The following is a 72,089-nucleotide window of genomic DNA, read 5'->3' on the forward strand; positions in this document are numbered from 1 at the left end:
ATGTACAGGAGAAGAGCACAGAAGAATGGATAACAGTAAAGCATGCAAAATTATGTACAGGAGAAGAGCACAGAAGAGTGGATAAAACATACAGAAGTGACTCCTGTCAGTGGTTTTCTCAGGCTGACCAGATACATAATGATGGGCAGTACAGTGGCTCAGCGTGCAGCACTGCTGCCTCATGCCTCCAGGCCTGCTGTGCGTGTGGTGTGTGCATGTTCTTCCAGTGTCACCCCAGTCTTCTCATGGTACTTTAGTGTCCTCCTGCAGTCCAAGGATGTGTAGTTACTAAACTGCCTTTGGTGACTGACTGTGTGTTAGTATGCATGTGTAGATGGGAAATTAATACCTGTGTGGGAATGGAATGGGGACAGGTGGGACAGATGGGGTCCCCCTCTGTTGATTTTGATGATGGGAGGGGGGTTTCCCATTCATGGAATTCACCGACATGGGGGAAGGGGATTTTAACTTGTCAATTTCCATGACTGGTTGTATGTCTGATCGGTAGTAAAAAAAATTGGGGGGAGGGAGTTCAAACCCATAATTTTACGATGTGGCTGTGTGCATGGTGCCATGTCATTGTCACTGTCTTGCATAAGAGGTATGTAAGGGCGCATTAAATATGTGTTCTAACGATGGCATGATTGAGCATTTGCACGGGGCTGTGTACCTCTGCGTAGACAAAGTGTTTCTGTAGTGTTATAAACACACAGGTGTATTATACCCTGGAATTAGTCACTGACCAGATAATAGTTTCTATATAGTACATATTTCTTTTCTTCTGCCTTACTCAATCAATCAATCAATCAAATTTTATTTATAGAGCACATTTAAAGACAACAATGTTGACCAAAGTGCTTTACATTTCAATTAAGTCATCAATTATAAAAAAATAGATAAATAATAATAATAAACTACAATAAATATGGACCACCAGAACATACAGCCTCACTGCTAGTTAAAAGCCAGGGAATAAAGGTGAGTTTTAAGATGAGATTTAAAAACAGAGAGGCTAGAAGCCAGCCTGATGTGACGAGGCAGTTCATTCCACAACCTGGGTGGAAGTACTGAGAACATTCTGTCACCCCTATTCTTAAGCAGTGCCCTTGGAGACAAACGGTAGCATTTTGGACAAGTTGTAATCGTGACAATGAAGCCTAACTGATTCCCGCATAAAGAGCATTACAATAGTCAAGGCGAATTGTAATAAAGGCATGAACAACCCTATCAAAAACATTAAAAGATATAAGTGGCTTAATTTTTGAGAGGAGTCTTAATTGAAAGAAACCCACCTTTACAACTGCATTAACCTGGGCATCAAGTTTAAGGTAATTATCTAATTTGAAGTCAAGATTCGTCTCAGTTGCCTTAAATGGTTCCAAACTGCCTAGGTCCAAATCACAAGCGTCAGGAACACCACTGGGACCAAATATAACAACCTCGGTTTTCTTTTCATTTAAGTTTAGGAAATTTGAGGCCATCCAGGCTTTGATCTCCTTAAAGCACAACAGAAATTTATTAAATGAATTTGGGTTATTCCTTTTAAGAGGCAAAAAAATCTGCAAATCATCTGCATAAAAATGACACCTAACACAGTATTTTTTTAAAATAGAACCAAGGGGAAGCAGGTAAAGAAAAAAAAGAATAGGTCCCAGAATTGAGTCCTGGGGAATGCCACATGTCATATACTCCTCTATATCTGACTCCCTTTCTCTGGTATGTCCATGTACTGTGCCAGTGGGCAGAGTGGTACTGCAGAAAGAGATCTCCACTGTAGAATAATAAAGGTCCCCCGTTCAGTTGGCCTTATCACCAACAGTCCTCCATGTTGCACATCCTGTGCATTCAAGGCTGCAGTGACCGCCAAATGAAATTGCCAAGGAAAAACAGCATTGTTATTTATTTGGAACTTTTTGCAGTTTGGCAGATTCTCTAGTGCAGGGGTCTCCAACTCTGGTCCTGGAGAGCTACCGTCCAGTAGGTTTTCTATCATACTTGGCTTCTGATGAGCCACACCTGTTCTCAGGTAAATACCAGGTGTGGCTCATCAGAAGCCAGGTAGGACAGAAAATCTACTGGATAGTAGCTCTCCAGGACCGGAGTTGAAGACCCCCTGCTCTAGTGCAATACAGGTCCTATGTATTATTAATGAAAGGATATGAAATGCATAAACTAAATAGACAGTAATTACTATAAATAGAAGAGGTAACCATAGGTATGTATTATATTCATTATATAAATATAATCAAGTCTGACAAGTTTGTTATCACACTTGGACCAATGAGAAACAAGCTATCCGTACACTGAAGGAACACTGCCCCTGCTACTAGAAACCACATAGATTTGTATGAGCCTGACATCTGCTGGCAGGAAAGGGTCATTGCTCTTAAGCTCAGAAGTAATGAGTCTTGTGAGAATCATAGTGTATTGGAAAATAAGTCTCTTTGAAGTGGCAAAGAACATTATGAACTAATGGTGTAGGAGGTGGGGGCAGAGGGGCCAATCACAACATGCGCCCACTACAACATTTACCAAGGGGACCCCAGACAATCACACAAAATTCTCATTCTTCCAGTGGGGGGTTACGGTAACCCTGAAGATTGGATGGATGAGGAAGCAATTTGCCTTATTGAGCCACCCTATCGCCGATTTAGGAATGGTTAGCAGCAAAGCTACACAAGTCTGGGCAACATGGTGACTCCTCACATGCAGAGCCTGGGCTAAAAATCGCACCAGCAGCCTGGAGGTGTGACAGCCACTAAACTACCCTAAAGAGATATTAGTCCTATTTTTTTCTGAACCTCAATTTTGAGAACTTTGTGTCAATTCCTTTGTACAACATGTTGCTTATTCTGTGATAGTGATCAGCTGGTCATATTGTTATCTCATTAATATTCATCATATCGTTATCTTACCATGCTTTTTATTGTATTATTCAAAGTAACATTCAGTTTCTAGCACCAGCTGTGGTATAGTTGGATTCCATCAATTTTGGTAGGTTGATGTCAACTTCTCCAAATGAGCAATACATGTGGTTTTGATACTGATCCATTGCACCACAGACACTTTCTTGTTAACTGAAAAAGTAGCCTACTTGACAGATCATTTTCAGACATTGCAGCCACATGGCCTGGATGACAAACTAGATCAAAGTTTGAGACAGTTCATGCCAAAAATGAGGCAGCACCACATAGTGATAGCACAGAATAAAACAGTTTTGACACTTGATGCTGTTAGAGTGATAATTTTAAAACTATATATGAAGGACCTTTTTAAACTTTGCCAACACAATGCACACATAAAGAATTGGAACTGATCAAATTTTGAGATGGATCACTCTAAAATTAATGCAAAGATGCTTTGTGGCATCAAAGTGAAGTGTGACTGCAGACCACATTTGACCTTATGAATAGTTAAAAAGTTTGGTAGGAAACTTTATATGGATGAAGATCTACACCTGATTTAAAATAAATTGCCCCAAAATTTAAGTTGCACTGCTAGGTGGCAGCAGAGGATAGAAAGGACTGCAGAGGCCATCTTGTGAATCTGAAATTTTTTTTCCAACTTCCCAGGAACATTGTGCTGGTCAATGATTCTCTGTGGGGCAAGAGATGGTTTTCTGAATATTGTAAAATTTCTTTTTCCTTTGTGCCCCCTTCACCCCTGCTCAGAAATTTTTACTGGTAGCATTACAGTGGAGTCGGTGAAATTTATCATGGGCAATACAAGTCTTTCAATTTACAATGATTATTTTTTCAATTTATGACCATTCACTGTAGTCTGGTTAAAGTTTAGTTAAGGCACAATAATTGCATTACCAATAAATATTGGATTCATAGAAGGTAGGCCTACAATTTTACAGGGACTTCTGGTATAAACCACACACACTTATGGTCTACTAACTGAATACACATACAGAGACAGATCATTTTGCTGGTTGAACAGATACACACACAGATACAGACACTGGTACAGATAATGACAGTGCTTCTGCAGCTCTATTGCACAAGCCTGCTGTAGGGGGCGGTGTCCAATAGGAGCACATCAGTGCATTCATGCATTTATGTCTTGGGCAATGCGAGGATTAGAGTTGCCATCCATCCTACATATTACTATGTGATCTGAGGAATAAAATACCATGTGCTATTTTGAACAAATACAATTCTCAGACTGCACAATCAATACCTGGGGTAAGTTTTGTCATCATGGACCCAAAGGAGGGATGGCCTCCCTTATTTCTTCGGACAGAGAGTGACAACCTGTGTGAGGATTGATAGGTCGAATTGAACTGAATTGAAACTATGTTTCCCATTTGTAGGGGGACAGAAGTACAGGTACACTGGAATTCTTGCATGGTTCGATTTAGTCAAATAAATAAAAAATACAAATAAGAAAAACGACAAGCACAAGACTGTGACATATAATAAGACAGGTTGTGATCCATTCATTTCCAAAGCAACATACAAGCAACATACAAATAGCACATTATAAATATATGGCTGTCAAGGAATCAACTAGACATAAGTGCAGCTAGGCTAAGCTTCCAATAAATGCAATTATGGAAAGAATGTAAGTATTCGAGCAAAAGTGAGACAATACCTTTTAAGCCTAACAAGAGAACTATTCAAATCAGCAAAGTGCAACAATGAGAGCATTAAGGGAACATAGAGTGGTATCTGGCCAGTCGAGGTACACAAGGATCTTGAGGTGTTACTTGAAGGTTAAAAGAGACTAAATGACTGAATGCATTTCAGCAACTCATTCACACAGAGAAACATCTAGAGTAAGACTTCTCACATGGTGGAAGGATCTCCAAGTGGCATTGATTTGTTGACTCAAACAGTCAAGATGAGATGTAGGTCTTAAGAATCATCTTGATGGAGATGGGTGCCTGTCCATTAATGGCTCTGATAAATGGATCCAAGGACTTAAACTTGATGTGAGCATACATAGGGAGGTTCCAGTATAAATCAGTCTGGTTACAGCAGTTGAATTCACCTGCATTCCATCTGTAATTCCTCGTATACTGACTGACCTATGAGATAATCTGATTAAAACTGTAACCGAAATGGCTTCTTGGTTTTAAAAGCACACAGAAAATAATAATAATAATAATAATAATGACACTTTATAAAGGAACAGATAGTATTTAAAAAATTGTTACAGCTGTGATCAAAATGTTAACACTGCATATAGCACCTATTATTACCTAACCCTGGTTTTACAATCACATTGGGTATAATTAGAGCTGTGCGATATATCGATAAAAAATATTGTATGGTAATTATGAATATTTATAGCACCATCAATTTGAATTTTTTATCATGATATAACCTAACTGTCACGATTGCGGAGAAGGCGAGCCGGGAAGCAGGCAAGTAGAGCTGGTAATACGGAAAGTCGGGGTTTATTATGGGATACGGGCAGACATCGAAACAGCAGACATGACAATACATGACACTACAATGACTAATCTGGGGAAGACTGACTGAGACTCGGACTAAATACACAAGACAAGGCAAAAGGAATAGGCAACAGGTGATGACAATCAGGCAAAAACAGGAGGTAACGAGGTGGGTGTGGCACACATTAGGATCAGACGGAGCTGGGCGTGACACTAAGCACTTGTTTTCTTGCATAATGAACAGTTATAAGGTGCTATTTTTACACAAATTCCATCAAGATACGAGTCTGTCGTTGGTGCAATTTATCATTATACTTGTCACATGCTTTATAGCTATTATTAAAAGAATGTGGTCATCATAATCAAAAAAATTCAAAACCACCTGTCATATTTGACTTTTTTCTATATATGAATTTTAGAATATTGTGAGAAATATCAATACTGTGAAAATCTCTGAAAATACTGTCATATTATTTTTAGGGCATATCACCCAACCCTAATCAAATCCATTGCCTGGAACAAATAGCGAGGCAGACAGTGAACAAAACCTAGCAACAAAACGTACTGTTGTTTAGCCCTATGACAAGGAAATAAATTTTTGTCTGATTTATTTGTTAGACCTCAGTTTGCAGTCCATTCAATTTGTCATCTTTTCGCATGTTCTGACTTAAGGGCAAGAGAATTTAAAATCTAAATTGAGCACTGAAGTAAATAATGACTTGAACTATATGGTGATAATAATCAAAATCTTTTTATATATTAAAAAATGTCACTGTAAAATATTTTGCCATATTGCCCAGCCCTACGTATAATGACAAATAATGACATATTCTTGATCTGTAAATGATTCATTTCAAGTGTTTTGAAGTCTTTTGCTCTACACTCCAAGGGCATAACTTTGGTTTGAACGTTGGTCATTACCCATATAGGTGGGGGGGTTAATTAGTTGGTTTTGATTTATTCAGGGGGTTGCCACCCCCCATAATTTATGTCCATGCTACACTGTATGTTTGCTACACTACATACGATGGTAGTTCTGCAGGCTTTAGAACATGCATTTAGTATGCCACAATCTCTGCTGTTTATGCAGATTACATAGAGGAACAGCCCAACAACAGTAACCTGTGCTGATTATACTAATCAAGATTATATTTATCCAAAGTTCCCTGTCTCAAAATTACATTTTGTTTCTGTCTTGTAAATTTTGCTGTATATCCAGGTAACCTTATATTCCTGGGTTGCATGATTTCCATTACCGTTTCTGGGTCAGAAATGTACATGTTCTCAGTGGGTTGCCTCCCACAGTCCAAAAATGTACTTTATGGTGAATTTTGTTCAAATTGCCCACAATGCCCTGTGAATGACTGATATTTCATACAGGGTGTTCCTGCTTCATACCCAAAGCTTCCTGTGATAAACTCCAGGTAATACTGTAATAGTGCACTGGAAGTGCAGTTATGGATGGATGGATTATCAAATACAAAAAGTAAATCTTAATATTACCTATTGGAAGTCTTCATTTATCATATTACATGGTTTCATGCCATCATGTATCATATTACATGGTTTCATGCTTTAAGGAAATCCATTGGTCTAGTAAAGAGCTGCCTTTCCTTAAACGTTTCAAATTTTACTATTAAACAAGTAATCAGTTCTTTTGGAATGAAATACTATTACTTTATGTGTTACTGTAATGCCAATAGATCTACAGTTGATATAGCCTCAAATTAATTATAGTGGCCATGAAATAGATATAGAAGTTGTATATGCTGTAATTCATTTTCAGCAACCACTTACATGCGCTTGGGATTGTTGATGCAGTCAGAATTTTACCTGAACGATGTTAGGGAGGGAACACACACAGAGCTGAGTCTGAGACCGAGTAGCTGTGTCAACCTGTTATATGCAATTTTAAATTAAATATGAATCATTATACATTCTGCTTTTACAACACAATGTCGTGCTGATACTAACTTACAGACTCATTTACAGACTGCATTTACCCCGGGTTATATAGGCATTTCATATAGTGTGTGCCATTGTATCCTGGGAACCGGAGAAGATAGAGAGGGCGGCACATTCAGTGACGAGGCGGCCATATATCCCAATCCCAATCCCGATCCCGGATCTTGGTAGGAAACACGTTCTGGCCCTTTTTCCGAGTTCGCCAAGTGATGTGTACTCTGATACTGAGGTTGGACCGATCGAAGGGAAGCATTTTAGAAAAACATTTCTATTTGCAGCTGCAAGCCAAAGCGATGAAACGTAGTAAGCGATTGGTGGATGTTCTTGCCTTGTGATTTTTTTCCCCTTGCCGTGTCTCTGTGAGTAAATGGCTCCTCCTGCAAGAGATAAACGGAGCTGAGGGAGGCTAAGAAAGGGGCAGCAGCGAGAAAAACGTAAATAACACCCGAAAAACGCAACTCGCCTTTGCCAGCGCCGTAGTGCTTTACACCAGGAAGCCTGCTGAGTTTACATTTGCATGTTAAGATTATCGGTCACACCAGGAGGGCTGGGTTTGCGTTTAATTTTAAATAACCAAATCCGCAAATGAACTCCGTCAGAGCGACCAGCAGAAGACCCAGGCGAGTGTCGAGGCCGCGTCCGGTGCAGCCGGAGAGGCACAACGGAGAAAGAGGTAAGAAATGTTTCCATAGAAAGGGTTTTGGACAGAGGCTGATTTTTCGGTAAATCGTTCGTGGTAATCCTATAGTAATCACCATTCCTCACTTACAGTTCAGGGCGCAGTATGGGGGTAGGAAACGCCGCGGCTCCTCGCCTCTGGGTTGAAAAGGCCTCGCTTTGTTCGGTTCGTCTTGCTTCCCGAATCCCTGATAAATTTGCCACACGTAAAACTGCAGTGCACCGTACGGTACGAGCCCGGGCCGTCGGGCACGAACCGAAAGCGGAGACGGTGTCTCCCGAGCGCTGTCTTCTTTCTACCGAGGCTCTCCCATCTCCAGGGTTAGCATATTACAATTACATGTATGTTTGCTTAATCCGGCCTACTTGCGGCAGACACTTCATTTTATTCATGTTAAATATTACATTTAGAATTCGGCTGTACTCTTTGCGATTTGGCGTATCGAGGATAGTGCGGATTTGCTGCGACTTTCGTGGGGTGCTGATAATTGTGAACTCCTATTTAGATGTATTTGTCAGTGGCCAAAGCGCTGAAAATATAAACATGCAAAGGCAGAATTCTGTATTTTTTATAGCAGTGACCACGTCTCAATGGTGCTTTGCTGATGACATTGTGTTAAAATAGTGAGCGGTTTACTAGGCCTTGCTCTGGCTGCAGATGATCAGACACCTTTGTCTTGAGGAAACACCCCTTTTCCTAAACCATCTAATAAATCATTAACACATCTGTGTGGAAACGTTTTGCTTTCAGACGGCCCTCGAAAGAGGCTTCGATTCAGGGAAGCCTCTAAATGTAAATGACTGGAAATATTAACAGCCCTGTAATGTCATTTTGTTGCGAAGTAGCCTGTCAGCTGATCGCAGCCTTTCTCTCCTGAACAAAAACGGCGTCTTGCTTCTGCTCGTTAACTAAACGAGCCATCCCGATAACTGCATATTATTCCCAGCCACCGAAAGGCTCATTAATAAGCGCTTATTAACGCAGAGCTATCCAGATAACTGGCTTTTATAAAGCGGCTATTATCCTAGCGAAAGGCTAAGGGCTGTTAGCGCAGAGCTACCCCAATAACCCTTTCTCTCCGGGAAAGCAACGACAGGCAGCCACTGCTGGTTAACTAATAGGACAGAGCCGCCCCAATATAGCTGCATTTTATAAATCTCCCCGTATACTAGTGAAAGGCTAACTAGCTCTCGCTATTTTTAGACGAGTTTAAGCAATGTGGGTCATGTGGAGATGTAAATTGAGACTTTAGTCGTAATTCGCGTGGTACACTGTCAAGTTACTACAGCATAAGAGCGTATAAGGCTATTAAAACTCTTAAAGGTTTTACTGTAACTATGTAGTAAGCCGTTATTTAAATGTTTTCGGTTGCCATTATATTATGACAAGAAATATAAGGAACTCCACGTTTTAAGTAACGTATGACTTGCCTGGCGAATGTGCTTGATTAGTAAACAGTGGTTCGTTAATTACATGATATGTCTAGCTTATAATGAAGCAAATTTATATAGGCCTAGCAGGGTGTTTACTGAAGCACTTTTAATAAAATTGCTTGTGACTGTTAAGTTTTATCTGTAGTTTAATGTACAGAATCTATTGTGTTTAACACGTTTCACCACTTTGTGTTGCAAAATAAGTTGCCGACCTGTCCATTGTGAATAGTGAAAATACTTTACACGATTGCCGTCAAACTTAACCTGAAGGCTCGAATCCCTGATTAGCATACATATGTGCTTCCTTTCTGTTATCAGCAAGCAATATGGTCTTTTACACTAATTCATAATTTTTTTTGTGAGTTAACTTTCTGTACCCATGACCATGAGGTCCAGCTGAAATCCTTTTTTGTTTAGAAATGTGCATAAAACCCCATGACAAATGTTCTTTGTGCTGCCTTTTTATTAGTTTTCATTGATATTTAAGAAATAAGTATGAAATGCCTATATCAGTGTTTCCTCTGGTAACTTTATGCCATGGCAGGCCTCCATGGCAAAAAAAAAAAAAAACATGTATTCAACCAACCAATCAATCATTAATCCAATGCCTTGGTGACTTGTTCAGGAAGCCTGATTCCCGCCCCACCCTCCATATACATATTATGGAGTTCAGCTGGTTAATGGCACTAACAGGCTATATTGCAATGTCATTTAGCAAGACGATAAAGCTATAATAGAATGAGCTTACTTGGGTATTTCCCAAGGAAAAGAAAAACAGGCAAGACAGGTAAACAAAACTGTCATGTCATTATGTGGGGGCAAAAATCTCTCTTCTCACTCTTATACCCCATTTACACACACTGGTACCTGCTTATACTGCATATTGCTATTTTACTATTATGGGGTGATGTGGAAATGGGAGTAAAAAAAAAAAGTAAAGTAAAATCAACCGTTAATCTATCCCCTGGTGACCTAGTAACATAGCGGTAACTTTCTGACATGACTCCAGTGTGAATGCAAAACCGTAACAGATTACCAGTTCGAGAAGGGGCGAGGGGGCTATTCTCCCCCTTAATTCACTGCATTGTTATTAGTTGGGAGTACGCAACATCCGTCCCACAACAAACCGACTAAGTTCGATTTAGTGACATACAGTTAGGCTGTATGAAATGCTGTTAGGCTGTTGTTATGTTGTTGAGTGAAGCACAGGAGATGGGTGAACTATTGAGGAATTTAGAAACTGCAAAAAAAAAATTAGTCATGACATCACAGAAAATGACATCACAAAACAATAATATTTTTGCTTTTTTTTTCCCAATAGTACCCCCCAACCCCCTGGTCACATTGCCCCTCGGCCAAAACACTTCATCCACAGGAAACACTACTTATGTGTTTTCATTGGGGGCCGTTACCATTCAGGTCTCAGGAAAATCTGACCAATTTCAACAGAATTCTGGAGCTGACCCAAAAACTGGAGTAATATTTTCTTATTTCATTATGCCAGACATATTTAATGGCACCTTGTGATGTATTGTGGAAATGGCTTAGGCAAAAATACCAGTTTTCACCCTTGTTCTTTTTAAGCTGTTTAGGGTGTGGTCCTCTGAACCATCTGTCTTGATTTGAACTTGCTTGATTATACAGTATATGCTGTGTACAATGTTTCAAAGTTTTATGAATATCAACATTGTACAGTAGGGCTGGGTGTTACAGCAGTATCAGTAATTGATCATGTCAGACAAGTACTGTAATCTGATGTTTGTGTCTGACAGTGACTAACTGGTGATTATCGCCTTTAGTGGTGAAGTAGGCTTAGGGTCCCCTTGCAGGAAGACCAGAGAGGGTGGTCTGCTACAGTGACCAGAGAGGGTGGTCTACAGTCCCTTACCAAGAACATCTGTGGTTAAAGTCCTGTGTTTTACTGGTATTTTAAAATAATAGAATTTTTATGTTTTAAAAATAGTATTAAGAACAATTTTTTTTTCTGTGTATGCTTTTTAAAAATTCTTTTCTTTTAAATGTCTGTAAAGCACATTGTAAAGCATGTGGTTAAAACAGTGCTATATAAATAAAGATCTGATGACTGATTGATTTCTGGTCTAATACCAGTACCAAAAGTTCCAGTACCCAAAGTACCAAATTAGCTGGATTTTTTTTTTAGTACTTTTGGGGTAGGACTGGCAAGCGTGTTCATAGTCGATTTGGTTATGCAAATAGCTTTTCTCTGAAATGCAATGCAATCAGTGTCTTGAAACAAGTGGAAAAACTCAGAAAACAACGATAAACGAAGTGTGTTATGCAAAAATAACAATGTACGCTTGGACAAATGAAGAGACCCAAGCTTTAATTGTGATCTGATTGGAAGATGTTACCTATAATACACTAGGGCTGCACTATATTGGAAAAAATGTAAATATCATCATGTGATTTTGTTGTAATAAATATTGGGATATTTAAAAAGCAAAAAAGTAGTTCAAAATTCCTCTGAAACCCATCTAGTAGTGGTTTAAACGCTGATTGCTTCAGTGAAGGCATGCCACGCTCATGCAGAAGCAGCAGACGTAAACTTTAGATGGATTTTTTTAAACATATACTAGATCATTTTGAAGAGAGACAATCATTAAAATTGCAATACTTGCTAAGTTTTCTTTCCTGTGTCAAAGTAAAAATGTTTTAGTGAAACAATCACCCCATGCTGTAATATCTGGACTGTATGAGAGGTATGACAAAGCCTGATCTCAGCTCTGCTATAGCAGCTCTTGTGATGTGAGAAATGCATAACATGCAGTATTGCTATTAATATAACCCATCACCCAGCCTTATGATGTACTATAGCCATTTTTTGAATTCAGTACAAAATACCCTGCTTTGTGTAGTGATGTCATTCAGAGGTGGAACAAGTTTTTATGCCAGTGGAAATCCAGCACCTTGAAATACCATAATTTTGGTTCTCTTGAAGTGCCAAAATCATGGAATCTGGAGTAGTGGAAAAACAGCCTCAGACTACACACAAAGCCAGATAAGAATATGCAACAACAAATGTATGATTTGGCTATCAGCTCAGCCTTCTAGCCTACATTTCAGAAAGAGTTAAAAAAAAAATAAAAAATTGTTTTTAACTCAACTTTTGTTTTAAACCATAAATAATTCTGACACGCAGACGTATTGTTTCCGCAGAGACTAAAGAACGATGATCAGCACTACAGATCAGGGACTCAATATTGTCATTTAGACTGATCATTTAAAAATATCAGAGAGCTCTATAGCCAAGTAGCTTGTCACCTGATTTTTGGCATTTACCAACAAGAACAATTCTTCAGATAATTAATCATTGTTTTCCCATTGTTTGCAATACTGTAAACAGGATTATGGTCAGCATTTTTTTCTTTGGATAAACTTTTCTGGTATGGCAAAATGATTTACTCTTTTTCCAACATTTATTTCATTAGTGATGTGGATTTAGATGTACATAAGATTTTTTGTCAGAGTGACAGAGCACTTTATGTTGAGACTTGTTTAAGTGCAATAAGATCCTGTAACTTGGTGCAGTTAGGGGAAGTTGTAAAGTTTAACTTTTTTTTTTTTTTTTATGAAAATAAAATTTTGCATTGGAAAAAAAGCTGATTTTTGTTTATATATGTTGTCAATTATAGTTCTTAGGAAGAAAATTAGAATCAGCCAGTCGTACTTGCAAAAAATCACATGATACCGACAGTAGGGCTGGGCAATATTATATCCCGCATGCGCAATGATCACCAGGGCTTCTGATGACAGAAAGTTGACCGGACCCCAACTTTTCGGTGCTATACGGACATTTATTTACGCCCTTAATTTGGTAAGAGGATTAGTAGTATGGCTTAAATATTAATTAGATGTGTTTTGGTAATCTGCATAAACTTTGTTTCTTAAATTCGATTAGCGGAGCACACCACATAATACAATTTTGGTATACGACGGTTTGGTGAAGAAGAGCAGCCACGACATCTTTTAAAAGAGGAGATCTTCTGGATAAACAAGGTAAAAAGACCTTGGCGGTGTGGTGGTACTTCTTGCAGTTCAAAGTCTGACACATTTATTAAACATAAGGATATGCCGTATTTATACTAATAATGACTTTTTTGGGCGTCATACAAAGCCTCATTAATATTTTAGCCATACTACTAAACTGCTTAACAAATTGTGGGCGTAAATAAATGTCTGTATAGCACCGAAAAGCTGGCGCTTGGGCAAATGTTGTGCCTGTCATCTGAAGCCCTGGTGTTTATTGCACATGCACGATGCAATATCGATATGATATCGCCCAGCCCTAACCGACAGCGCTTAGGTGTTCTGCAGGCTGAATTTCACATTGGTCTGTTTTTGTTGTAGTTCTGTTCCAGCCTCCGAACACACAGGCATTACGTGATAGGTGCTTCCCGGATGGTTCTGACCATATAATAGTACTGTTAAGTAGTGCACTTGTACATGGACATTCATTGGAAGCTCATCTTGGCTACACTTATGCCTAGTCAATGCCTTGACAGCATGTATGTTTGTAATGTGCCATTTGCCTTATTAGTACATCACTATGGACAAAAGTCTCAGCTAAAAAGAAAATGTAAATTTTGTGTTGTCGCAAGCCTTATGAAATGCTTGCCTCTGAAATGTGCACTGTGAATACAGTTGCAACCAGCTATGATAAAATATTACCATATCAGCCACCACTAACTTGGGACAAAAAGTAACACATTCAACTACTTGATAAAATCTGCCATATTTAGGTGAGTGCCAGTCAATGCCAATCACAGCAAAAATCAGCCATTTCTGGTCATCTGCCAGTCGATCAGTGCATCCTTATTCTACTCTTGTTTTGCATAGTCATATTGATTAATAGACTTGTTAGTCATTATCAAATGTAAAAAATTGCTGTGGCAATAGGCCAGAAGACTGTTCCTTCAACAGTCTAAAATGTGGAGAATTGACTATTCTTTGTTTAAAATTAATGCTGTGTATGATTTTGACTGAAATTACTAAGAGACTGAGTTTGCAATAAAATAGTGACAGGAAGAATATGTGTATATATCCCTTGTAATTCAGGCAAATCTGATAACTAAGGGGACTGAATTAATTTTTCTAGCCACTGTATGTGACATACAGGTCATAGGCTGTTTATAAATGCTACATGCAACCTAATATTTTTCTTTGTGTGTGTGTTTATTGAAAGCTCTTAGATTGTTTTTCATGTTTCTCGTCCATCCTTTTTCAGTATTCACATAAAATTACGTTGAAATTTACATGAAATAACGTTAAATTCTGCAAATGAATCTATACACCTTTAATCTTGTACAATTAAGTGCAGCAGTCAATGATATACTACATTGCAAAAACATTTTCAGCAAACTATGCACTGTTTCTCCAGCAAGCAAACTTATGCAATATTGAATTAATATAATGATGCTTTAGAGATTTACCACAGAAGATCGGTAACACCAGGGCTCACCTTCTTGGCTTTTGTCACAGTGTTTCTCAGCCTCAAAAGAGAAAAGCCAGATTGAACTGGCTTTTTAAATAACTGTGTGATTTTAATGTTGTAATTATCATCCTTTGACTTTTTCTTTTTAAACGAGACAGATTTTTATGATGTATTATTATCTGTTTATTATTTTGTGATGTTTGTGGATGTTGCTGACTGAACAACAAATTCCCCCTCCGGGACAATAAAGATATCCTAGATCTTAATATTTAATGAATATTGGCCAATACCACTATGTTGACCAATATTTTGTGCATCTCTAAGGCTAACATTACTTTTTACTTAGCTAGCTAGTTGGCTTCCTTAGAGTCTTGACCATATTTACAGTACTTGGCTACAAAAGAGGAGCATTTCACAAAAGCTTGGTATTGTTCTGCACCACAAAACAGGGGTGAGTTTCTCAAAGCTCACCTTTATTACTGAGCCCTATCCTGCCATTTTACATTTAGTAAACTGCTTTGAGTGTCTACCTGCAGCGTGACCCAGAAATAAACAGAATTATCAGGCAAGTACTTTTCCTGGTGATAATTTTTAGCAACACTTAGACAGACTTATAAAAGTGAATTCAGAAGTTTTCTTTAGCTCCAAGTAAACTCAGGAAAAGTACTTTATTTTCTCAAACAAAAATAAAATAAATTATTAGGCAAACTAAATGGATTGTTCTGTCTTCACCAATGACAGAAATAATAATGGAAAAACAGGTTTATGAAGTTCATATAGGAAAGAAACTATTGGCTGTTATATACAATCCCATTAATCAAGTGTAGTGTGCTGTATATCTGCCTTTCTTCTCACTGACCATCATGAGCTTGTTGTCCATTGAACCAGTCAGATGTTTGATTCATTCATGTCCTATATTAGCTGAGGCATTTAGGACCACCTAACTACTGTCAGAAGTGCACTACTTGCCACTTGACACCTTGGTAAATCTCACACTTTAGTCAACCTCCACTAGGAACTACTGGACCCAAGTCATGCGAAAAAAGAGCCAGGTCATAATTCAGTCACCTTCCAAGCCATTCTTGGTCAATCTATGAAAAGCTTTAATCCCTAGGAAGGGGCATTGTCCTGCATGAATGTGATAACCTTTTTGGGGGCAGTTCACTGTCATGCAAAATCATCTCCTGTCCAAATTCCACCCCATGTGACATGTCACTCATCTTTTTGATGCAGTTGTGATGATGCAGTTTCAAGTTACCTCGTAAGTTTCAAGTTCACCCTCCTGCGGCACTAGGAATGGGAATTTGAGATTTTATCAATACCAAATTAATTATTGATTCTGCTTGTCGATCTGATCTGTTAACAATTCCCTTATTGATTCCTGATCAGTTTTCTGCATGGGGGAAAAATAGACCTACACAGGTTGTCCGTGTCAACGCAGCTGTTTTATTATATGTCTGAACACAGTGTAGAATGTTTGGGGAATTTCTAAAGCAAAAAAGGAGTTCATAGTGTAGAACATTTGACATCTTAAAATTTATTACAAAGCTACTTTTCTTAAAAGAGCAGTTTAATGTACAAACTATTTTCTTCTACTGACCTCCACACATCAGTCGTATCACTGCACAGAAGATATTATCTGGGTGCTTTTGTTTGTATCTTCTGCTCAGTGATACAATCGGTGTGTGAAGTTCAGTAGAAGAAAATAGTTCCTAGATTAAGCTGCTTTACTTCAAAGTCTTTGAATTATCTTCAATAACCGGGCCATGATTTCTGGTAAGAGACATTGCTGTTGAAATTTTCAGATGTATTTTTCAGGCCCTTTAATCACCACAGAATGAAGGCCATTCACTCCCATTATATTTGAGAGAAGTCCTACATGTCTACAGCTGATACCGCCAAAACTAGACAACTCCCACCAGAACAAAGCTAGATGGATAGATATCACTAAACCCCTCTAAAACACGTCTATCTTTGATAATTGATTCATCGTGATGCATGATGTTTCTTGACACCCTTAATGGCCATCTAGCTTAGTTCACTAAAGGGCAAATAGTGCTGTGTTCATGAGGGATCTTAGGAACATCAAGCCAAAGATGAGTGTTAATGACTCACCATGATTACTGGATGATATTCATCAGCAACCTGTCAGATAATCAGTTATGCCTCACGTTTTGCTCAATGGGAAGATATCTAGTAAAGTTGTACAATTTTTATTGTGGGCATTTATAAAGAATGCTGTGGCTTAGGGCTGCACAATATGTTGTATTCACATCATCCTTACAATGTGCGAATGTGCAATAATCACATAGATGTACAATGTCAAGTAAGGGAAATTAAATCAAATGCATCATGCTGCAACTTTTTTGCTTTAGATACATGGAGTTTGTTGCTAGTGAGTGTCATGCACACTCGGCATGCTCAACGAACCATCAATCTGAATTAAGGTTGGGCAGTGTGTGATATTAAAATTGACATTGCATGTTATGCACATGCAATACTCACATTGCAGAACCATGATAATCACCTGGGTTGATCAGGCTTTTTGTACATCCATACTGTCCTGACATTATACCACACTATACGTTATCTTCGAAAACATTATTTTGCCATGTATTTCAGAATTATGATTTACCAAGCGGGTGATGGAGGGCGGTGGGTTTGTTTCCCTAGAACATTTTTACTCTTTCATAGGGAACACAATTTGCAAATATAATGATTGTTCCTTTTCAAGATTACCTAGTACATGTTAAATCAGTTGAAAATTTGCATTGCATGGGTACTCTGAGCCAGTCATTATAATTTACATCCTTGCTGTTTGTCACTTAAATTTCTCACAAACCCAACCATATCTTGAATGAATAAAGTATGCTTTGTCTTTGAAGCTTATTTTTTTAATTGAGCAGTGTAATCCCATGAGGCAGGAATAATTAAAAAGTATGTTGAATTTTTTTTTTAAAGCTTTAGTATTAGGCAGAGCCCACTTGGTCATGCATTTCAAGTGGAATGCAGATGTCTGCTAGTGACTAGTTCTTGTTCACCTTTCTCCTCAGTCATTTTTGTTAGTGTGGTGCATTTGTGAGAAATCTATCTGCGAGCAAGTCTGACAGCAGGGGTGAAAATAATTATGATCAATTCAGAGAGTACATGTAGAGTTCATGCAAAAGGATCAGTGCTAAATGTTATACTTTTTGACAGCAAATTGCAAAGCTTGCTAAGTTTGATTCCTATGACTAGGGCTGTCGCAACCATGTTGCATTATAATCGCGATTATATGGCGCTTGTGCAATAATCACTAAGGCTTTAGATCACAGGTGAAACATTTGTCCGGATGCCGGCTTTTCGGTACTTTACGGACATTTACTTACGCCCTCAATGTGGTAAGCAGATTACCAGTGTGCATAAGATATTAATGAGAAGCATATTGTGGCATCCAAAAGTCAGTAGTCTGTATAAATTCAGAGTATCCTTATGCTTATTAAATTCAGTTAGCGGAGCTCGCCACATGCTATTGTTTTAGTAAATCATGGAAGCGATAAGCACTGAAGTGGCACTGAACATCTTTTGTAAGAGATATTGTGGACAAACAAGGTAAAAAGATGTTGGTGTGGTGGTACTTCTTGCAGTTTAAAGTCCGACATGTTTATTAAACCTAAGGATCCGTCAAATTTATACAGATCACTAACTTTTGGCCGTCACTATGCATCTCATTAATATTTTAGGCACACCACTAATCTGCTTACCAAACTGTGAGTGTAAGTAAACTTCCATATACTACCGGAAAGGTGGCATCTGGACTAACGTTTCACCCGTCATCTAAAACCCTGGTGATTATTGTACATGCATCATATAATCACAATTACATCGTGACGTGATCGTGACAGCCCTACCTATGACAGTGAAAATGTTTTGCCAAACATATTGATGAACTGTGTTCTGCCCCCCCCCCCCCCCCCCCCCACGCATTGGGCAGATTTTGTCCCCAATATTTCAAAATACTGGAACTGCAAAGAAATGTTACTTTAGAAGACCTCAGATAATGTTGTATAATGTCTAGATAATATGGCGGTAATGCCTAATCTTGGCCTAATTGACTGTTCTGGTGTGTATGATGTGACACATTCATGTGCACAACATGCAGTATCAATATTAATATTGCACAGTGGTACAGTCCTAGTGCAGATGGCCGATGGCAGTCTGGAAAGCTCACCATTCATTATAACTACACAGAACTGTGAAACTGCCACACTGACAGCCTGTATGGTGTGTTCTGGCCATAGATGATGAAGTTCCTGCAGACATGGTTGCTGAAGAATCTGGTCCTGGAGCTCAGAATAGTCCCTATCAACTACGAAGGAAGTCTCTGCTGTCCAAGAGGACTGCTTGCCCAGGAAAGAGCCCTATGGAGGTTGGCTGTTATCTGTCCTTGCTTCTGTTGACCTGCCGTTTTATTGTATTTGTATAGATCAGCAGTGTACGGTTACTGTCTTCACTGATTACCAGTTCTTCCTCAGTTATGGTAGGATGTGATCATCTCCCCTCACCACTACTTCTCTCTGCAGGGAGCCTCTACTTCAGCCACAGAAACCTTTGGGCCTCGAGCCAAGAGGCCCCGGATCTCAGGGAAATCTCTGGATCTGCCAGGTTAGTGCCGGCTAATGAGTAGTCCTTGGTTTCTGGGCTGGTGGTAAAAATGATTTAATAAAAATGTCTGGTCTGTTCCCCCTCAGCTGCTCCAGCTGAGCAGTACCTCCAGGAGAAGCTGCCCGATGAGGTGGTCCTGAAGATCTTTTCCTACCTGTTGGAGCAGGACCTCTGTCAGGCAGCACGTGTGTGCAAGCGCTTCAGTGAGCTGGCCAATGACCCCATCCTCTGGTGAGCCAACCAGCCTCATGCTGCCCTCCACCCCAGTCGTGTGGATAATTTGCTACACTGAATCGTCTTTGTTTCTTCAGCTGTTGAGTTAATGTATACATGTAGTGAATTATTATATATACAGAGCTTTTTAAGTGACCTACAGTGGAGTTCACCTGTTCCATATGTTCTGTCTCCATTTGATAGGAAGAGGCTTTACATGGAAGTATTTGAGTACACACGCCCTATGATGCACCCTGAGCCTGGAAAGTTCTACCAGATTAATCCTGAGGAGTATGAGCAGTCAAACCCCTGGAAGGAGAGCTTTCAGCAGCTGGTGTGTCTCTCCTGTGTGTGTGCGCCTGTACCTTTTCCTGTGGAAGTTTTACCTGATAAGTTTGTCTGAGTACCATGGGTGTCGTCACATATAATTTGTCCGCCCAGGTGCTGCATTACCTTACACTATGAGAGTGTTGTTTCTTAACTTGTTTGTAGTGCAAGGGAGCTCATGTCAAGCCTGGCTTTGCTGAGCATTTCTACAGCAACCCTGCCAGGTACAAAGGACGGGAGAACATGTTGGTAAGACCACATCCCCATCCCAGTACTTTGCTTTCTGCTTTAGTATTATTTATTGAGCAATTCTCATGATTTTATTGAATTTTCCCATTTTATTGTAATGGTCTCTTCGACAAATCTTTTCTCAAAAGGCCTTATTTTGGTAGATCCTAAATTGGTCTTTCTGGCAACACATAACTGTTCATGCAAATTATAGTTAAACTGGTTATGGAAAGTAGTGCTACTCGTTGGTATATGAGAAAATAAGAACTTTCTAGATTTTTAAAGGCTCTTTTCCTCCCCGCACTCCATTATGCTGATGCTAATGTCCCTTCAGTACTACGACACCATCGAAGATGCTCTTGGTGGCGTACAGGAAGCTCATTTTGAAGGACTTATATTTGTCCACTCTGGGATTTACAATGACGAGTGGATCTACATCGAGTCACCCATTACCATGATTGGCGCTGGTATGTTAACTTGTGGAGTTTCTGCTGAATGGTTAAGGTTATGTGTTTGCTGGTATAGCTTGTTTTTCATGTGTGATTGAAATATGAATCTGTGTAAAGAACCATTTCAAAACTGGTCTTTGAGGGCTAGTGTGTGTTATAGTCACGTAAAATATCTTTCCCCTCACTCTTTGTGTGACCCAAAGAATTGCTGCCCTTTTTATTACAAACCCTTTAGCACCTGGGAAGGTAGCAGATAAGGTGATTATCGAGAACACCCGGGACTCCACATTCGTGTTCATGGAAGGATCTGAGGATGCCTATGTGGGCTACATGACCATCAGGGTGGGTGCTTGTTGTCCTGTTCAGACTCATTTCATCTTCCGTCTTCTCTTTAGTACCGATTTTATGTCCCTGTTTAGCACTTAGAACTTTAATTGTAGAAATAACTTAAATTGAAAATAAATAACAAAGGAAGCTTGTCAGTCAGTATTTGTGTTTTTCCTATAGTTCAACCCTGATGACAAGTCTGCCCAACACCACAATGCCCACCACTGCTTAGAGATCACTGTAAACTGCAGCCCGATTATAGATTACTGTGTCATACGGAGCACATGTACAGGTATGGCAGTCTGTCCACCCATCTAACAAATTTTTCTTTTTTAAAAACTTAATTACTGATTTCCCATAAGTGTAATAGTTCAGATGTTTCAGTTAATGTTCTCTGTTCTGTTTCAACAGTGGGTTCCGCAGTATGTGTAAGTGGTCAGGGTGCCTGTCCCACTATCAAGCACTGCAACATCAGCGACTGTGAGAACGTGGGACTTTACATCACAGACTATGCACAGGCATGACATACTTCGCCTTAAAGAGACACGGCGTGCACGTTGTGCTTGGTTTTCATATAGCACACGCTTCTACTCAAAGCCACTGCAGTTAAGGACCTTGCTTAAGGGCCCAATGCTGAAATCACTTTGACAACCTTTGGTTTTCAACCGGTGACCTTCCAATAAAGTCCAATTGACTGAGCCACACACTGCCCCAGGGAAGGGAACATGCACAGAAATTTGATTGTGCCAAATTACAACCTGTATAGTGAATCATAAGAACATAAGAACATAAGAACTATACAAACGAGAGGAGGCCATTCGGCCCATCGAGCTCGCTTGGGGAGAACTTAACTAATAGCTCAGAGTTGTTAAAATCTTATCTAGCCCTGATTTAAAGGAACCCAAGGATTCAGCTTGCACTACGTTATCAGGAAGACTATTCCATACTCTGACTACACGCTGTGTAAAGAAGTGCTTCCTTAAATCCAGTTTGAAATGTTCTCCCGCTAATTTCCACCTATGGCCACGAGTTCTTGTATTTGAACTAATGCTGAAGTAACTATTCGGTTGAACAGCATCCAAACCTGTTAGAATCTTATAGACCTGGATCATGTCCCCCCTCAGTCTCCTTTGCTTGAGGCTGAACAGATTTAGCTCAAATAACCTTTCCTCGTATGACATTCCTCTAAGACCAGGAATCATTCTTGTGGCCCTACGCTGCACCTTTTCTAAGGCCGCTATGTCCTTTTTAAGATATGGTGACCAAACCTGTACACAATATTCTAGGTGAGGTCTCACCAAGGAATTGTATAATCTTAGCATTACCTCCCTTGACTTAAACTCCACACACCTGGAGATGTACCCCAACATCCTATTGGCCTTTTTTATTGCTTCCCCACACTGGCGAGAATGAGACATGGAAGCATCAACATACACACCAAGGTCTTTCTCATAATCAGCTACCTTTATTTCAGTAGGTCCCATAAAATACCTGTACTTTATATTTCTGCTCCCTACATGGAGTACCTTACATTTGTCTATGTTAAATTTCATCTGCCAGGTGTCAGCCCAGTCACTAATTAAATTAAGATCCCGCTGTAGCTGCTGAGCCGCTAGTTCAGTATCTGCTACACCACCCACCTTGGTGTCATCTGCAAATTTCACCAGTTTACTGTATATATTGGTGTCTATATCATTTATGTAAATTAGGAACAAAAGTGGTCCTAAAATTGAACCCTGCGGTACCCCACTATGAACGCAGGCCCACTGTGACATCGAGCCTCTTATAACTACTCGCTGCTTCCTATCCGTTAACCAGTTATCAATCCAAGTCGCTACAGTTCCTAAAATACCTGTCGCTTTGAGTTTAAGTGAGAGCCTCTTGTGGGGAACAACATCAAAAGCCTTTTGGAAATCTAAATAGATGACATCATAGGCCTTCTTATCATCAACTTCCTGAGTAGCTTCCTCAAAAAACTCCAACAGATTTGTTAAACAGGATCTACCTCTCCTAAATCCATGCTGGCTATCCCTCAAAATGTTATTTGAGTCCAGGTAATCTACCATTTTCTCTTTGATTATAGCCTCCATAACTTTACCAGTTATACAAGTTAGACTGATTGGCCTATAGTTTGACAAATTACTTCTATCCCCTTTTTTGAAAATGGGCGTTATGTTGGCATGCTTCCAATCAGAAGGTACCACACCTTCAGATAAGGATTTTTGAAACAGTAATGTTAAGGGTCGGCAAATAATATCCCTCATCTCTTTTAACACTATAGGTAAGATGCCATCAGGGCCCTGTGATTTATTTATTTTGAGCTTAGCTAGGCTTTGCAAAACATCAGCTTCAGTTATATATATATTAGTTATAGACGATGTTGAATTAGTAATAAGAACTGGTAAGTTACTAGTGTCCTCGACAGTGAATACCCGTGCAAAACTATCATTGAACTCATTTACTATGTCAATGTCGTTTTCAATTATAAGACCCTTACTATCCTGCAGATTAGTAATTTCAGCTTTTAGAGCTCTTTTAGAGTTAAAATACTGGAAGAAACTTTTAACGTCATCCTTAGCCTCCAATGCGATCTTCCTTTCGACATTCCTTTTAGCTCGTCTAATGTCATTTTTTAATTCAGCCTGTAGATTTAGATACTCTTGCTTTATTATGTCATCATCAGTTATTTTCCATCTCTGGAACAAAGCCCTTTTCCTCCTTACTTTATACTTTATGTCCCTATTAAACCACCTAGGTTGCAATTTCCTAGATTTATTTTTGCTAGAAACAGGTATGAAGTCCTCTTGTACTTGCAATAACGTGCTTTTAAAAAATTCCCATGCCTCTTCAACAGTTTTGTTATTTAACTCCATCCAGTTCACGGTTTCTAGTTTTAATCTCATACAATTGAAGTTAGCCTTCCTAACATTATATATTTTTGATTTGGACTTTGCTCTTCGGGCACTAAACTTAACCTCAAATTTAACCATGTTATGATCGCTACTGTCAAGTGGTTCTAAAACATCTAATTTACCAATCCTGTCCTGGTTATTAGACAAAACAAGATCAAGAATGGCATCTCCCCTGGTAGGGGTGTTAACAAACTGAGTAAAAAAACAATCCTGTACTAATTCCACCATCTCAAGTTCATTTTCAGAAGAGCCAGCAACAATGTCCCACTGTATCCCCGGTAGATTAAAATCACCCATAACTACCACATCATTTTTATTGCTCATAATCCTAATATCACTGTATAACAATCTGCTTTCCTCAGCAGCTACATTGGGTGCTCTGTAACAAACACCGACAATTAGGCTATTTGAGTTTGTAGCATCTAATTTTACCCATATAGCTTCCGTACTTTTACTTATATCAGTAAGCTCCCTTGCCTGCAAGATTTCCTTTACATATACTGCAACACCACCTCCCTTCTTACCTATACGGTCTTTACGGAACAATGTGTAACCATCCATATTATATTCTTGTCCATCCTTATCACTCAACCACGTTTCAGTTATTGCTATAATATCATAAGAGTCCGATGAGATAAGAGCCTCTAAATCATGAATTTTATTCCTAATACTCCTGGCGTTTAAATACAGACAACAAAGGGTAGGCTTATTACAGTGCCTACTTATAATATGATTTTTTTGGGCTTTCCGTTTCCCCCCAGTTACATACTTAACTAACCTCCCTGCCCCCCCAGTCCCTAGTTTAAACATTCCTCAACTACTCTACAAATACGCCTTCCCAGTACACTGGTTCCCCTCCGGTTCAGATGCAACCCATCCGGCTTGAACAGGTCCCACCTGTTCCAGAAGGTCCTCCAGTGCCCCATAAACCTAAACCCCTCTTTCCTACACCATCCTTTTAGCCACGCATTTAATCTCCTTATCTCAGCTAACTTAGCCTCACTTGCGCGTGGCACGGGGAGTATTTCGGAAAATACCACCATGGACGTTCTGCTTCTAAGCTTATTGGCGACTTCTATAAATTTATCCTGCAGAACAGCCCTTCTACCCTTGCCTATGTCGTTGGTGCCAACATGCACCACGACAACTGGATCCACCCCAGCTGGGGCCAAAAGCTTGTCCACACGATCTGGAAGGTCTCCTACCTGGGCACCAGGCAGGCAAGACACCGTACGGGACCCTCTATCACGCGTGCACACATAACTGTCTACTCCCCTAATAATTGAATCCCCCACTACCACAACCTCCCTCTTTCTGGGGGGAGGGGGCTCCTCAGTGCCCAAGGGCCCACCTGCTTCCCCAGTCCCTTCCGGCTCTAAAGCTGGAAGCACCTGAAACTGCTCATAATCATTTCTAAACTCTCAAAACATGTGTCTGTGTACTTCATTTGGTTTCTAATGCATTGGGAGTAAGATTGATGTAGTCTTTGATTCTGTCATTTCTTGTCAGTGCTGAGAATGGCAGTGGACATAAGTGGCTTATTATACAAGAATCAATAATAAAGTAATAAAAGCTGTATAACATTTAGTTAATGAAGATGTTTTTATATTCTGGGTCTGAGTGGCTACTTGGGGTAGGTAATGATGTTCTGGTGATCGGACTGTTGGAGGAGGGAAAAGATGGGACAGATACTGGCAATTGTCAGACATTGGGTCTAAGTGATGGACCAATCAGAGTGGACGTGCCCAAGGACAAGGCAGAAAGTATAGGAGAACATGAGTATTGTGTTGTGGAAGTATAGCCAACCAAGTGTAATGCAGGAGTAACTTAACAATGGCAGCATAGTAAAGAGAAGGGAGGAAGAAGGTGTACCACAAAAATGTAACCAGAAATGAAACACCTGTGCTTCAGCTGTGCTGTGAGGTTGCATGTTTCTGTTCCTATTCAGTGCCCCCCCTCTGTTTCCAGGGTGTATATGAGGACAATGAGATCTCCAACAATGCTCTGGCAGGCATCTGGGTGAAAAACCACGGCAACCCCATCATCCGACGAAACCACATTCATCACGGAAGGGATGTCGGAGTGTTTACCTTCGACCACGGCATGGTAAATGCATGGCCCACTTCATTGGATTGTTTTCTGTCACATTGTGGTTACAAGATTTTTATGATTAGAGAGAGCTCTAATTCTTGAATTCTTGAGTCCACCAGGATTTTAATTGTGTATGCTAGCTGTAGGGTATGCTGGTATCTTCTACAGTTAACTTCTTAATAGCTTTTGAATAAGTACATTTTCTTGAGAGAGTTTGGTGACCCTCTCCTTGGATTGCCACCTTACCTCACTTGTGGTCATGAGCTATGGGTAATGACCGAAAGAATGAGATCGCGAATACAGGCGGCCGAAATGAGGTTTCTCTGCAGGGTGTCTGGGCTCTCCCTTAGGGATAGGGTGACAAGTTCGGATATCCGGGAGAGTCTCAGAGCAGAACCGCTGCTTCTCCATGTCGAAAGAAGCCAGTTGGGGTGGTTTGGACATCTGGTGCGGATGCCTCCTGGGCGGCTACCCGGAGAGGTTTTCCGTGCATGTCCTACAGGGAGGAGGCCCCAGGGCAGACCCAGGACACGCTGGAGGGATTCTATCTCTCGGCTGGTCTGGGAACGCCTCGGCACATCCCCCCCCCCCGAAGAGCTGGTAGAGGTAGCTGGAGAGAGGGAGGTCTGGGTATCTCTCCTGAAGCCTCTACCCCCATGACCCGAACCCCAGACAAACGGAAGTTAATGGATGGATGGAGTTTGGTGGCTAAGCAGGTGTCTCTGTTGCCCCAGCTTCAGAGTTGGGGGTTTGAATCTTACCCCCATTCTCGTTAGAGTTTGCATGTTATACACATTTTTTTTGTGGTGCTCCTGTTTCGTCCCCAATTCTTAGGGTACTTTTGTGGTTGCTAAACATCATGTTTTCAAAACCAGGGCTCTATCTAGTATATACTGTTAAGCTGCTCGATGTGGAAAAGAACATGAGCTATGCCTGTTTAGATAAATCTCTCTAAACCTAAAAGTCAGGTGTTATGGTTTTACCTGGTTCATCGGATTTTTACTTGACACTGGTGTACATTTTGGTGTGTGCTGTGTGCTCTGCAGGGCTACTTTGAGAGCTGCAACATCCACCGGAATCGTATTGCTGGGTTTGAGGTGAAGGCTTACGCAAACCCCACGGTGGTGCGCTGTGAGATCCACCACGGACAGACAGGGGGCATCTATGTGCATGAAAAGGGTCGTGGCCAGTTCATCGACAATAAGATCTATGCGAATAACTTTGCTGGGGTCTGGATCACATCTAACAGTGACCCTACCATCAGGTTAGCATCTTTACTTATTTGTCCGTTTTTTGGGATTCCTCTATCCAATCTTTTCTTCTTAATTTTATCACGTTTATGGTTCTGCTATCTTAACTGTTTTGAACTGATTTGGTTGTTTTGTCTGGACAACTCCAATGGAAGCCTGGTACCATAAACATAGGAAGGCATTCCGATAATTGATGAGTTTGGAGCAGATTCATATGTGTAATCATTTAGGCCTGCCCCCCATCGCAAGGAGCTTTTAAATATGATTTTTTTTTTTCCCGGCTAAGTTTGTGCAAGTTAGCTTTCTGACATACACTTTGGTATTTATGTGTGTTTATCATGCAGTTGTTCTCTGTCATGTGTATCCAGGGGAAATGCCATCTACAATGGTAACCAAGGTGGTGTTTACATATTTGGCGATGGGCGGGGCCTCATCGAAGGGAACGACATCCATGGCAACGCCTTGGCAGGGATCCAGATCCGGACCAACAGCTGCCCTATTGTCCGACAGAACAAAATCCACGATGGGCAGCATGGGGGCATCTATGTAGTACGGAAAGTTTCTCATTCCCTTGTGTATGCTTAGTCATACATGTGACTCTTAGAGCTGGTTTGTACCCCATGCTCGCAGCTGGGACTGTCACCATCATGAAATTTTAGTTGATGATTGTCATAAAAATAATTGCAATTAATGATTTGTTTTTTTCCCTGTTCATTTTATAACACTATCAGCCTAGAGTTAGCCTAATCATAGTTGAATATTACATATGCACCTTTATAAAGAACTAAATATTGAATATTTGGAACATATAAATAAAAAATGCATTTGCCTTTTAAGCTTTAAACAAAAATTGTAGAGGCATGATATGCTGCAACAAGACATTTCCACATTTATTGCTTTACAGGGAATGTGTACTTGCATACCAGTTATGTGCACCTGCTTATATAACTCCAAAGCAGTGGGATCAGAAATGAATAGAAAAATAAGACATTTCTCTTGTTCTTTGTCCTATTGCCATAATATACTGACTCTGCTGCAGCATAATAGTGGCAGCCGTCAAGGACATAAACAGTCATCCCACCATAATGAGACGCATAAACATGTACTCACAAGTACAGGTGCTATGCAGAACTTTTATTAAACAGACAGAGAAAATCTGAATATCTGCCTGATATTCTGGGCTGCTGGAGATCGCTCACAAGCAACTAGCTCGTAAAATGAACCTGAAGTGGTGAAAAGAAATACTAACAGGATCAGGCTGGGTCATGAAAATGTTTTGAAACTAAGGGGTACAAAGCGGCACCGCCGTAAAATTTGCTGAGAAGCCTTATGTTGCACATGCATACCTGCGATGTACAAATAGGGCAGGTGGTATGGATCGGTTCAGAATCGCAATGAGATGATGTCATTAAACAAAAGCTAGCCAAGCATTTCATGGTAGAAAATTATGTGAAAACAGTGATATGGGAATAGTGATGTTCCGTTTCATCCAGCTATTTTTATATGAGTGGAGACGGTTCTACTGATTATGCAAAATATAATCGTGGTCAGCTCAAATAATCTTGATTAGGTGTTATGTAATATGTAATAATTGTGACACTACTCCCAACTCTTATGCCTATGTGTGTTGTCACTACATCAGTGGTGCAGCTGCTCATACTTGAATGCATAGTTTATGGTTGTGGCATGAAATGTTTTACACTCACTGCTTCCACAGCAAGTTGCTGAATCCGTAATACTGCTGCAGCATTCTCTGTAGAAAGCAGAAGAAACTTAAACTGCCAGTACATTTTGAAGCTGCTGTACACAGACACACACAGTAGTGCTTGGAATATTTTTTTCTTTTGCCTCTGAAAATATTCCGTTTTTAATGTCTTCCGGCCCAAAAGAAAAGAGATCAATTGCTACTTTATTACTAACTGTACCATATATAAACACTTGATTCGGTTACATAAGTTGATCATACTGCCTCCAAGATTTTTGGTGGTACTGCATTTCATGTACGCATTTTAATTCCACACATAGCTGCACAAACGACATGGGGAATTAACACGTGGTGCCATGATGTGCAAGTGAACGCTTTAGTAGCTCTGAGTGAGAACACGCTCTGAATGAGTATGCAAATACAGAGATGTCAGGGAAGGACCTCTGTTTCTGTTTAACACAGTTAAACAGATTGTTAGAGTGAGATCCCTTCCAGTCAGTAGCTGAGATTCTGACTGTACCATGTGGTGTGGCTTCTACCTTGCAGCATGAAAAGGGGCAGGGTGTGATCGAGGAGAATGAAGTGTACAGTAACACTCTGGCGGGTGTGTGGGTGACCACCGGAAGCACACCGGTGCTGCGCCGGAACCGGATACACAGCGGAAAGCAGGTAATGGCTGAAAGCACTCATTCTGGCAGTTCAGCAGTTCAGTTGGATGTAACTGGCTGGCAGCTACTACTTTTATTAACCTCATGTTTATTATAATGTATTTATTTTATTTATTTGAAATAAATTATTATAACATTAATTCTGTCCTAGCTCTCCATTGGCAGGAGAGCATCTTATTGTATATTTTATCTTTTGCAGGTTGGAGTATATTTTTATGACAATGGACACGGTGTTCTAGAAGACAATGACATCTACAATCACATGTACTCTGGTGTTCAGATCAGGTCAGCTTCCTATGGCACTGGAGGTTTTTATATAATTTGTGTGTGTTTCATAAAAATCTTTTTAGACAGTTTACATCTTATGCATCACTGTGTCAGTAGGAAAGAGTATATTTTAGATTAAAAAAATACGAAGGTCTTTGTAGACAGGCCAGTCCACAATCAAACAAATAAAACAAGCTAATGATTAATGACATAATGTGCAGTTTGAACTAAACTAGTTGGGTTGCCCCATGGCAGAAGTTTTCTAACCTTCAGATTTTACGCCATGGCAAGAGTAAAAGTAGGTGAGGGAAGGCCATGCTATAAAGGAGAGGTAGCAGTTTACCCTTCGGGTCTTATACCTTGGCAAGAGTAAACAGCAACAACACACAAGGTGGACATCCTGAATCAACAGAAATCTCACACTAGACAAGTTGTTATGCATAAGCACAAACAGTCATGGCTGTTAGCAGAAAGGCAACGGCCAGCTGCAGAAGCCGAGTGCAGCAGACCAAACGTACATGAAGCTTACTGCCCTTTGACATTAGAAGGTGTGAAGCACTGCTCTCAGCTCAGATCTGGGCCTCGCTTATGAGTTGTGGCCGAAAGGCCATGTCTCCCAGGTGGGAAAAGCTGAGTGACTCTCCTATTCACAAAAGCACAAGGACTGGGGTGTAGAAAATGGCAACAGGCGCTCTGAATTGATTTCAGAATTTGAGTTTGGTTGTTACAGTGCCTGCCACAGGGCGGAGGAGGGCTGCATGGATGCGTCTGCCAGCAGCAGTGAAGCACGGTGATGGTGGTTTCATGTGTATTTGTTCCTGAATCTTTGCAAATGGATTTGGTGGTTTGGTCAAAATGAATGGTCCCTTCACTACTGAGAAGTACAGTGGTACCTCAGAACTCAAACTTAATTCGTTCAGGACTCCGGATCGAATCCTAAAAAGTTTGAGTTCTGATCGAATTTTCCCCATAAGAAAAAAAATGGAAAACCAATTAATTGGTTCCCGGCCCCAAAAAATTACACCTAAATATGTTTTTGTTTAGCATTTAAACACAAAATGAACCGGATAAAACAAGAAGTATATACTGTACTAAACACATCTAAGCACATTTATCAAAACAGTAATTTGTAAAGAAAATAAATGTATCCAAACAATGTGTAAAGTTAAAAATAGACCAATGTGTCCTGCCCCGATCGTCCGCTCCTTCGTACGCCCCCTCATTAACCCCGTGTGGAATCCCCTTGTGATCAGCTGTTTATGGCTGTTGTCATTAGTCCTCTGTATTTAGTCCGCGTTTCAGTTTGTTTCCCTAGTCCGGTCATTGTATTGTCCATCTGCATTTTGCCTGCCTTACCTGTAATTAAACTCCGTATTCCCCGACACCCTGACGTCTGCACCTTTGTCTCCGTTCCGTCCCCGCTTGGCATGACAATATTATAATTAAATGTATTAATGGTTTATTATTAATATTAAAATAATAATAAATCTTTATTTTAAAATGTGTTTTATTATATAATAATTATTACTGTGTCACGTCTGGGCAAGAAAGGAGACGGAGATCCAGAAGTGCAGGGACGGTAAGACTTTAACAAGGGAGATGGCAGACAAGCACCGATAGAGTAAAGCCTTGTCCAGAGACGGAGCACTGGCAACCCAACCCGGGCGCAGGCAGTGAGAGCAGCAGGCGTGGGTAAGCATCTCCGTATAACAAGCCGAGGCGGAGGTACCGAGGGGGCGTGAGGTCGTGATCCGAATGCAGAGGTTGTAGCCAGGGGAGTCCATCCAACACGGCGAGACAAGAACGAGAAACACGGGGAAGAGGGAACAGAAGACGCCGGGCTCAGCTGGACAGTCAGGTTAATCACGGGAGCGGGTCTGAGGAAGGAAGGGAAGAAGGTCAGGATCACACGGTGCAGACAGGTAAGGCAGGGGTGATCGGGCAGACTGAAGACAAGAAAAGTGCTTGGTAAGGCGTCGATACATCGGTTCAATACTTTGCGAGGATGTTTTGGGGTGGTTTGACTTATGTAAGCGGTTACTCGTCTGTCGCCAAGTTGCACCTGTCCGGTCCCGCCCCTGTGGGCGTGACATACTGTTACTGTCATTGTCTAAATGTATTTTTGCTGTCTAAATATATGTATTCAGCTAGTGTAAACATGCATGGCACTATCACAGTGATTGCGAGGCTGAGACTGAAGCGTCACCCTTTGTTTCCGCTGAGAGACGTGCCGCGTGACTCCTTTCCCCCGCGCGGTGTTCACGGTTGGACTTCTGAGATTCAGATAGAGTTCTAGGTAATTTTTTTCCGAACTGGTTGGTTCGACTTTTAAGAAGTTTGACTTCTAATGAGTTTGAGAACTGAGGTACCACTGTATAGGCATTTTCTCATCCATTATGCAGTACTGTCGGGAAGGAGTCTTTCTGATCCCAGATTCATTCTGAAACATGACACTGAGCCCTAATGCATGGCCAAAGTTACAATAAACTGTCAACAAAAATAAAAATGAATACTGCATCTATCCATCCATCCATCCATCCATTCATCCATCCATCTGCTGTTTAGGATTACATGCAGCGGCTGAAGCAAGTGTCCCTAAGAGAATTGATGCTGTTTTAGAGGCAAAGGGCGGTCACAACAAATATTGATTTTTTTTTTTTTATTTCCTAGGGCATTTATTTATTAAACTATTCTATTTTAAAAACATCTTTGTTTCACAGCCTGAGACTGCAGTATTTGTAGCACTGTCCAAAAATCACAAAGGAACCACTGCTGCCCATTTTTCTCCTGCAGAACTGGTAGCAACCCCAAGATTCGGCGGAATAAGATCTGGGGAGGCCAGAATGGTGGCATTCTGGTATACAACTCTGGTAAGGAGCTGGAATTCAGGCTCTTGACAGTACCATTACAAAGTCTTCTGGCTCAGTGTCCATTGGGTCACTGTGATACATTCTGGAAATGTTATAAACTGCTTACTATTAATTTGTAGTTGTTTACAAACTTTCAATGCAAAAGTTGCAGTTCGGAGACCTCAGCATAATTTCTCATTTGCTTCAGGAAAATGGCTAGCTATATGGTTGGCTTCAGTTTTCCCTCTGTCACTGCCTATTCTGTCCTCAGGGTTGGGTTTCATTGAGGACAATGAGATCTTTGACAATGCAATGGCTGGTGTGTGGATAAAGACAGACAGCAACCCTACGCTTCGCAGGAACAAGATCCATGATGGTAGAGACGGTGGAATATGCATATTCAATGGTGGTCGAGGTATACATAATGTTGTTTACGTCCATAATAAAAGGCCAGTTTTATGACATTATGGGAGATTGGCATTTCTCTGAGGCATTACTTTAGTATGTTTCTGGAAACATAAAGTCACAGTGTCCCTGCCTGTGATAGACATTGTAAAGGCATGAATGGTCTGGGGTTTTCCCCAACCTACAGCCTTTCAGATGACTGCCACACCTTACCTGTGTAGGTTTGCTCGAGGAGAACGACATCTTCCGCAATGCCCAAGCTGGTGTCCTCATCAGCACCAACAGTCATCCTGTGCTCAGGAAAAACAGGATATTTGATGGCTTTGCTGCAGGTGGGGGTCGACCTTGTGATGTCATTGTACGTGCCTGTTTAGTCTAGCTGTGCTCCTCTCCAACCTTTCATTAGTAGAGTTTTTTTTTGTTGTACAGTGGCTTGCAAAAGTATTCAGCCCTCTTGAAAGTCATCATAATTTTCTGCCTGACAAAAGATTTGTACACATATTATCCATTCAGTATTTTTAGTGTGAACTCATATGTTGTAACAATAAATGTCAAAATAAACCATTTTTGTATATATTTAACTGAAGAAGAAAAACTCACAATTTAATGTTTGCATAAATATTTAAGTCTCTACACATTAATATTTGTTGAGGACCCTTTCGTGGCAATAACGGCCTTAATTTTTTTTTGAAGTACATACTGGTTTTGCGCATCATCAGGAGCGATTCTCCTCCATTCTTCTTGGCAGAATGAATAGAGATGCTCTAGGTTGGGGGGACAGCACCTCTGGACAGCAGCTTTCAAACAGTGCCGCAGATTCTCAGTAGGGTTAAGATCAGGGCTTTGACTCCATTCCAGAATATCCACCTTCCTCTTTTTTGAGCCATGTCGCTTTGGCCTTATGCTTAGAGTCAATTTCATGTTGATAAATGAATCTTCTCCTGAGCCATAGGTTCATTGCAGACTGGAACAAGTTCTCCGGCAATATTGTGTGGTATCTGTGCCCATTCATTGTCCCTTCAACTATGACAAGACAAGATTCCCAGTCCCAGCACATAAGCATCATCCCCATAGCATGAGGCTGTCCCCACCATATTTCACCATAAGTATGGTGTTTCTTCAGGTGTGGTCAGTGATAGTTTTACACCACACATACCTCTTTGAAGTCTGTCAAAAAGTTCTGTTTTGGTCTCATTTGACCTTAAAACCTTCTCTCACGTCTTAACTGGGTATTTCTCATGCCTTGTAGCAAATGCCATATGTGTTATGTGGATCTTCATAAGGAATGGCTTCTTGCTACCCTCCTGTAGAATCCTGTTTTATGAAGAGCTCTTGAAATTGTGAACCCATGCACCTTCACTCCAGTTTCAGCCAAAGAGCATTACAGACTTCTGAGAGTGGTGGGTGTATTTAGTTTAGCAATTTCTCTCACCAGTTGACATCTTGCTCTTATGCTTAGTTTTGAGGGGCAGCCTGTTCTAGTAATGGTCTGGGTGCTGTGATGAACCTTCTACTTTATGATGATGAATCTAACAATGCTTAACGGGGCATTCAGTCTCTTCAGTATTTTTATGTAGCCATTTCCTGCCTTCTGCATTTCAGTGACTTCAGTCACATCAGGAGAATGTTCATTTGTCTTAATTTTTGCAGTGATTGACCAAGAAAGACAGTGGCCCTTCCAAAGCGTATTTTTTGTATTTGGTGGAAACATCAAGACTAAGTAGTACCTAATTATGTTTAATTTTGGTCTAATAACTGTCATCTTTGTGATTTAATTTGTCATTTGTGTAAACCTGCAACTTCCAAAGCATAGGGGTTGAATACTTAGGCAAACAGCATGTATAATGTTTTTCTTTTTATCTTTTTAATGTTAGTACACAATTGACCTATTTGGGCCTTTAAAAATACTGTATACTGGAGCAAAAGAGTTCTCAACATAAGTTGTTTGAGAAAATTGTGTATATAAATATATATTTTATACTCCAGACAATCCTCGTGACTTTCAAGGTGAACTGAACACTTAAGCAAGCCGCTGTATAAGATTTTAGACTTTGTTGTTTCTGTATTGTAGGGATTGAGATCACAAATCATGCCACTGCAACTCTGGAAGGCAATCAAATTTTCAACAACCGCTTTGGAGGCTTGTTCCTCGCCTCTGGTGTCAATGTGACAATGAAAGGTAACTGAATACTCTGCTCTGTTCCTCTTCGTTCTCCGTTCTGTGCCCATAAGTTTATGGTTCTTGAAAGACCAGACCTGATTGTAATTATAATAATACATTTTATATATAGGTGCCTTTCAAGACACTCAAGGACCCTTAATAAACACATTAATGAACAGTCGCAATATATAATAAATAAAAATATTAGTTGCAATAAAACCAATGTTAATACAACATTGAATGAATATACAGAACAGGGGTGTGTTTTTGGCATTATGAAGATATGAAGATGATCAGAGAGATACGAAGGTGCCAGATTATGGATTGTCTTGAAAGTGAGAAGCAAAATCTTAAAATCAATGTGATATTTAATAGGGAGCCAATGAAGATACTAAAGGACAGGAGTGATATGTTCTATAGAAGGGGTTCTGGTAATGATACGAGCAGTAGCAGCATTCTGAACCAGTTGGAGTTTGTGGATAAGTTAGTGAGGAAGACCAGAGAGGATAGAATTACAATAATCAATATGAGATGTAACTAGAGCAGGTACAAGAATAGCAGTGTTGTCAGCTTTAAGAGATGAGTGTAAATGGCTGATATTATGTAAATAGAATTATGCAGACTGAGTGATGTCAAGAACATGTGCTGGTATTATGTTAAACTGCATCTGGCCTTGTACTTGCAGGGAAAAAAATTTGGGGGGTTGGTGGCGGGATTGGCACTCCAGCCACCGCAAAACAACTCGCAACTGCTCGATATAAACAGGCACAATACCCATATGCTCTCTGCAGGAGTAGCTCTGGTGCAGCTGCCCACAGGAAGGCTGCATGAATCATGAAGGGGATTGGGGAAAGCTTTCGGGAGCCTCATACCCAGATGAGTTTAAACCATGAGAGAGCGACAAGTGTCAGGCCTCTTGGGGTTCAGGGCTGGTGTGGTTCTGAGGCGTTGCCTGCTGCATGGCGGTACTTGGGTCCCAGTTTGAGGCAACCCATCCAGGTAGGCACGTGGAATGTCTTGTGTCTCCCAAGATGACAATCTTCCTATGCTGTCAGGGGAGCTTCGTAAACTCCACATTTCGATGGGAGCACGCTCTGAGGTACACACACCAGGGAGTGGCCAGATCTCTGTAGGTGGGTATACCTACTTTTGGTCAGGTCGGTCTGATGGCTGCCATACTCAGGAAGTAGCTATTTCTGTAGCAGATCAGCTCCTCCCGATGATGTCTGATGACACTCCTTTCAACAAGCGTATTATGAGACTCCGGCTATGGCACTCCTTGGGTGCCTTGTCTGTTGTTTCACTATATGCTCTGATCGTGGTGAGTGATGTCTCGTTGAAGGAGACATTTTACTTGCAACTTCGCTTAGTGGTTGAAGGGTGCCTATGAGGTGACACTCCTCTGGTCATGGGACTTCTTCAGTGCAACCACTGGCACTGAAAGGGCTGGCTATGAGGATTGTGTCAGTCCCCATGGGTCTGGAGACCGCGCTGAGAGTGGCTCCATGTTCCTTGACTTTGCAAAAGGTTAGGGGCTGCAGGTCGCTGGATCCTGGTTTCAAAGCCTTGAGCCGCATCATTGGACTTGGTACTCCAATACTGGTGGTGCAGCGAAGGAGATCGATCACAACCTAGTTGGCAGGTGTTGGAGGCTCCTTCAGAACTGCAGGGTCTACAGAAATGCCCAGTTTGTGAATTCTGACCGCAGACTCTGTTGCTACTCTGAAGATTCAGCTTAAATCCACTAGACTACCACCTACAAGCAGAATGAGGCTGGACAGATGGAGCTGTTTCTGAGGCTGAACTTGGCCACGCTCAAAGATCAAGCTGTTTCTGATGAGTTTGCATACAGTTTGTGTGAATAACTTGCATATGGGTGCGATTGCTGACTCCAGTGTGATATAGGAGATTTTCTGTGATAAGAACCTGAAGGGTTACCAAGGGCTGTGTTGGTGATGCCAGTGTCCCCAGAAGGAGGTGTTTCATCTCGCAGGGCACCCTGGATATTATAGAGAGGAGTCACAGTGCACGGCTTGATGTCAACTCGACATTCATGTCTCTGGTGACTGTTCCTATGAAGTTGGATTGAGAGACCATGGAGGGTCATGAGGTCACTGGAAAGGGGTGTGTGGCACTCCCGATATCTTTGCAAGAAGACAAAGGTCCAAGTCCTGGTGCTCCCTGTCATGCTATATGGCTGTGAGACATGGACACTATCCAGTGAACTGAGAGGAAGATTGGACTCCTTCGGTACTATCCTCAGAGAATCCTCCGGTACCGCTGGTTTGACTTTTGTGTCAAACAAGCAGTTGCTAGAGGAGTCCAGAATGAGGCACATTACCTGCATTGTGAAGGAGCTTCAGGTACGGTACTATGGCTATGTGGAGGGTTTCCCTGAGGGTTATCCGGCTTATAGGATCCTCATTGCTGGGGACCCAAGCAGCTTTACTGGGCTAAGGGGATACCCACATAACACCTAGCTGCGGCAAATGGACGGCCATTTCCAGAGGGTGGGACTGGACCATGTGTCTGCCTGGGGTTCGCCGGCCGGGATACTGAGGAGTTTTGCCGTGTGGTGGGTGCGGCAACACCCTGCATCAGCGCATGCTCCAACCTGACCTGACCTGTCAAGAATGATACCTAAACTCAACCTGGGAGGAAGGAGAGATTAGAGAATTGTTAGTATTCAAAGAAATATTGTCCCATTTGGTTAACCCTCTGGAGTCAACGGCATCGTCGGCGATGCTGAGTATCTTTCTTGTGTATTTCAGTTCATAACTCACTGAAATCTTATTATATAAACATGAAAAAAACATTGAATAAATCTGTAATTGGTCTTCTTTTCAAAACGTCCATTGTGGGAAGTATTAAAGTTTTTAAAATTAGGTTGAATGAAATGTGTGACTATGCCCCAGTCAGTGAAAGTGTGTTCCCTACTCCTATACTCCAGAGGGTTAAAACAGTTTTAGTTTCTACCAGAAGAACCTCCGTTTTATCACAACTTGAGAAAGTTAGCAGACAATCATGATTTAACTTCCTGTAAGCAGTCAGAAAGAGAAGGTGGAAGAGTGGGATTAGTCTTGGTAGACAGATAGAGCTGGGTAGCATAACAGTGGAAATGAATATCAAATTTCCTAAAAATATAACTATGAGGCAGAAGGTAAACAAAAGAGAGAGGTCTAAGACTGAGCCCTGAGGAACACCACTATGAACTGGGCAGACTTTACAAACTGAGCATGGTCCGAGACATAAGATTTAAACCAGGCATATAGAGTACCAATGATACAAATAGATTCCAATCTCTCTAGGGGAATGGCATGAGAGATCAAAGGCTGAGCTTAGGTCAAGGGGCACAAGTATGGTTATCAGCCCAGAGTCAGCTGCCATCAGCAGGTCATTGGAGATTTTAACCAGGGCTGTCTCCGAACATTTTCTGCATGGTTTTAGTTCATTTCACAGTACAAACAGATGATTGTCAATGAGGTGCAGGTTCACTCCCAAGGCAAGATTTTTAGAGAGGAAAGGTAAATTTGAGATTGGATGATAATTAGGGCAGCGTGTGGCTCAGTGGGCTAAGCCTGTGTGCTTGTAATCACAAGGTCACCGGTTCAAACCCAGCCTCAGCATGTCTGCAGGTCCTTGAGCAAGGCCCTTAACCCCCAGCTCCCTGGGTGCCCCAACAGGTGGCTGCCCTTCGCAGACAGCTTATTCTACAAAGAGCAAGTTGATGGAGGCATAAAAAGAATTTCCCCATGAGGGACAATAAAGGTTAAATTATTATTATTAATTCATGTTGTAAGGGTCCAGGTTTCTTAAGAGTCAGAGACCAGAAATAAGGAAGGAACATGTATGATGTTAGTTACCAGAGATGAAAGAGAGGGCAAATGAGATTTAACCACCTAAGTAGGAAATGGGTCCATCTGACAGAGGGCATTGATTTTCTAAAAATACCAGATATTTCCTCCACAGTTAGGAGTTTAAATCTAGAAAGAAAAGAAGAGGGGGACTATAAGATGTTCCATGTACAGACTTTCATACAGAGATCAGCTGCTGGTGGATATTTCCAACCTTAGTATTAGTTTTGAGTTTCTAGATGTTTTGACTCTGTGCATTTTCCTCCACAGATAACAAGATAATGAACAACCAAGATGCCATTGAAAAAGCTGTCTCTAGGGGTCAGTGCCTGTATAAGATTTCCAGTTACACCAGCTACCCGATGCACGATTTTTATAGGTAAATGCCCCCTACCCCCAATAGCATACATTTTTATCTGATGAGCATATCAACCAATCAAAACCTGCATTGCATCTCCTGTAGGTGTCACACATGCAACACGACAGACCGCAATGCCATCTGCCTGAACTGCATCAAGAAGTGCCATCAGGGACATGATGTCGAGTTCATTCGGCATGACAGGTTAGTGCAGCTGCACTAAATATAATTATACAAACAGACTCATACCTTGATGGAATCTGTGTAAAAATAGTACATGACTGTTAATTACACAAGGAAACAAGTATTTAGGCAATATCACGATAGAATATTCAAATTGATGATATAAATGTTCATAATTGCGATATGACATTTTGTCAATTTGTATTGCCCATGCCTAGTTGTTCTTTGTAATAAACAGTCAATAGGTTACCTTTGAACTGTACAAGAATTTAACTGCATTCTGAGTTTTAATAGATCCATTAATGGATTTTAATTTATACTTTCTCTTCACTATAGGTTTTTCTGTGACTGTGGAGCAGGGACATTGTCAAACCCATGCACACTTGCTGGAGAGCCGACACATGACACGGACACTCTGTATGACTCTGCCCCTCCTATAGAGTCCAATACATTGCAGCACAACTGAGCCTGACCTCAGCTGTTACCTTTAAAGGGCCATGGACTACACGCACCAAATGGATGCTTTGATCAGTCTGGACCCAAAAAGACTCCATGTTTAATGTATGATGATGGAGAAAGATATGCACACTAGAAATAAAATCTTTAAAAACATACTAAAAAAAACTGAAAACAAAAGCTGATCCAGCTTCTAATGGAGAAGTTTATATATTTAAAGAAAACCTTTAAAAGGCTTTCCTGTGTCTGTGGATGTAAAACTTTTTTTTTTTTTCTGTTAATGCAAATGTTTTGAAGAAAAGAAGAAATGAACGTCGAAGAGAAGCAATATGTTGACTCAGGATTATGGAGAGGAAGGGGGCATGGCTTCAGCTGTACTGCCTCTCTGTGCAACATCTGAGATGCTGCTGTAGGAGGAGCTTAGCTGCAGTCTGGTACCCAGAAATACAAGGAGCCATAGTCCCTCTCACTGAAGAGGGATGTCATCCTGTTCGGGAGGCTGGGCTATGCCCATTCGGCCGCCTTGGCAACTGTTTCTAGACAGCAGTGGTGCTGGTAAATGTTTGGTAAAGGAACAAAAGGTGATCTAGCACTTCAGCTTTTTTTTAAATGCCATTCTGATTGACACATGATTTTAATGCTTTCCCACATAGTTTTGTATTTTCAAGCAGAAATCTTACTGTACTTGAATGTCTTATTATTATTATTATTATTATTATTATTATTATTTTGGTAACACTCCCTTTGCTTAATGTATACCTTGTCAAGCCCCAGTATATAAGTTCTTTCTGTGAAAGAGAAATATCAATGAATTACACGGATTTGATTTAGGAACGCTAAATTTGCTCCAGCAATGTTAATGTATTAAAAGTAATATGTTTTTTTTTTCTTTAATTGCAAAAGCAAAAGGAATGTTTTGAGTAGTGTGCATTCTTGAGCGGTGTTACCTTTTGCTAAGGTATAAACAATTTTGTTGATACACTTACATGTGGTCAAGGCTGTTTGAAATGACTGTTGGGGTAACCCTGTTAAGTCTCCCATTGGTGCTGAGGCACACTAGGGACTTATTAGGGCTTGTAATGCACAAAAAGTCACGTCAGGTGTTTAAAACATTTCACATGGGTAATGGTGGGTGAAGTGTGCTAAATGTTAATCTCTGTGGATATCTGGCTATTTCTGGAAGTTTTAGTTGAAATTATCTAAAGGAATAAATGTCTCAAAACATTTATTTTAACCCCTGGAGCTCAAGCAAGGCACAGCAGATGAGTAATTGCTGGCAAAGCATCACGATAGAGTGTTCATAGTGATGTCTCGTGTGAGTGGCACTCGCGTGTGACTGTGGCTTTTCCCCCTTTTTCCTTAATAAGAAAAGAGACATTGCTGTCTTAATGCTGATGTGCTTATCTATACAGCACTGAACTGTCTCATGGCTTATTTTTTTTAATTTTTTTTTGAGGGATTTTATTTCAACTTTTCATTGTGTATTGGTGACTGTGGGTTCTCATACAGCTTGGATTGTATGCATGTACCATACCATCTCGACTTAATATATTGTGAAGTATTCAACAACCATTATGTAGATGCTAGTATGAATTAAAAGGGTATAATTTCCTACAAAAAAAAGGAAACTTGTCATTTTTATTAAAATTTAGATCATGAATAGGAATGAATATGTGGGTAGTGAGGTTGACTTCCATTAGTGTAACTAATTTATCCATGGTATCATGAGTATAATGCAAAATTGGAGAAACAAGCACCCAAATCACGAAATTGCTCTAGTAAATGTGTTTTGCTTCTCAGGGATACAAAATAACTGTCAACGTCAAAATGTTAATTTTTCAGCGACCCAAGTGCCCCCATATGCAAAATTAGCAAAACAGGCACCCAAATCGCAAAATTGCGTTGTTAAATGCACGTTTTGCATTGTGGGGATGCAAAATGTTGAAAAGCTCCATACTTACAGTAGATCAAAATTTCCACTTCCTGGTAGACCAGGCATCCTAATACACAAATGGACAAAAAAGGGCATTTTGGATCACGGTGATGCAAAATGTTGAAAAGTTTCATACTTAGCAATGTATCAAAAAATTAAAATCCTGGCAGCCCAAGCACCAGGTCAGGTCAGGTCAGGTTGGGGAGCATGCCCTGAGGCAGCGCATTGCTGCACCCACAACACAGTGACACAAAGTCAAACCAGCGGTACTGAAGGATTCTCCAAAGAGAGACACTGAAGGAGTCCAATCTTCCTTTCCACCTAACTGGATAGCATCCATGTCTCACAGCAAGGCAGGGAGACTTAGACCTTCCTTCTCTTGCAAAGATATCGGGAGTACCACACACCCCTTTCCAGCAACCTCATGAACCCCTGTGCTCTCCCAGTCTGCTGACTTTGTAGGTAGAGTCACCAGAGACATAAATGTTGCTGCCGAGGTAAGTAAATCTCACTACAAGGTTTACCTTCTCCCCATAGACAGACACACTACAGACAGCTGTGCTTAGGAAGTCATTAAATGCCTGGATCTTGGTCTTTATCCAGACACTCAGACTCTTTACTCAGTCTCCCGAGAGCCCCAATCAGAGCCTCCATTGGCTCTGCTAAGATCACAGCACTGTTGGCAAAGTCAAGATTAGTAAATCTTCACCAAGATGCCCCACAGCTGCTGGACCCCATGTCCCAGAGTAGGAGCAAGAACAAACCCCTGGTGAACCCAAGAATCAGCTGGGAAGAAGGTATCAGTACCAGTGTATAGGCCAGCCATGATGTCCAGCAACTTCGGGGGGATCCCATGAAGTCTCAGGATGTCCCATAGGGCAACTTGAGTCAAACGCTTTATGAAAATCAACAAAGGCTGGAAAAAAACCTCTGCTGATATTCGTGGTTGCGCTTGATGAGAACCCTCAGTTACGGTCGATGGTAGACTTCTGAGGTTGCTGACAGGCAAGCAAGTGATCATGGATCCTGTTTAGGATGACCCTAGCAAGGAGCTTACCCGGCACTGAAAGCATTGTCATCTCCCTAACCCTAACCCTTTCCAGATAGGGACTACAACTCCCATTTTCCAGTCAGTTGTAATTACACCTGACTACCAAATGGAAGCAAAGACTGCCTGCAATGCCAGGAGGATAGCCTTGCCACCAGCTTGGAGAACTTCACCCCGGATACCACAGATCCCTGCGACCTTCCCTACCCCCAGCTGATTCACCAGCCTTGCAATCTCAGTGAGATTGGGTGGTTCACAGCTGATTGGAGGGTCAGCTTCGAGACCCGTGGACCCAGAGATGTCCAACGTCCTAGCCAGAGGGTCAGCTTTAAACAACTGCTCAAAGTAGCCAGCCCAGCAGGTGACAACTGCAGTGTCATCCAGAGGGACTGTTCCATCACCTGGCCTGACACCCAAGTCTGCAAGGTCCTCACATAAACTGCATGCAAACTCATCAGAAACAGCTTAATCTTGCAGCCTGGCCAAATCCAGCCTCATTCTCCTAGTAAGTGGTAGTCTACTGGACCTAAGCTGAATCTTCAGAGTAGCAACAAGTCTGTGGTCAGAATTAACAAACTGGGCACTTCTGTAGACCCTGCAGTTCTGCAGGATTCTCCAGCATCTGCCCACGAGAATATGATCAATCTCCTTCGCTGCACCACCAGAATTGGAGTACCAAATCCAATGATGGGGCTCAGGGCGTAGTGTCACCTCATGGGCACCAATCAACCATCAAGTGAAGTTGCGAGTAAAATGTCTCCCTCAATGAGACATCACTCACCACGATCAGAACATATACTGAAACAACAGACAAGACACCCAAGGAGTCCCTTAGCCAGAGTCTCATAATACACTAATGGAAAGGAGTGACATCAGACACCATCGGGAGAAGCTGATCTGCTACAGCAACAGCTACTCCCTGAGTATGGCAGCCATCAGACCGACCAGACCAAAAGTAGGTATACTCACCTACAGAGATCTGGCCACTCCCCGGTCTGCATACCTCCAAGAGTGCTGCCACCAAAACGCAGAGTTACGAAGCTCCCCTGACAGCAGAGAAAGATGACAGAGACAAGACGTTCCATGTGCCTACCCGGATGGGCCGCCTCAAACTGCAACCCAAGTGCCGCCATGGGGCAGGCAATGCCTCAGCACCACACCAGCCCCAATCCCCAACAGGCCTGACCCTATTAGCCTTGCCTCCACTTACCTGGGCTTGGGGGCACTTACCCTGGAAATAGATATCAATTACAGAATATCATAATTATTTTTTGTATCTTAAATCTTATTTGGGCCCTTTTTTATGTAAATGCATTTTGGAATATGAAATTACGCAGATATTGATTTGACTATCATGTTTATGTCAGGACCAGCTTTGGCAGCTCCTACTTAATGTGAATCTGACACCTCGGCTTTCGAGAGCCCGGTTGTTTCCCCTGAGGTGTCTTCCACACGGGAAGCCTTGGTTAAGCCTCAGGGAGCTGATCCCTGTCGTGCCGCTTTGATTAAGAAGTCCGACTCAAAGAACCACCCCACTGCGTACGTTTTCTGCGACCGTGTTCTAATGCGGAAATGGCCCACTCCAGAACTTGACACCTTGTCACCTTTGGTTATTCGCAGGTGGTTTCTGTTTTTTTTGGTTCTGTTATTTTGTTTTTTGGTGCTTTCACACAACATGTATTGCTGCATCTCTGATTATCAACTTAAATTCTCAATTTTATTTCTGAGGCACCATTGGCTCCAAAGACTTGGAATTTGGTAGACGTTCTCTAAGTGGCCATCAGGTGGTGCTAGAGCGACGGGGCTAAGTGTGTCCCAATCTCTTTCCCGCACTGATGCCTAAGGGTTATACTGTATTACCGTTAGGGTTAGAATCAGGCAGTGGTTAAGTTTAGGGACCTAGGGTTAAATTACCCTTAGGATTATAATCAGGTGGTGATAAAGTTTTTCAAGTATATTCCCTTTTTCCCATCTGTACATTAGATATGTATGTAATAACAATAATAATAAATTTAATTTATAATGCACTTTACATTTTACAAAGAAGATCTCAAAGTGCATACAGACAGTGAGAGAATATCACAATAAAAACAACAGTGAAAGAGTAAAAAAAAAAAAAAAAAAAACATTTAGTTAAGTAGTCATTAAAAACATTGGTTAAAAAGAAATGTTTTCAGGTTTTTTTAAAAACATGTAACAGTCTGTGGAGCCCTCAGATGTAGAGGAAGGGCATTCCACAGCCGTGCGGCAGCACTGGAAAAGGCCCTATCTCCAGTGTTACGGGAACGAGTCCTGGGAGGTTGGAGAAGGTATGTGTTGGTGGAGCGGAGAGTGCGTGGGTGACAGTGCGGAGTGAGGAGTTCTGTTAAATACACAGGCGCATCACCATGCAGGCTTTGGAAGGTAAGCAGGGAAATTTTGTAGGTGATCCGTGCAGTAACGGGAAGCCAGTGAAGGGAGCGGAGCACGGGAGTGATGTGCTCATGTTTCCTTACTCTCATCAGGACCCTGGCAGCGCAGTTCTGAACATGCTGAAGTTTTTGTATGTTTATTCCAGGAATCCCGATGAGAAGCGCGTTACAGTAGTCCAGTCTGGAGGAGATAAAGGCATGCACCAGTTTTTCTGCATCAGAAAGGGAGAGTGTAGGCCGGAGTTTAGCAATATTTCTAAGATGGAAAAAGGAGATTTTGCAAATGTGCTTGATATGGTTTTCAAAAGTAAGTTGAGGGTCAAAAACAACACCAAGATTGGTGACTGTTTTCGAAAGAGAGATGTTCTGACCGGAGAAAGAGATAGTGACGATTTTTTGTTGTTGAATTTGGTGTGGAGTGCCAATTTGAATCACTTCAGTTTTTGAGCTGTTAAGATGAAGGAAATTTTGCTCCATCCATGCCTTTATCTTATCCAGACAGGCGGTGAGTGTTGGGGGAGTGATGGGTGTAGATATCGAAGGGGCTGATGAAGTGAAAGGGGCCTCAGACGCATTGCTACCCAGCTTCAGGTAGAGCTGAGTATCATCGGCGTAGCAGTGGAATGAGACCCCGCAGCTGGTAATGATGCGCCCAAGTGGAGCCATGTACAGATTAAAAAGAATGGGCCCCAATACTGATCCCTGATTACGTGTGTGTGTGCGTGTGTGTGTGCGCGCGCACGCTGTAACTGGGCACTATGTGTGTGTGTGTGTGGGTTTGCATAGATCACATTTGATAAAATTGTCCCCAAAGTGCAGTAAAACACACACATACACAATAAATTTACCTTGTGAATTATCATAATAACCGTGGGAAAATTATTTTTCCATTTTCTTGCTGCCATCTCCTGGCCGAATGTAAGTATTGCAATTACCAGAAAATATCATTTTAATGTTTTTAAATGGTAGTACTCAATTTTGGCCACCAGACGGCAGCATAAAATGTGCGTGTGCAGTAACAGTGTCTGTGTGTGTGAGCTCTAACCGGGGGTGCTGTGTGTGTGTGCGCTGTAACTGGGAACTGTGTATGTTAGAGGTCAGTCTTCCTCTGTTATGGTAGTCATTGTATTTGTATTTCTGTGAGGCATTTCTATGGATCAGCTGAGAAACAATAGACTTTGAGGTGTTTCTGTGGGTCATCTTCTCTATAATGACGCGCATCGCAGAGACTGACTAATAGAAGTGCCCCAAAGCCCTAGGTTGTTTTTACGGTTGACATGATTGAAAACGTTCCTGTTCTCTATCCATGAATGCAATGACTTCCTGCATGGTGACACAGGAGAAGAAGACTGAAAGGGAAGCTAGGAGAAGGAGGGTGTGTGGGGTGTCGCTCTGTTAAGATTTACGAGGTCTTTGCTCCAGGAGGCCTGGACATTGCAGGCAGGCAGCTATTTACCTTTAATCAGCTGTGCCAATTATGCAGAATCAATGACTTCTTGTGGTGACCTTTGTTCCCCTTGATATGGCCTTCAGGATGCTGCAGGCAAGGTTCTGGACCGCTGGACTATCATGTCCCAGAAGGAGGAGAACTGGCCATCTAGGAGAAAGAAGGCCAGGCCATCGCAGTGCCCTCATCCAAGACTGACTCTGACATCAGGACTTTCATCGAGAGCAAGAACCGCTCTCGTAGCCCCAGCCTGCTGACGCACCTCGAGAACAGCAGTCTCTCCACTATACACCACTTTGAGAACATCCCCAACAGCCTGGTCTTCCTGCTTCCTTTCCAGTACATCAACCCAGTGTGTGCCCCCATGCTGGGTCTGCCCCCAAATGGGCTCATGCTGGAGCAGCCAGGTCACAGGCCACTGAAGTCCAGTCTGCCAAACCTGAGTGACCCCAATGAGAGCAGTGAGTCGGAGGTGTCTCTCTCACCGTTCCGCAATGGGCAAAGCCCAAGCCTGGGGGGCACCGGTGTCACCGTGGCGATCGAGCCTAAGCCTGAGCCTGCTAGCGTAACAACCATCTCCCCGACCCCCACCTCCCAGCAGCCTCAACAGCAGCAAGCACCAATGCAGCAGCAGCCGGCTGGACTGAGTGAGCAACATGCATTTGTTAAGAGTGAGCAAGCCAAGAGCATCGTTACCTCGTCCTTCTCCTCCAAGATGCACCACATGGGGCACTTGGGTTCTATCTCCCTCAAGGGCCGAGTGTGCTGCAACGCATGCGGAAAGACCTTCTATGATAAGGGCTCCCAGAGGACCCACTACAATGCTGTGCACCTGAAGATCAAGCACCGCTGCACTATCGAGGGCTGCAACATGGTGTTCAGCTCCCTGCGCAGCCGCAACCGGCACAGCGCCAACCCTAACCCCCGACTACACATGCCCATGCTGAGGAACAACCGTGACAAGGACCTCATCCGCTCCAGCGTTGGCTCTGGCACATCTGTCATCTCCAGCACCAAAAGCAGTTTGACTCTGACCAGCCCGGGACGGCCACCTCTTGGCTTCACTACCTCACCGCTTGAGCCCATGCTGCAGTCTCCCCTGCAAAGTTCTCTGATCTTCCCATCCTTGAAATCAGTCCAGCCAGTACAACCGATACCCCCATTCTATCGTGCGCTGTTGTCCCCTGGGGATCTTGTCAGTTCACCGGTCTCCCTGCCCACCAGCTCCATACTCCCTCCGGCCTCTAACAACATGTCTCTCATGGAGCAGCAGGCCTCGGCCTCTGGCTCCCACAATCCTCTAGTGGCCGAGGCAGGGCTTGTCAGCCACAAGCTGCCTGGTACTGGCATCCAGGAACATTTTGTTGACCCCACACCCAAGAAGTAGCCCCGCAAATATAGCATGCCAGTGAAAATTGAGAAGGAGGTCATTAGTGTGGCTGATGTGTTCGACGACAAAGAGGAGGAGGAGGAGGATGAGGAAGGGGGCAGGGTCCTGAATGGAATGACTAGCACCCAGGGATGCCACCATCCACATTCCCACCTTTACAACAACAGCAACCACAGTGGGGGCAGCAGCCAAGCATCTCCCAGCCGGGATGAGGTGAGCCCTGGGCTGGCACTGAGGAGCATTCTCCAGCTGGAGCAGGATGAAGCTCGGACTACCAGCGAGAGGTGGAGGGGGCCAGCGAAGAGGAGGGTGGCTCAAACAGGGCAGACTGGGTGAGGGGTGGTTCCCAGAGCTGCCGGGCCAGGGGTTCGACCCGAGTGCTGTCCTGTGCATGCTGTGCCACAAACCATACAGCTGCAAGGGCACTCGCTTAAAGACGGTACATCTGTGCCAGATGCAGCGCCACAAGGTTCCGAGCTGCAGCCTCACATTCTCCTCGACGCAGAGCTGCAACCAGCACAGCCAGAACCTCAGCCTGCGCCGGCACGTGGCCAAATGACTGCCCCCTACCCCCAGGCCTCTTACTTTCACACTGTACTCGTGGAAGTCTCTAGACGCGCTTGGATGGGTAGCTCTGTTGCTGCTGCGTCCCTGTGACTGTCACTTCCATGGAAACCCTCGTCCATCTCCAAAGAAACTGTTCGGACACTTCTTTTGTGACTGTTGCTCGCAGAAATGGTAGTAATAAGAAGAGAGCCTTCTCAGTGTATTATTAGTGTAATAATAGCTTTTAAATGACCCATTAACAGAGCATGACAGCCTCATCTGTAAATAACATCCAAGAGGGTTCTTCATGTAAAAAATGTACTGAGGGTGTCAGTGCCCATGCTTGTTTCATTTCATGGCACCTCCAGCTCTCAGACTGAAGGAAAATGTAGCCTCTAGCTCATTTGATTTCTTTATTTTCACTTTGATGCACACTTCAGACTAAAAGCTCAAATTCTTTTATAAATGTACCAATGCAGAGAAGGCCTGCATGCTTTTGGCTTCTGAACATATGAACATTTGTATGTTGACCCAGTCTTGCACTTTTCAAGTCTACAAGGGGATGTGTAATATTTTGTGTGTCTTGAGGTCACCTGCCTCTAAGGCGTTTTAAGAAAATGCTGAAATGCTTGTGGGTCCCAGATACAGAGAATGTGTGGCTCCTGAGCTGATGACCTGATTTTCTGCATTCCATTTGAAACAACCATTGAGTCTTAGTGCAATAGCAGATAAGCAGAGTAATATTAATCTCTGCTTTTAGCTCTCGTAAGAGCAGCCCAAGTGCTGTTCAAGGTATTGTTCAGAGAGAGATTTCTGAGGTGTTCCCAGGGAGTGATCTCTGAGGTATCATCCAGAGTGTGATATCCAAGCTTAGTTGTTACTTCATTAATGTTCCCTCCAGAAGTTGACAAGATTTCTGTATCTCTATATTATTTACATTTAATGCTTCATTTAAGGTGATCCAGGTTCTTTCTGAAGACTGCAAAAATCAAGCATGTATTTGAACTTAACTGTGACAAATGAAGTGTTTTCATATTTCAGGCTGGGGACACAAGCGTAAGGCACGAGTTTTAAGTTTGCTCTCCAGAAAATCTGGCCACAAGTCACTTTGGGTCCTCACTTAGTGTTCTGATGTGCTGTACCGTCACTAGTGGTGCATAAGTATGGGTAGCCACTGGAGACAAACTTCACCAGATCACCAGCGTTTGGATGTGTCTGTATGAATTTTGGTGTAGGACTGCAGCAGTAACTTGATGCCAGTCATTATCATGGCCACCTGCTTGCTGCGTATGAAGGTGCAGGTGCCGCATGAGGCTGCTGTAGTGACGTCCCCGCTGTTGTTATGAGTGCAGCTGTGCAAAGTGGAAATGAAGCCCAGCCCCACCCCCCACCCCACCTCACATACGTAATACTCTTGTCTTATGAAATAAAACGATTCTTACAAAAACCAGGGGCAGTGATCATGGCAATCATAGGAGGCAGTCACATGATCATGTCAGTCATAGGAGGCAGTAATGTGATCATACCAAAGGAGGCAGTTACACAATCGAGCCAGTCACATGATCACACCACTCTCTGGAGGCAGTCACATGATCATTGGAAGCAATCATATGATCGCACCAAACACAGGAGGCAGTTGTGCAATCATTCCATTCAAAGGAGGCAGTCATATGATCACAGGAGGCAGTTACATGATCGCGCCAAACACAGGAGGCAGTTGTGCAATCATGCCATTCACAGGAGGCAGTCATATGATCACAGGAGGCAGTCACATGATCATGCCAATCACAACAGGCAGTCACCTGAGCACATCAATCACAGGAGGCATTCACAAATCAGGCCAGTTCCAGGAGGCAGTGACATGAACATGCTAACCACAGAGCTGACACTGAAAAGACTCCCTGTCAAATATTTATTTAAAAGATTGAGGACACCAACAGTGATTCTACTTAAACTTTAATTCACTTACTTTAATTAAAATGTGGTAGAAAAATTATAAATCAACCTCTCTGATAACACATTGACGTATTGTCCCTGAATCACTGAAAATACTTGGTTAACATATGATTAGTATGATTAACATGATTACTTATGCGATCAATTGCGTAACAACAACTACTTTATTAAGCTATAACTTTTTGTGCACCAGTTGGGGTGGCTTCGAGTCTCTTCCTGCAAGTGGTTTCTCCCCCTGTTTGCAGAGCCAACTGCAGACAGCTATCCCAAAGCGAGGTCACACAGTATTCAAAACAATCTCTTCTGGCTTAAGGCCTAAAACATAACAGACCCAATATGCCTCCCCTCCCAGGTCTACTAATGTCCAATTTTACTTCCACACTCCCCCCCTTTTGAACACACGAAATCCGCACTGTTCACACAGAATCAGAGTCCACAGCGTAGTAATACTCCGGACAAAAGCGCAGCGGGGCGATGGGCGCTGGCGGCGGTTGGATGGACCACGAGTCACCAGCAGAGTTGGCGTTGCTGGTCATATTGATGACAACCTGGGGCTGTGGTTCGTAGAGCCAGGCAGGAAGGAGAGGATCATCCCCGTATAGGCAAGGGGAAGCCCACCTGGAAAGACAGAACACTAGAAAAACACCTAAACAGCAATATGATTAGTAGCAATACTACAAGCAAAATCAATATACTAAAAACTAAAGGTTTAAACACCCCGGATAAGCCCGGAATCAGTGAGGAGAACCAATTGTCCCAGCTGTACTCAAATGTTCCTTATGTATCGCAGACATCCGTTTGTGCACCACGTCCTCCAGATCTTGCACAGCCTGAGAGGAATCAGGGATGTACGTGCAACATTCTCTCCCCACTATAGCACAAACACCGCCTTTCTCAGCCAATAGAACATGCAATGCCATACGGTTTTGCAGAGCCACCTGCTTAACCGTGGATAATTCACCCTGAACGGCCTTTACAGTATCAAGTGTCTGATTGGCTAGTTTCTCCACTGCAGTCTGCAGGGCAGCCACCTCAGTCTGAAGGTCTGACACTCCATGGGATGGAATAAACACCCCAAACCATTGTTCAGTCCGACTTAGCGACCGCTTGCTGCGCGAATATGCACGCACAGCCAAAGACACCTGCTTCTTGGGCGCCACGCGAATAGGAGGAACAAGATAAGCCAGATAACAATACCAATCAACCTCCGCCACCGAAAGAGACAAAACAATCTAACCCTTAAGAGAGTCTGTGTGGCCACAGATAAACGCAGAACGTGGTGGTGCCACTAGCAAGACATCACCAAGGACAGAGAAGTTGACATAAGCCCTACAGTGCAGAGGTGGGGAGGAAGGGGTTAGCGACTGGGCCGAATTAAACAGACAGAAACACACAGTCTCATTCACAGGGATGACAGCCAAGCCATCCTCAGGCAGGGTTTTCCCCTTCGCCCTCACATGTGTGTCCGATGGGCAGGACACAGCAGAATAAGTACAGTTATCAGGGCTTCGTCAACACTGCAGAGCAGTTACAGTCAGTTCTCGCACCCGCGCCCCGTAGCGGTCGGGGTCCTCAGCCTCCCATGCTCTATCAGCAGCCCATGTGATAATTACCTGGGCCAAACAAACCCATCCCTCACCTGTACTATTGACGCCTACTAGCAAATGAACTGTAGTGAAACCTCAGTGATTGGACTCATCAGCCTGAGTCAGAGAGAGGACTGGATTGTTCCCAGCAAACTCTTGTTGTAATCAGTCATGTGTGGCCTTAAGGGCCTCCTCCACTGCCCGTGACTTAACATGTATGTAATAGTTTGGGGTCTATTTCTTTTCTTGTTTGCTTAAAGGTTTTCTACCTGACTGTGTTATCTGGTGGCAACATTGGTTACCTTGCTGAGATCCAAATAAAAGGAAAATAAGGATAAAAGAAATAGCGGGTTTGCCAAGTCTGTCGAGTGGAATCCAGTTATACCTCCAAGTGGTTGCTCTTATTCCTTTCAAGTTTGGGAAATTGCACAAAAGAAAAACGGACAACTTGACAAGCACTCTGGTAGACTGTGGTCATAAAGGGAAGGACACGGTCAGCAGCAGCACTCAGGTAGGCTGCGATCATAAAGGGATGGACACGGTCAGCAGCAGCACTCAGGTAGGCTGCGGTCATAAAGTGACGGACACGGTCAGCAGCAGCACTCAGGTAGGCTGCGGTCATAAAGTGACGGACACGGTCAGCAGCAGCACTCAGGTAGGCTGCGGTCATAAAGGGACGGACACGGTCAGCAGCAGCACTCAGGTAGGCTGCGGTCATAAAGGGACGGACACGGTCAGCAGCAGAACTCAGGTAGGCTGCGGTCATAAAGTGACGGACACGGTCAGCAGCAGCACTCAGGTAGGCTGCGGTCATAAAGTGACGGACACGGTCAGCAGCAGCACTCAGGTAGGCTGCGGTCATAAAGGGACGGACACGGTCAGCAGCAGCACTCAGGTAGGCTGCGGTCATAAAGTGATGGACACGGTCAGCAGCAGCACTCAGGTAGGCTGCGGTCATAAAAAGATGGACACGGTCAGCAGCAGCACTCAGGTAGGCTGCGGTCATAAAGTGATGGACATGGTCAGCAGCAGCACTCATGTAGGCTGTGATCATAAAGGGATGGACACGGTCAGCAGCAGCACTCAGGTAGACTGGTCATAAAGGGATGGACACGGTCAGCAGCACTCAGGTAGGCTGTGGTCATAATTTGATGGACACGGTCAGCAGCAGCATTCAGGTAGGCTGTGGTCATAAAGGGATGGACATGGTCAGCAGCAGCACTCAGGTAGGCTGCGGTCATAATGTGATGGACATGGTCAGCAGCAGCACTCAGGTAGGCTGTGATCATAAAGGGATGGACACGGTCAGCAGCAGCACTCAGGTAGGCTGCGGTCTTAAAGGGATGGACACGGTCAGCAGCAGCACTCAGGTAGGCTGTGATCATAAAGGGATGGACACGGTCAGCAGCAGCACTCAGGTAGGCTGTGGTCATAATTTGATGGACACGGTCAGCAGCAGCATTCAGGTAGGCTGTGGTCATAAAGGGATGGACATGGTCAGCAGCAGCACTCAGGTAGGCTGCGGTCATAATGTGATGGACATGGTCAGCAGCAGCACTCAGGTAGGCTGTGATCATAAAGGGATGGACATGGTCAGCAGCAGCACTCAGGTATACTGTGGTCATAATATGATGGACATGGTCAGCAGCAACACTCAGGTAGGCTGTGGTCATAAAGGGATGGACATGGTCAGCAGCAGCACTGTTCAGTCAAACAACGTAGGTTGTTACGATCTAATTGGTGTGATATCGCTTGTGACGTCACTCATGCGACGTAGCAGGAAGTAGGTTCTCACCTGATTGGAGTTTGGAGACGCGTATAAGAAGCCGGCTTGTATGTTTGACTGTTTCGCCGTTCTGGGAGATTGTACAGAAGAACAACATCAGAGACTGGAAAGGCAGACGGTAAGAAGAGGATTTTATTTTTATATTGTGAGGTTTACTGTTGCTGCCGGTGAAATCTGCAGTTGTGGCTGATAACTGCTGTGACTATGGTGGTTGTAGCGGTTCTCTTAAGGCATAAGTTGAGCGACAGCATTATGAGTTTGGTTTGGTGTAATTGTTGGCAATTTTTGCTCCGGTTTAAATATGAAAGGACGCTGGTAGTATAAAAACAGCAGGTATGTTGTTAACGGCGAGATGCATACAGAAATTTAAGATGAGTTGAAGGTGTCCCATGCATCGGGTGGAAGGTATTTATTGTGTAATATGAATATAATGTGTATCACTATCTTCCTACCGGGATGTTGTTTTAGAAGGTGTTTAACTATTAAAATGAAATAATTTATTTAATATGTAATGTGAATATTTGTATGTGCATTTGTTAGAGTTTGATGTCTCGAGACCGGTCACTTATGCTGTCTTGGTCTTGTCACGGTCTCGACGGTCTATTGTCTTGGTCTCGGATCCCTCTGTTTTGGTCTTGCTGTCTCAGATCAACATAGTGGTCGGTAGATTTGGAGCGAATAGTATCCATGACACACAACGTAAGATTCGATAATGCAACATTATTATTATTTCGCCTTTGGCGCCCTTCAAATGCAACCCATCAATGACATTCAGACATTGGCGCTCATCCAATAAAAATTCGCGTTACACGCGCAAAATATGCTATAGTTAAAAGTATAGTTAAATGTAAGGCTGCACGATTTGGGGAAAATATTGAATCGCGATTTTTCTGACAGAAATTGCGATTACGATTTGATTTGCGATTTAATTTTTTTATGTCAAGCGCTCAGTTCAATATTCAGTGTGTAGTAATTTTAAAACATGACGCAGCATGAGGACATCGATCAGTATTAACTGGTCTACGTTGTAATGCAAGGATGAGAATTTAGATGTGATGTGTCAAGTTAAAGTAATAATGAAAACAATTATAATTATAATATCAATATATTATAATTATTATTATAACAAAAATAGCGATCTTGCAGGTAACGCTTATTACCCTCCTAATAACACTAGAACCGCCTTTTCCCACGCCAATGAACAAGCAAGAACTACTTCGGTGTATGCAGCCCTTTTGTTTGCGCTATTGTGTTGTTAGCTGCTGTTATTAACACTAATAACACTGAAAAACCCGTAATGTTCACAACAGAGTGGCTGTTCTGTCCTGAAACCGTAAAGCTGGAAACTTTAAAACGTAGTATGCATTTTATAAAATGTTGAATAAATAGAAGTCATTTATTGGTGATTTCATGTTGGTCGAAGTTTCCGCTTTTTGACAACTGTATACGGTTATTTTCCTATACAAATCAATTCAGGTGAAACAAAAAATGTAGGCCTACGTGTTCATGGTTGCAAACTTTCAGACTCTCACGCAAGAAATCTTACGGCAAATCTATATTCCATTCTGACCTTAAAATTAGCTGCATCAAAAACGTTACGGCGGTTTGCAATCCCTACAGACTATTTACAAGGTAATACAACTTACATACATGTAAATGTGTGTGCAGAACAGAGAACAGAAAATCTCACTCCATGCAGCTGACCAAAGTTGCCAACCCTGCATTTTATTTTAAATGAGAGGTAAAATTCAGTTTTGACAAGTTTTTGACAGTTCGGACAAATGCAAAACGAATGATTAAACATTATATGCGTCTCTTTTTGTATGTTTTCTAAATAAGACCACGTGCCCATACCCAACTGTAATAGCGATTAAAGCGATCTATTTTAGTATCTGTTAAAGCAAGACTTTTATTTTATTACTGTTGTGTTGGAAACGCTTAAATTTAACAAGCCCAAAAAACATATTACATAAACACGACTGTATTGTGGGTTTCGCGGCTTTTTTGGAGGTCACCGACTCCGCTGCTGAATTACTGACTGTCTCGTTGTTTGGATGAGTTAGCGGTATACTAATGCTATTGCTTATTAACAAAAACCAAAGGTATGATACGCTGAAGAATATTGCAATTGGTGTTTAAAAGGAGCTCGCTGGTTCTATTGATGATAGGACCTTTCTGAAACAATCTCGGACCATGAAATAGGAAGGCAATTGACTTATAACTCAGCAGTGGAATCACTATTTTTCCGCACCGCACCGGTGAAATCTGCAGTTGTGGCTGATAACTGCAGATTAACTATGGTGGTTGTAGAGCGACAGCATTATGAGTTTGGTTTGGTGTAATTGTTAGCAATTTTTGCTCCGGTTTAAATATGAAAGGACGCTGGTAGTATAAAAAAGCAGGTATGTTAACGGCGAGATGCATACAGAAATTTAAGATGAGTTGAAGGTGTCTCATGTGTCGGGTGGAAGGTATTTATTGTGTAATATGAATATAATGTGTATCACTATCTTCCTTGTTTTAGGTGTTTAACTATTAAAATGAAATAATTTATTTAATATGTAATGTGAATATTTGTATGTGCATTTGCTAGAGTTTGATGTCTCGAGACCGGTCTTTTATGCTGTCTTGGTCTTGTCACGGTCTCAACGGTCTATTGTCTTGTTCTCGGATCCCTCTGTCTTGGTCTTGCTGTCTCAGATCGACATAGTGGTCGGGAGATTTGGAACGAATAGTATCCATGACACACAACGTAAGATTCGATAATGCAACATTATTATTATTTCGCCTTTGGCGCCCTTCAAATGCAACCAATCAATGACATTCAGACATTGACGCTCATCCAATAAAAATTCGTGTTATACGCGCAAAATAAGTGTAAAATAGGAGGAACAAGTGTAAAAAGGGGCAACGACAATAGAGCCCGACTGATTTATCGATATTATCGGCCGATATTAGGCATTTTCCAAACTTTCGGTATCGGCATTTATAATGCCCGATAAATGAGTATTTAAAAAATAAAAAAACGGACGAAACACCCTTCAACCATGTCATGAGTGTTGGCGTTGTATAGTTTGTCCACCAGAAGGCCGTCCCTGTTGGCAACACTCGTGTATAACGCGCCACACATCCTGCAACCTGTTGATCCAGCCTGATCCAGTCGGGCAGAGAGAACCAGTTATCTGCGAGAGATCATTGGTGAAGTGTGTTCATGGTGAGTTGGTCACGAGACATACATTGCTTGAATAACAATTAAAAGAACATCCCCATCAGTTCTCTTAACTCAAATAAGCATGACAAAATTCGTGACTGCCATGTCCAGTTTTGCTGCTGTTAAATAAGCCGAGAGTGAAGCGGAATTAGCTAGTAATTACGTTACGTTTTACAGTGTAGACTGACTGTCCTTTTAACTTTTGACAATGAGACTGAAGTATTTCTTTAATAGCGTGACAGTTATAGCAGTGAGACGTATCATCTCTCCTTGGCCTGTTGTATTGAAAATGTATGTTTTACAATTTGCAGTATGACGTTATCCATTGCTAAATTATGGCTCATCATAGACTAGCTAACCACAAAGCTAGCTAATGCCACTTTCAGTGGAAGACCGCTAACGTTAACATTAATGAGCTTGGAAACCACAACAAACTTATTCTACCTAAATAAAGTAATGATTACTGTATTTATAACTAGCATATCTCTAGTTACAGTTCCTTCATTGTAAAATGTAAGTTAGATATTTGCGAGGAGTGAACATTTAGACATAGAGGAAAAAGTATCAAACGTAGCTTGTGCATAAAAGTTAGTTTTTCTTTTACATGTGTGTGAAATCCAATGACGCCAAGTGTGCGTTGCAGACTGTCATTCAGCCGCAGCATTAACGAGTCACATAATTGATTTAGATCGCTAAATAGTAGGTTTTGGACGTTTTAGAACGTTAGTTTTGGACACGGTCAGCAGCAGCACTCAGGTAGGCTGTGGTCATAAAGGGATGGACAGGGTCAGCAGCAGCACTGAGGTAGGCTGTGGTCATAAAGTGATGGACATGGTCAGCAGCAGCACTCAGGTAGACCGTGGTCATAAAGCGATGGACACGGTCAGCAGCAGCACTCAGGTAGGCTGCGGTCATGAAGAGATGGACACGGTCAGCAGCAGCACTCAGGTCGGCTACGGTCATAAAGGGATGGACACGGTCAGCAGCAGCACTCAGGTCGGCTGCGGTCATAATGTGATGGACACGGTCAGCAGCATTCAGGTAGGCTGCGGTCATAATGTGATGGACATGGTCAGCAGCAGCACTCAGGTAGGCTGTGGTCATAAAGGGATGGACATGGTCAGCAGCAGCACTCAGGTAGGCTGTGATCATAATGTGATGGACACGGTCAGCAGCAGCACTCAGGTAGGCTGTGGCCATAAAGGGATGGACATGGTCAGCAGCAGCACTCCTGTAGGCTGCGGTCATAAAGGGATGGACATGGTCAGCAGCAGCACTCAGGTAGGCTGCGGTCATAAAGGGATGGACACGGTCAGCAGCAGCACTCAGGTAGGCTGCGGTCATAAAGGGATGGACACGGTCAGCAGCAGCACTCAGGTAGGCTGCGGTCATGAAGAGATGGACACGGTCAGCAGCAGCACTCAGGTCGGCTGCGGTCATAAAGGGATGGACACGGTCAGCAGCAGCACTCAGGTAGGCTGCGGTCATAAAAAGATGGACACGGTCAGCAGCAGCACTCAGGTAGGCTGCGGTCATAAAGTGATGGACACGGTCAGCAGCAGCACTCAGGTAGGCTGCGGTCATAATGTGATGGACACGGTCAGCAGCATTCAGGTAGGCTGCAGTCATAATGTGATGGACATGGTCAGCAGCAGCACTCAGGTAGGCTGTGGTCATAAAGCGATGGACACGGTCAGCAGCAGCACTCAGGTAGGCTGCGGTCATAATGTGATGGACACGGTCAGCAGCATTCAGGTAGGCTGCAGTCATAATGTGATGGACACGGTCAGCAGCAGCACTCAGGTAGGCTGCGGTCATGAAGAGATGGACACGGTCAGCAGCAGCACTCAGGTCGGCTGCGGTCATAAAGGGATGGACACGGTCAGCAGCAGCACTCATGTAGGCTGCGGTCATAAAGGGATGGACACGGTCAGCAGCAGCACTCAGGTCGGCTGCGGTCATAAAGGGATGGACACGGTCAGCAGCAGCACTCATGTAGGCTGCGGTCATAAAGGGATGGACACGGTCAGCAGCAGCACTCAGGTCGGCTGCGGTCATAAAGGGATGGACACGGTCAGCAGCAGCACTCAGGTAGGCTGCGGTCATAAAGCGATGGACACGGTCAGCAGCAGCACTCAGGTAGGCTGCGGTCAAAATGTGATGGACACGGTCAGCAGCATTCAGGTAGGCTGCAGTCATAATGTGATGGACATGGTCAGCAGCAGCACTCAGGTAGGCTGTGGTCATAAAGCGATGGACACGGTCAGCAGCAGCACTCAGGTAGGCTGCGGTCATAATGTGATGGACACGGTCAGCAGCATTCAGGTAGGCTGCAGTCATAATGTGATGGACATGGTCAGCAGCAGCACTCAGGTAGGCTGTGGTCATAAAGGGATGGACATGGTCAGCAGCAGCACTCAGGTAGGCTGTGGTCATAAAGCGATGGACACGGTCAGCAGCAGCACTCAGGTAGGCTGCGGTCATAATGTGATGGACACGGTCAGCAGCATTCAGGTAGGCTGCAGTCATAATGTGATAGACATGGTCAGCAGCAGCACTCAGGTAGGCTGTGGTCATAAAGGGATGGACATGGTCAGCATCAGCACTCAGGTAGGCTGTGGTCATAAAGGGATGGACATGGTCAGCAGCAGCACTCAGGTAGGCTGTGGTCATAAAGCGATGGACACGGTCAGCAGCAGCACTCAGGTAGGCTGCGGTCATAATGTGATGGACACGGTCAGCAGCATTCAGGTAGGCTGCAGTCATAATGTGATAGACATGGTCAGCAGCAGCACTCAGGTAGGCTGTGGTCATAAAGCGATGGACACGGTCAGCAGCAGCATTCAGGTAGGCTGCAGTCATAATGTGATGGACATGGTCAGCAGCAGCACTCAGGTAGGCTGTGGTCATAAAGGGATGGACATGGTCAGCAGCAGCACTCAGGTAGGCTGTGGTCATAAAGCGATGGACACGGTCAGCAGCAGCACTCAGGTAGGCTGCGGTCATAATGTGATGGACACGGTCAGCAGCATTCAGGTAGGCTGCAGTCATAATGTGATAGACATGGTCAGCAGCAGCACTCAGGTAGGCTGTGGTCATAAAGGGATGGACATGGTCAGCAGCAGCACTCAGGTAGGCTGCGGTCATAAAGGGATGGACACGGTCAGCAGCAGCACTCCTGTAGGCTGCGGTCATAAAGGGATGGACATGGTCAGCAGCAGCACTCAGGTAGGCTGTGATCATAAAGGGATGGACATGGTCAGCATCAGCACTCAGGTAGGCTGTGGTCATAAAGGGATGGACATGGTCAGCAGCAGCACTCAGGTAGGCTGCGGTCATAAAGCGATGGACACGGTCAGCAGCAGCACTCAGGTAGGCTGCGGTCATAATGTGATGGACACGGTCAGCAGCATTCAGGTAGGCTGCAGTCATAATGTGATGGACATGGTCAGCAGCAGCACTCAGGTAGGCTGTGGTCATAAAGGGATGGACATGGTCAGCAGCAGCACTCAGGTAGGCTGCGGTCATAAAGGGATGGACATGGTCAGCATCAGCACTCAGGTAGGCTGCGGTCATAATGTGATGGACACGGTCAGCAGCATTCAGGTAGGCTGCAGTCATAATGTGATGGACATGGTCAGCAGCAGCACTCAGGTAGGCTGTGGTCATAAAGCGATGGACACGGTCAGCAGCAGCACTCAGGTAGGCTGCGGTCATAATGTGATGGACACGGTCAGCAGCATTCAGGTAGGCTGCAGTCATAATGTGATGGACACGGTCAGCAGCAGCACTCAGGTAGGCTGCGGTCATGAAGAGATGGACACGGTCAGCAGCAGCACTCAGGTCGGCTGCGGTCATAAAGGGATGGACACGGTCAGCAGCAGCACTCATGTAGGCTGCGGTCATAAAGGGATGGACACGGTCAGCAGCAGCACTCAGGTCGGCTGCGGTCATAAAGGGATGGACACGGTCAGCAGCAGCACTCAGGTAGGCTGCGGTCATAAAGCGATGGACACGGTCAGCAGCAGCACTCAGGTAGGCTGCGGTCAAAATGTGATGGACACGGTCAGCAGCATTCAGGTAGGCTGCAGTCATAATGTGATGGACATGGTCAGCAGCAGCACTCAGGTAGGCTGTGGTCATAAAGCGATGGACACGGTCAGCAGCAGCACTCAGGTAGGCTGCGGTCATAATGTGATGGACACGGTCAGCAGCATTCAGGTAGGCTGCAGTCATAATGTGATGGACATGGTCAGCAGCAGCACTCAGGTAGGCTGTGGTCATAAAGGGATGGACATGGTCAGCAGCAGCACTCAGGTAGGCTGTGGTCATAAAGCGATGGACACGGTCAGCAGCAGCACTCAGGTAGGCTGCGGTCATAATGTGATGGACACGGTCAGCAGCATTCAGGTAGGCTGCAGTCATAATGTGATAGACATGGTCAGCAGCAGCACTCAGGTAGGCTGTGGTCATAAAGGGATGGACATGGTCAGCAGCAGCACTCAGGTAGGCTGCGGTCATAAAGGGATGGACACGGTCAGCAGCAGCACTCCTGTAGGCTGTGGTCATAAAGGGATGGACATGGTCAGCAGCAGCACTCAGGTAGGCTGCGGTCATAATGTGATGGACACGGTCAGCAGCATTCAGGTAGGCTGCAGTCATAATGTGATGGACATGGTCAGCAGCAGCACTCAGGTAGGCTGTGGTCATAAAGGGATGGACACGGTCAGCAGCAGCACTCAGGTAGGCTGCGGTCATAATGTGATGGACACGGTCAGCAGCATTCAGGTAGGCTGCAGTCATAATGTGATAGACATGGTCAGCAGCAGCACTCAGGTAGGCTGTGGTCATAAAGGGATGGACATGGTCAGCATCAGCACTCAGGTAGACCGTGGTCATAAAGCGATGGACACGGTCAGCAGCAGCATTCAGGTAGGCTGCAGTCATAATGTGATGGACATGGTCAGCAGCAGCACTCAGGTAGGCTGTGGTCATAAAGGGATGGACATGGTCAGCAGCAGCACTCAGGTAGGCTGTGGTCATAAAGCGATGGACACGGTCAGCAGCAGCACTCAGGTAGGCTGCGGTCATAATGTGATGGACACGGTCAGCAGCATTCAGGTAGGCTGCAGTCATAATGTGATAGACATGGTCAGCAGCAGCACTCAGGTAGGCTGTGGTCATAAAGGGATGGACATGGTCAGCAGCAGCACTCAGGTAGGCTGTGGTCATAAAGGGATGGACATGGTCAGCAGCAGCACTCAGGTAGGCTGCGGTCATAAAGCGATGGACACGGTCAGCAGCAGCACTCAGGTAGGCTGCGGTCATAATGTGATGGACACGGTCAGCAGCATTCAGGTAGGCTGCAGTCATAATGTGATGGACATGGTCAGCAGCAGCACTCAGGTAGGCTGTGGTCATAAAGGGATGGACATGGTCAGCAGCAGCACTCAGGTAGGCTGCGGTCATAAAGGGATGGACATGGTCAGCATCAGCACTCAGGTAGGCTGCGGTCATAATGTGATGGACACGGTCAGCAGCATTCAGGTAGGCTGCAGTCATAATGTGATGGACATGGTCAGCAGCAGCACTCAGGTAGGCTGTGGTCATAAAGGGATGGACATGGTCAGCAGCAGCACTCAGGTAGGCTGTGGTCATAAAGCGATGGACACGGTCAGCAGCAGCACTCAGGTAGGCTGCGGTCATAATGTGATGGACACGGTCAGCAGCATTCAGGTAGGCTGCAGTCATAATGTGATAGACATGGTCAGCAGCAGCACTCAGGTAGGCTGTGGTCATAAAGGGATGGACATGGTCAGCAGCAGCACTCAGGTAGACCGTGGTCATAAAGCGATGGACACGGTCAGCAGCAGCATTCAGGTAGGATGCAGTCATAATGTGATGGACATGGTCAGCAGCAGCACTCAGGTAGGCTGTGGTCATAAAGGGATGGACATGGTCAGCAGCAGCACTCAGGTAGGCTGCGGTCATAAAGGGATGGACACGGTCAGCAGCAGCACTCAGGTAGGCTGCGGTCATAAAGGGATGGACACGGTCAGCAGCAGCACTCCTGTAGGCTGCGGTCATAAAGGGATGGACATGGTCAGCAGCAGCACTCAGGTAGGCTGTGATCATAAAGGGATGGACATGGTCAGCAGCAGCACTCAGGTAGGCTGCGGTCATAAAGGGATGGACACGGTCAGCAGCAGCACTCAGGTAGGCTGCGGTCATAAAGGGATGGACACGGTCAGCAGCAGCACTCCTGTAGGCTGCGGTCATAAAGGGATGGACATGGTCAGCAGCAGCACTCAGGTAGGCTGTGATCATAAAGGGATGGACATGGTCAGCATCAGCACTCAGGTAGGCTGTGGTCATAAAGGGATGGACACGGTCAGCAGCAGCACTCAGGTAGGCTGCGGTCATAAAGGGATGGACACGGTCAGCAGCAGCACTCAGGTAGGCTGCGGTCATAAAGGGATGGACACGGTCAGCAGCAGCACTCAGGTCGGCTGCGGTCATAAAGGGATGGACACGGTCAGCAGCAGCACTCAGGTAGGCTGCGGTCATAAAGCGATGGACACGGTCAGCAGCAGCACTCAGGTAGGCTGCGGTCATAATGTGATGGACACGGTCAGCAGCATTCAGGTAGGCTGCAGTCATAATGTGATGGACATGGTCAGCAGCAGCACTCAGGTAGGCTGTGGTCATAAAGGGATGGACATGGTCAGCAGCAGCACTCAGGTAGGCTGCGGTCATAAAGGGATGGACATGGTCAGCATCAGCACTCAGGTAGGCTGCGGTCATAATGTGATGGACACGGTCAGCAGCATTCAGGTAGGCTGCAGTCATAATGTGATGGACATGGTCAGCAGCAGCACTCAGGTAGGCTGTGGTCATAAAGCGATGGACACGGTCAGCAGCAGCACTCAGGTAGGCTGCGGTCATAATGTGATGGACACGGTCAGCAGCATTCAGGTAGGCTGCAGTCATAATGTGATGGACACGGTCAGCAGCAGCACTCAGGTAGGCTGCGGTCATGAAGAGATGGACACGGTCAGCAGCAGCACTCAGGTCGGCTGCGGTCATAAAGGGATGGACACGGTCAGCAGCAGCACTCATGTAGGCTGCGGTCATAAAGGGATGGACACGGTCAGCAGCAGCACTCAGGTCGGCTGCGGTCATAAAGGGATGGACACGGTCAGCAGCAGCACTCAGGTAGGCTGCGGTCATAAAGCGATGGACACGGTCAGCAGCAGCACTCAGGTAGGCTGCGGTCAAAATGTGATGGACACGGTCAGCAGCATTCAGGTAGGCTGCAGTCATAATGTGATGGACATGGTCAGCAGCAGCACTCAGGTAGGCTGTGGTCATAAAGGGATGGACACGGTCAGCAGCAGCACTCAGGTAGGCTGCGGTCATAATGTGATGGACACGGTCAGCAGCATTCAGGTAGGCTGCAGTCATAATGTGATGGACATGGTCAGCAGCAGCACTCAGGTAGGCTGTGGTCATAAAGGGATGGACATGGTCAGCAGCAGCACTCAGGTAGGCTGTGGTCATAAAGCGATGGACACGGTCAGCAGCAGCACTCAGGTAGGCTGCGGTCATAATGTGATGGACACGGTCAGCAGCATTCAGGTAGGCTGCAGTCATAATGTGATAGACATGGTCAGCAGCAGCACTCAGGTAGGCTGTGGTCATAAAGGGATGGACATGGTCAGCAGCAGCACTCAGGTAGGCTGCGGTCATAAAGGGATGGACACGGTCAGCAGCAGCACTCCTGTAGGCTGTGGTCATAAAGGGATGGACATGGTCAGCAGCAGCACTCAGGTAGGCTGCGGTCATAATGTGATGGACACGGTCAGCAGCATTCAGGTAGGCTGCAGTCATAATGTGATGGACATGGTCAGCAGCAGCACTCAGGTAGGCTGTGGTCATAAAGGGATGGACACGGTCAGCAGCAGCACTCAGGTAGGCTGCGGTCATAATGTGATGGACACGGTCAGCAGCATTCAGGTAGGCTGCAGTCATAATGTGATAGACATGGTCAGCAGCAGCACTCAGGTAGGCTGTGGTCATAAAGGGATGGACATGGTCAGCATCAGCACTCAGGTAGACCGTGGTCATAAAGCGATGGACACGGTCAGCAGCAGCATTCAGGTAGGCTGCAGTCATAATGTGATGGACATGGTCAGCAGCAGCACTCAGGTAGGCTGTGGTCATAAAGGGATGGACATGGTCAGCAGCAGCACTCAGGTAGGCTGTGGTCATAAAGCGATGGACACGGTCAGCAGCAGCACTCAGGTAGGCTGCGGTCATAATGTGATGGACACGGTCAGCAGCATTCAGGTAGGCTGCAGTCATAATGTGATAGACATGGTCAGCAGCAGCACTCAGGTAGGCTGTGGTCATAAAGGGATGGACATGGTCAGCAGCAGCACTCAGGTAGGCTGTGGTCATAAAGGGATGGACATGGTCAGCAGCAGCACTCAGGTAGGCTGCGGTCATAAAGCGATGGACACGGTCAGCAGCAGCACTCAGGTAGGCTGCGGTCATAATGTGATGGACACGGTCAGCAGCATTCAGGTAGGCTGCAGTCATAATGTGATGGACATGGTCAGCAGCAGCACTCAGGTAGGCTGTGGTCATAAAGGGATGGACATGGTCAGCAGCAGCACTCAGGTAGGCTGCGGTCATAAAGGGATGGACATGGTCAGCATCAGCACTCAGGTAGGCTGCGGTCATAATGTGATGGACACGGTCAGCAGCATTCAGGTAGGCTGCAGTCATAATGTGATGGACATGGTCAGCAGCAGCACTCAGGTAGGCTGTGGTCATAAAGGGATGGACATGGTCAGCAGCAGCACTCAGGTAGGCTGTGGTCATAAAGCGATGGACACGGTCAGCAGCAGCACTCAGGTAGGCTGCGGTCATAATGTGATGGACACGGTCAGCAGCATTCAGGTAGGCTGCAGTCATAATGTGATAGACATGGTCAGCAGCAGCACTCAGGTAGGCTGTGGTCATAAAGGGATGGACATGGTCAGCAGCAGCACTCAGGTAGACCGTGGTCATAAAGCGATGGACACGGTCAGCAGCAGCATTCAGGTAGGCTGCAGTCATAATGTGATGGACATGGTCAGCAGCAGCACTCAGGTAGGCTGTGGTCATAAAGGGATGGACATGGTCAGCAGCAGCACTCAGGTAGGCTGCGGTCATAAAGGGATGGACACGGTCAGCAGCAGCACTCAGGTAGGCTGCGGTCATAAAGGGATGGACACGGTCAGCAGCAGCACTCCTGTAGGCTGCGGTCATAAAGGGATGGACATGGTCAGCAGCAGCACTCAGGTAGGCTGTGATCATAAAGGGATGGACATGGTCAGCAGCAGCACTCAGGTAGGCTGCGGTCATAAAGGGATGGACACGGTCAGCAGCAGCACTCAGGTAGGCTGCGGTCATAAAGGGATGGACACGGTCAGCAGCAGCACTCCTGTAGGCTGCGGTCATAAAGGGATGGACATGGTCAGCAGCAGCACTCAGGTAGGCTGTGATCATAAAGGGATGGACATGGTCAGCATCAGCACTCAGGTAGGCTGTGGTCATAAAGGGATGGACACGGTCAGCAGCAGCACTCAGGTAGGCTGCGGTCATAAAGGGATGGACACGGTCAGCAGCAGCACTCAGGTAGGCTGCGGTCATAAAGGGATGGACACGGTCAGCAGCAGCACTCAGGTCGGCTGCGGTCATAAAGGGATGGACACGGTCAGCAGCAGCACTCAGGTAGGCTGCGGTCATAAAGCGATGGGCACGGTCAGCAGCAGCACTCAGGTAGGCTGCGGTCATAAAGCGATGGACACGGTCAGCAGCAGCACTCAGGTAGGCTGCGGTCATAAAGGGATGGACACGGTCAGCAGCAGCACTCAGGTAGGCTGCGGTCATAAAGGGATGGACACGGTCAGCAGCAGCACTCTTGTAGGCTGCGGTCATAAAGGGATGGACACGGTCAGCAGCAGCACTCAGGTAGGCTGCGGTCATAAAGGGATGGACACGGTCAGCAGCAGCACTCAGGTAGGCTGCGGTCATAAAGGGATGGACACGGTCAGCAGCAGCACTCAGGTAGGCTGCGGTCATAATGTGATGGACACGGTCAGCAGCATTCAGGTAGGCTGCGGTCATAATGTGATGGACTTGGTCAGCAGCAGCACTCAGGTAGGCTGTGGTCATAAAGGGATGGACATGGTCAGCAGCAGCACTGTTCAGTCAAACAACGTAGGCTGTTACGATCTAATGGGTGTGGTATCGCTTGTGACGTCACGCATGCGACGTAGCAGGAAGTAGGTTCTCACCTAATTGTAGTTTGGAGACGCGTATATGAAGCCGGCTTGTATGTTTGTCTGTTTCGCCGTTCTGGGAGATTGTGCAGAAGAGCAACATCAGAGACTGGAAAAGCAGACGGTAAGAAGAGGATTTTATTTTTATATTGTGAGGTTTACTGTTGCTGCCGGTGAAATCTGCAGTTGTGGCTGATAACTGGTGGTTGTAGCGGTTCTCTTAAGGCATAAGTTGAGCGACAGCATTATGAGTTTGGTTTGGTGTAATTGTTGGCAATTTTTGCTCCGGTTTAAATATGAAAGGACGCTGGTAGTATAAAAAAGCAGGTATGTTGTTAACGGCGAGATGCATACAGAAATTTAAGATGAGTTGAAGGTGTCTCATGTGTCGGGTGGAAGGTATTTATTGTGTAATATGAATATAATGTGTATCACTATCTTCCTTGTTTTAGAAGGTGTTTAACTATTAAAATGAAATAATTTATTTAATATGTAATGTGAATATTTGTATGTGCATTTGCTAGAGTTTGATGTCTTGAGACCGGTCTTTTATGCTGTCTTGGTCTTGTCACGGTCTCAACGGTCTATTGTCTTGTTCTCGGATCCCTCTGTCTTGGTCTTGCTGTCTCAGATCGACATAGTGGTCGGGAGATTTGGAGCGAATAGTATCCATGACACACAACGTAAGATTCGATAATGCAACATTATTATTATTTCGCCTTTGGCGCCCTTCAAATGCAACCAATCAATGACATTCAGACATTGACGCTCATCCAATAAAAATTCGCGTTATACGCGCAAAATAAGTGTAAAATAGGAGGAACAAGTGTAAAAAGGGGCAACGACAATAGAGCCCGACTGATTTATCGATATTATCGGGCGATATTAGGCATTTTCCAAACTTTCGGTATCGGCATTTATAATGGCCGATAAATGAGTATTTAAAAAATAAAAAAACGGACGAAACACCCTTCAACCATGTCATGAGTGTTGGCGTTGTATAGTTTGTCCACCAGAGGGCCGTCCCTGTTGGCAGCACTCGTGTATAACGCGCCACACATCCTGCAACCTGTTGATCCAGCCTGATCCAGTCGGGCAGAGAGAACCAGTTATCTGCGAGAGATCATTGGTGAAGTGTGTTCATGGTGAGTTGGTCACGAGACATACATTGCTTGAATAACAATTAAAAGAACATCCCCATCAGTTCTCTTAACTCAAATAAGCATGACAAAATTCGTGACTGCCATGTCCAGTTTTGCTGCTGTTAAATAAGCCGAGAGTGAAGCGGAATTAGCTAGTAATTACGTTACGTTTTACAGTGTAGACTGACTGTCCTTTTAACTTTTGACAATGAGACTGAAGTATTTCTTTAATAGCGTGACAGTTATAGCAGTGAGACGTATCATCTCTCCTTGGCCTGTTGTATTGAAAATGTATGTTTTACAATTTGCAGTATGACGTTATCCATTGCTAAATTATGGCTCATCATAGACTAGCTAACCACAAAGCTAGCTAATGCCACTTTCAGTGGAAGACCGCTAACGTTAACATTAATGAGCTTGGAAACCACAACAAACTTATTCTACCTAAATAAAGTAATGATTACTGTATTTATAACTAGCATATCTCTAGTTAGTCCCTTCATTGTAAAATGTAAGTTAGATATTTGCGAGGAGTGAACATTTAGACATAGAGGAAAAAGTATCAAACGTAGCTTGTGCATAAAAGTTAGCTTTTCTTTTACATGTGTGTGAAATCCAATGACGCCAAGTGTGCGTTGCAGACTGTCATTCAGCCGCAGCATTAACGAGTCACATAATTGATTTAGATCGCTAAATAGTAGGTTTTGGACGTTTTAGAACGTTAGTTTTGGACACGGTCAGCAGCAGCACTCAGGTAGGCTGTGGTCATAAAGGGATGGACAGGGTCAGCAGCAGCACTGAGGTAGGCTGTGGTCATAAAGTGATGGACATGGTCAGCAGCAGCACTCAGGTAGACCGTGGTCATAAAGCGATGGACACGGTCAGCAGCAGCACTCAGGTAGGCTGCGGTCATGAAGAGATGGACACGGTCAGCAGCAGCACTCAGGTCGGCTACGGTCATAAAGGGATGGACACGGTCAGCAGCAGCACTCAGGTAGGCTGCGGTCATAAAGGGATGGACACGGTCAGCAGCAGCACTCAGGTAGGCTGCGGTCATAAAGGGATGGACACGGTCAGCAGCAGCACTCCTGTAGGCTGCGGTCATAAAGGGATGGACACGGTCAGCAGCAGCACTCAGGTAGGCTGTGATCATAAAGGGATGGACATGGTCAGCATCAGCACTCAGGTAGGCTGTGGTCATAAAGGGATGGACACGGTCAGCAGCAGCACTCAGGTAGGCTGCGGTCATAAAGCGATGGACACGGTCAGCAGCAGCACTCAGGTAGGCTGCGGTCATAATGTGATGGACACGGTCAGCAGCATTCAGGTAGGCTGCAGTCATAATGTGATGGACATGGTCAGCAGCAGCACTCAGGTAGGCTGTGGTCATAAAGGGATGGACATGGTCAGCAGCAGCACTCAGGTAGGCTGCGGTCATAAAGGGATGGACATGGTCAGCATCAGCACTCAGGTAGGCTGCGGTCATAATGTGATGGACACGGTCAGCAGCATTCAGGTAGGCTGCAGTCATAATGTGATGGACATGGTCAGCAGCAGCACTCAGGTAGGCTGTGGTCATAAAGCGATGGACACGGTCAGCAGCAGCACTCAGGTAGGCTGCGGTCATAATGTGATGGACACGGTCAGCAGCATTCAGGTAGGCTGCAGTCATAATGTGATGGACACGGTCAGCAGCAGCACTCAGGTAGGCTGCGGTCATGAAGAGATGGACACGGTCAGCAGCAGCACTCAGGTCGGCTGCGGTCATAAAGGGATGGACACGGTCAGCAGCAGCACTCATGTAGGCTGCGGTCATAAAGGGATGGACACGGTCAGCAGCAGCACTCAGGTCGGCTGCGGTCATAAAGGGATGGACACGGTCAGCAGCAGCACTCAGGTAGGCTGCGGTCATAAAGCGATGGACACGGTCAGCAGCAGCACTCAGGTAGGCTGCGGTCAAAATGTGATGGACACGGTCAGCAGCATTCAGGTAGGCTGCAGTCATAATGTGATGGACATGGTCAGCAGCAGCACTCAGGTAGGCTGTGGTCATAAAGCGATGGACACGGTCAGCAGCAGCACTCAGGTAGGCTGCGGTCATAATGTGATGGACACGGTCAGCAGCATTCAGGTAGGCTGCAGTCATAATGTGATGGACATGGTCAGCAGCAGCACTCAGGTAGGCTGTGGTCATAAAGGGATGGACATGGTCAGCAGCAGCACTCAGGTAGGCTGTGGTCATAAAGCGATGGACACGGTCAGCAGCAGCACTCAGGTAGGCTGCGGTCATAATGTGATGGACACGGTCAGCAGCATTCAGGTAGGCTGCAGTCATAATGTGATAGACATGGTCAGCAGCAGCACTCAGGTAGGCTGTGGTCATAAAGGGATGGACATGGTCAGCAGCAGCACTCAGGTAGGCTGCGGTCATAAAGGGATGGACACGGTCAGCAGCAGCACTCCTGTAGGCTGTGGTCATAAAGGGATGGACATGGTCAGCAGCAGCACTCAGGTAGGCTGCGGTCATAATGTGATGGACACGGTCAGCAGCATTCAGGTAGGCTGCAGTCATAATGTGATGGACATGGTCAGCAGCAGCACTCAGGTAGGCTGTGGTCATAAAGGGATGGACACGGTCAGCAGCAGCACTCAGGTAGGCTGCGGTCATAATGTGATGGACACGGTCAGCGGCAGCACTCAGGGAGGCTGCGGTCATGAAGGTGATGGACACGGACAGCGGCAGCACTCAGGGAGGCTGCGGTCATGAAGGTGATGGACACTGTCAGCAGCAGCACTGTTCAGTCAAACAACGTAGGCTGTTACGATCTAATGGGTGTGATATCGCTTGTGACGTCACGCATGCGATGTAGCAGGAAGTAGGTGAGACTATTTAGTTTGGAGACGCGTATAAGAAGCCAGCTTGTATGTTTGATTGTTTTGCCGTTCTGAGAGATTGCGCAGAAGAACATCAGAGACTGGAGAGGCAGCCGGTAAAAAGAGGATTTTATTTTTATTTTGTATA

At 44.1% G+C, this 72,089-nt stretch overlaps 1 protein-coding gene, 1 long non-coding RNA gene and 1 pseudogene across 3 annotated transcripts; 2 read left to right on the top strand and 1 right to left on the bottom strand.

The window, feature by feature from the left end:
• Positions 1-7,287: 7,287 nt before the first annotated feature.
• On the bottom strand, positions 7,288-9,200 carry LOC111858152 (uncharacterized). The gene is made up of 2 exons (XR_002841518.2): positions 8,139-9,200; positions 7,288-7,746 (listed from the first exon to the last, which is right to left on the bottom strand). It is a non-coding gene; the product is annotated as an uncharacterized lncRNA (long non-coding RNA).
• On the top strand, positions 7,740-41,897 carry LOC111858151 (F-box only protein 11-like). Of its 2 annotated transcripts, XM_023839628.2 has the most exons (22): positions 7,740-8,042; positions 19,214-19,341; positions 19,496-19,577; positions 19,664-19,808; positions 19,995-20,124; positions 20,283-20,366; positions 20,680-20,812; positions 21,030-21,136; positions 21,302-21,413; positions 21,533-21,639; positions 26,002-26,139; positions 27,171-27,388; positions 27,743-27,923; positions 29,626-29,748; positions 29,947-30,032; positions 32,808-32,884; positions 33,135-33,278; positions 33,490-33,600; positions 35,340-35,447; positions 39,554-39,662; positions 39,747-39,845; positions 40,161-41,897. In XM_023839628.2, exons 1-22 carry the CDS (start codon positions 7,955-7,957, stop codon positions 40,288-40,290), a joined length of 2,640 nt encoding a protein of 879 aa, XP_023695396.1. In that variant the 5' UTR covers positions 7,740-7,954; the 3' UTR covers positions 40,291-41,897. The 2 variants fall into 2 exon arrangements, with proteins under 2 accessions (XP_023695396.1, XP_023695397.1); XM_023839629.2 differs by lacking the exons at positions 39,554-39,662; positions 39,747-39,845; positions 40,161-41,897 and adding an exon at positions 36,221-39,209.
• A 5,296-nt stretch (positions 41,898-47,193) lies between these two features.
• On the top strand, positions 47,194-49,068 carry LOC140581376 (zinc finger protein basonuclin-2 pseudogene; annotated as a pseudogene).
• The last annotated feature ends 23,021 nt before the right edge of the window (positions 49,069-72,089 follow it).

Source organism: Paramormyrops kingsleyae, chromosome 20 (genome assembly GCF_048594095.1).
Source record: "Paramormyrops kingsleyae isolate MSU_618 chromosome 20, PKINGS_0.4, whole genome shotgun sequence".
Classification (NCBI taxonomy): domain Eukaryota; kingdom Metazoa; phylum Chordata; class Actinopteri; order Osteoglossiformes; family Mormyridae; genus Paramormyrops; species Paramormyrops kingsleyae.

Bases quoted from the DNA above. Each gene is read 5' to 3' on its own strand.
- LOC111858151 (XM_023839628.2), top strand. From the start codon at position 7,955: ATGAACTCCGTCAGAGCGACCAGCAGAAGACCCAGGCGAGTGTCGAGG. The intron at 19,809-19,994 runs GTGAGCCAACCA...TCCATTTGATAG, and splicing joins GCCAATGACCCCATCCTCTG to GAAGAGGCTTTACATGGAAG. The intron at 33,601-35,339 runs GTGGGGGTCGAC...TCTGTATTGTAG, and splicing joins ATTTGATGGCTTTGCTGCAG to GGATTGAGATCACAAATCAT.